The 72,089-nt window shown below is 45.2% G+C and overlaps 3 protein-coding genes and 2 pseudogenes across 3 annotated transcripts; all 5 read right to left on the bottom strand.

Annotated features, from left to right (window-relative positions):
• LOC110256479 overlaps positions 1–7,871 on the bottom strand; it is an 8,800-nt pseudogene extending 929 nt beyond the window's left edge.
• Positions 13,029–21,021, bottom strand: LOC110256481 (carbonyl reductase [NADPH] 1-like). The gene is given in 4 exon segments (XM_021070960.1): positions 13,029–13,426; positions 13,429–13,734; positions 16,881–16,997; positions 17,808–21,021. Coding segments are annotated over 4 exon segments (930 nt in total). The 5' UTR covers positions 18,151–21,021; the 3' UTR covers positions 13,029–13,262.
• Positions 27,101–32,540, bottom strand: LOC110256480 (carbonyl reductase [NADPH] 1-like). Its single transcript, XM_021070959.1, has 3 exons — positions 31,884–32,540; positions 30,956–31,072; positions 27,101–27,807 (listed from the first exon to the last, which is right to left on the bottom strand). Exons 1-3 carry the CDS (start codon positions 32,224–32,226, stop codon positions 27,335–27,337), a joined length of 933 nt encoding a protein of 310 aa, XP_020926618.1. The 5' UTR covers positions 32,227–32,540; the 3' UTR covers positions 27,101–27,334.
• On the bottom strand, positions 41,182–61,275 carry LOC110256482 (annotated as a pseudogene).
• On the bottom strand, positions 63,893–68,894 carry CBR1 (carbonyl reductase 1). The gene is given in 3 exon segments (NM_214073.1): positions 63,893–64,618; positions 67,821–67,928; positions 68,501–68,894. Coding segments are annotated over 3 exon segments (870 nt in total). The 5' UTR covers positions 68,790–68,894; the 3' UTR covers positions 63,893–64,145.

The following is a 72,089-nucleotide window of genomic DNA, read 5'->3' as shown; positions in this document are numbered from 1 at the left end:
GGCAGTTCCTAGGGATCAGACAGCATTCATCTTGGGAGGCTCAGTCAGAATAAGCTAAAGCATTCATTTCAGGGTCTGAATTTCATGCATTTTTTTCTGGGTTTGAGTTTTTCTCACTCACGAGTAATGCCTCCAGTCCTGGCTATTGGAGGACAGAGAGGGGCAGTGGAATCTGATAATTTCAGAGATGCCCAGTGAGCATGCCACTGAGAGATTCAAAGGGACCTTAAGAGGGAATGAGAGTAGGACATGATAGGGGCCATCAGAAGCAGGTCTTCCTGGGTGAGGAGGTGCAGATACTATGGAGGGACTGTCCTCAGGTGTGGTTCCTTGCAGTGTCTTTTTGGGTGCAGGAGGGGAGTGGAAATGGGTGCAGCCCCAAGGTAGGAGTTGGCTCATTGTTCCTAAGACTCTAGCATCTTCTGAGACTCCAAGGCCCCTGAATGTTTCCTCTGCCAGCCAGTCAGAAGGAGGGGAGATGTGTAGGAGACAGACTTGTTGAGGCCATGTCTGGACACAGAGCTGGGAATTCGGGCTGGAGGTGGCAGGCCTAGGAAGTTATATTGTGCCCTGCTGAGATGAGATGCTGTTTCTGGACCTGGCTTTTCCACCCTGGTGGGAGAACCCCTGTCTAAGGCGTCAAGGCAGGTACTGATGTTGCGGGTCAAGTGTCCTGGGAGACTGAGTGACAGTCTCCTCTGGTTGTCACACTGATGGAAAATGAGTAGATGACAAAAATCGAGGGGAGCTGAGTAGCAGCTACTTTCCATGTTGTAAATTGGTGAAACAAGGTGGCCATTCGATTGAGTGGCTTTAGTCCCCTGGTGGGTTATGGTAGCAGTCCAGAGTATGAACCTGTAAATGTCTAATTGTGACTCGATTGAAAGCTTAGGAGCACCATTGACAAAGAGCCACCAAGTTTCTGAAGCTGCACACAGTCCATAACCTCCTTACTTTCTTTCAGTCTTCTCTCCATAATCATGTGTCCCTCTCTACCCATGGTAGAAGCATCATCACCACATCTAGTTTTGTGATTTCTGAGGCAAATAGATATATTTTTCTAAGAAAATATCTTTAAAAATTTATATGCCTTGTGGAGTTCCCATCGTGGTGCATTGTTAACGAATCCGACTAGGAACCATGAGGTTGCGGATTCGATCCCTTGCCTTGCTCAGTGGGTTAAGGACCCAGCACTGCTGTGAGCTGTGGTGTGGGTCACAGATGTGGCTCAGATCCCACGGTGCTGTTGCTCTGGTGTAGGCCGGTGGCTACAGCTGTGATTGGACCTGTAGCGTGGGAACTTCCATACGCCACGGGAGCAGCCCCAAGGGAAAAAGAAAAAAAAAAAAAGAAAGAAAGAAAGAAAAATTTATATGCCTTGGCTTATTGCTTAATATCTGTCAAATAGTTGAAGAAACAGTTGTATGCTAAAAATGTCCAAATAGCAGTTGACTAAGGGGAGACCACAATTTGCCAAAACACATGAAGTGGAAGTAGGTTTATCTGTTCCTCTCAAAGTATCCCTCCCCCAAGTTGCCTCCTGCAGTTATTAGGCATATATCTCAGACTGTTGCTCTGTTAGATAACTTTTGTACTAGATGTAGTTGCTTGATGTCCTTTGGATGTAAGAGAGCCCTAGGAAAGCCCCTTGGGTGCTCTCTGTAAGGGAAGGCCTAAGCTTGTGCACAGGATGCTTCAGCCCTTGGCCAGGGGCCTTGGAGGAAATGTTAAACCCTTAGAATGTCCTGCCTGAGAAGCCTGGCCTGGACTTGTTACCTAGGGTCCCGCTCTATAATCTGTGTTAACAGGTGACTATGCTGGGGCCTTGGGGTACTTGGTATGAGGTGGATCTTGGGAGGGGCTGAAGAGTCAGGAGAGCAAAGTGCTCATTGGGCCACACCTAAGTGAGCAACAAGCACCAAGGCCACTGGACACCATGGTCAGTGTGAGCTCCCGGGTGGGCAATGCTCCACAGGTGCTGTCTCCTGTTGTTTCAGGGAGAAACTCGTGCTTCCCCCAGGATCTGCTGGGAGAGGGCATGTGGCAACTCCATCCTGGTCTTTCTTGACCCTGTGCCATGAGACCTTGACCACTGCTGACCTGAGCTAGTCTCTGTTTCCTAGTTTACTCTCATGTGTGTTTAACAGACTTTTGCTGAGTTCTGTGTACTTTTAGTAAATTATTGACCCTGAGGGTGGTATGGGATGTCCTGAATTGGCCAAGACTCCGAAGTGTGCGCTTCGCTTAGCATCTTTAACCAATATATGTATAATATATTCTATCAGGTGGAGTCAAAAGAAAACGTGAAATGAAGAGATGAAGGGAAAGCCTTTGGGGGCATAATGAATTGATGGTAGTCTGGGCTCCCGAAACCCGAATCAGAAAAAGCCAACAAGCAACGACGAAAGGTGAATCAGGTCACTGTGAGCGGGAAGGAGGGGTGAGAAGGTCTGGGTGGAGTCCTAAGGGAAGCCCAGCTGTGACGGGCATGGGGCAAGTTAAAGGGCTCTCAGAGGAGACCTTTGCGTTAAGGTGGGAAGAGAAGAAAGGGCCAGATGTGCAAAGAGCAGCTGGACCGAGGCAAGACTCAGTTGGACTGTGTAGAAGGACCTGTGGCCTCAGGCACCTGGAAAGGTGGGGACACAGCCTTGCTGCCAGTGAAGTGGAAGAGGAGAGGGAGCTGGGACCGCAGAGGAGGCCAGAGGCAGGCGGAGCCCAGATCTTGCCTGAAACCCCTTATCTTGGGCTCCATTCAGACTCACCTTTGGGTCTTATTAGCGGCAGAAGCTCGGTGCACACATCTCGGGTTCCCACGAAGTTGGTTTTCATCATCATTTCTGCCTGAGTATGAAATGGTGTGGGATTGGCAGCTCTTAGAGCTGAAGGAAATGGAGTTAATAAATATTAGCCTTATGTGAAAATTTTGACAATGGTAGCTCTTTGTAATATGTTTTCTTTCTTTTTTTGGGGGGGTGGGTGGGTGGGCTGCACCCTAGGCATATGGATATGGATTTCCCACGTTAAGGGTCCAGTCGGAGCTGTAACTGCCGTTCTACACCACAACCAGAGCTAGGCAGGATCCAAGTCGTGTCTGTGGCCTACACCACAGCTCATGGCAAAGCTGGATCCTTCCCCCACTGAGTGAGGCCAGGGATCAAATCTACCTCCTCAGGCATAGTAGTTGGGTTTGTTACCCTTGAGCATGACAGGAACTCCCGTGCTATGTATTCTGATGAATATTAATTAATGTCCGTGTTTCCTTCGCAGCGTTGTGCCAGTGCGCATTTCAGGGCTTGATCGTGCTCTAGAGTTCTGTAAGATGGCACCATCAGGGGAGGCTAAGTGAAGGGAGCAAATATGGGATCTGCGTGTCCCATGCTTTGCCAGATTTTGTTCATGTCAACATAAGTTAAAAATTCACTGAAGGGCTCCCAAATTCCATGAGAGTGATATTGTGAAAATCTGGACTCAGTCCTAAACCGTCTGACCAAAGGTATTTCGGGAGCCCTCTGGCTGGAAGGGACTTGTCAGTCTGGAAGGATTCTGCTCCCTCTGGCCACCAGTATGTCCACTCTCTGGGGAGTGGGCTCTAGACCCCACACCTGAGATTCAGCCAGTGCCCTGTCACAGCCATGTTGGCCACCCTCACAAGGCTGTATCCCATCCACTTATGGGAACTCCTATCTACTTACTTTTGGGGGCGATGGCCGCATTGTTGACCAGCACGTCCAGCCCCCCGTACTCCTTGCACAGGAAGTCACGCAGGACCCGGATGCTCTGCAGGTCATCGATGTCCAGCTGGTGGAAGCGTGGGCTCAGGCCCTCTGCCTCCAGCTGCTTCACTGCCGCCTGGCCCCGAACCACGTCCCTGGCTGTGAGTACCACATCCCCCGAGAACTGCCGACACAGCTCCCATACGATGGCAAGGCCAATACCCTTGTTTGAGCCAGTCACCAGGGCCACATGAGTGTGGGAGGACATGGCCGGTGTAGTGTGTCTGAGCCTCTGGTGTGGAGAGTGGAGGGTAGTGTGCATCTAGGACAGGAGGTGGGGCAATACAAGGGGCTGGACCTGACTACCAAGGAGCTAGTAACACCAGAGCTGGGATCCAGTGTGTCTGGCTGCCAGGAGTGAGACTCCTAGGGCACTAAGCCCTGCCTTCTTGCCTCTGTCCAAGGACTGGCCAAATGGTGCACGATGTTCCCAATGACCAACTCCTGACTCCACTCTGTCCCTGGCGCCACATCCAGAGCCAAACCTGGGCACAGCAGTCTTTTAAATTAACCTGAGATGCCCAGGGTTCTGTTGGGAGGCGATATATAGGTGAAGGGCCCCTGGGGGCAAGGGAGTTCTAGCAGTTGAGCAAAAAGTATTTGGGAGGAGATCTTCCAAAGGAGAAAAAGGAGTGCAGATTCATTCTCTTAGGCTGGGCCCATTACTCCCTACAGAATGGCAATGATTGCTTTTTCTTTAATGAAAAAAAAAAACTACTAAGGGAGATGGCTTATGAGGAACAGAGTTCCTGGCAGCTTTCTTAAGAGGCATTCCAGACAGTGAATGAGAGACATGGTCCTATGTTCAACTACCCTTTGGGCCGTGTACCTGGCTCTGTGGGATTCCCAGTGATGCCCCGGGCTTGGGGGGTTTGTGAAGCTCTTTCTGTGCCAAACCAGTGGTTGGGATATTTATTGCATGCAGGAATAATTCTTTGGGTTCCTGAAAGTGCCACATTTTGGTTTGGTTTATGTTACTATAATAAGTGGAATATTGAAGTGTATGTTATATTTTTGGAAGTTGACTTGCAGTGCTTCTGTTACTGGAGGGAACGTGGAGGACAATCCTCAGGACCCTGGGGAGGCCAGGATTGGTGTTGGGTGGGAAGAAGTTTGTCCTTGCTGCCCTGGCTGCTCTTGGGACCCTCTTACAGGGACTCGTGGCAGCGGATGCTTGGCAATCCCCCTGTGTTTCAGCAACAGCCCCTATATCCTGATATTCCTCTTCCGAGCAGTCCTATGATGTGATCCCCATTTTACAGTTGAAAGGATAAAGTAGATACCCCTTGTGGCTCAAGGTCATACAGGAAGGTGGCTCAGGCAGGATACCTTCTTCCTGATGTTTGTCCGGAAAGCTGTCAAATAGGAAACCTAAAGCAATTCCATACTCCTTGTTCGTCCTCCTAACGAGATCCAACAATTAGGAACAATTGGTTTGGTATTAAGCAGTCTGCACCAATGGACATGTGTCAGGAACTATGTCTTCCTTAATAACCTTTCAGCCCTCCTTTCCCACTTAAATTTCACTTTCTCCCTCCAACAACTGGGCCATCATCTCTCCTAGCCACTAAAACCCCTACTGGCTCCATTTTCCCATCCTCTCTGATTCTCATAAGGGTATATCCTTCATCCAAAGTCCCTCCCAGTTCACAATCACTGCTTCTGGGGGACCCTGATCAGGAATCATTTGCAGCCCCGGCCACCTCAGAGGGCACCACAGAGGAGGACATTGCAGTGGAATACCACCTGTTGCTGTTCTTGCTCCCCTGGGAACACACCCACCCTGCTGTTGCCACTGCCAAATGCTCTGGGCATCCTGTAAATCCGCCTAAGTCTCATCCACACTTCCCAGGGTCCTTCAATAAGGAGAAGGCTGTGCCACCTTCCTGCAGGTCCTTGCTGCTGTTAAGAGCCCAGCAGCCAGGCACTGACTACTACCCCTAAGCATTGCCTCCTGCTCCCTGGGAACACACTCAGCACCTTGGGGATAACAGCCTGCTCATACCAAAGAACAAGACACCTAATATTCAAATTCCCATGACGAAGAAAAATAGCAACCCCCACCCTGCCCAAAAAAACAGGGGTGTTCCTGATAGAAGTCACCCTCCAAGACTTCAGTTTGGCTTCCCTAAACTCACAGAAAGAGAAAACCATAAGCAAGATGAAGAAGCTCAGGAACCAATTCCAGTTAAAGGAACAGGAGAATTCACATGAAGCAGCAAAAAAATGAAACAGTCCTTGGTAGTCTGATAGACACTGTGTTCAAAAGGGAGGAGGTGAAACTACTGAAGGAATTGAGTCTGAATATCAAGGAATTAAGAGCAGAGGTGAAAAGTAATGCAGATTCCTTTGGAAAGGAACCAGAAATGTGTAAGTAGGAACAGAGAAAAATTAGGAAATTCATGTTCAGAGACACAAACTGAGCTAAAGGAACTGACGAGCAGAATGAATGATGCAGAGGGAGGAATTGGTGACCTGGAAGATGGACTCATGGAAATCACCCAGTCGGGACAGTGGACAGAAAACCAAATGAAAAAACATGAAAGCAGTATAAGAGATCCATGGGGTGATACAAAGAGGGCCAATGTATGCATAATAGGAATTCCAGAAGGAGAAGAAAAAGAAAAGGGGATTGAAAGTATATTCAATGAAATTATGTCTGAAACCTTTCCAACACTAAACAAAGTAATCTGGTATCAAGATACAGGAAGCCCAGAGGGCCCCAAACAAGTTGAACCCAAACTGGCCCACACAAAAACATATTATGATACGAATGGCAAAAGTTTAAGTGAGAGGGAGGATTCTAAAGGCAGTAAGAAGAAAACAAAGGGTTAATTCTAAGGGAACACCCACATGGCAGAAGGCTGATTTCTCCACAGAAACAGTAAAGGCCAGAAGGGAGGGGCAAGATATACTTAAATTCTGAAAGGAAACAATTTGCAGCCTAGAATACTCTATCCAGCAAGAATATCATTTAACATAGAAGGGGGAATAAAGAATTCCTCCAACAAACACAAGCTAAAAGAGTACAGCAAACCTAAACCATTCTTCAAGAAACACCGAAAGGGCATCTCTAAATAAAAGAAGAAGTACGAAGAAATAGGATGGAGAAAACCACAACTGGAAAGCAAACACTTACATAAGCCAGCATACAGATCTAAAAGAGGAAAAAAAAAAAAACCCAACAACCTACAGTAAAATCGATGATAAACACAAGGAACAGCAAAGGGACAAACATGAAGATGCTAACAAGGGACTTCAAAATCTTAGAATGTGGGGAATGAAAGGAAGACAGTAGAGACTCTTTTTTTTTTTTTTAAACAATAATATGCTTGAGCCTGTATGACTATCAGGCTAAAACAAGCAAATCCAGGAAGGGTTCACATTCACAAAAGCTCAAAAGAAAAGTACTCAAGCACAAAATAAATGGAAATCATGCAACCCCAAAAAAAGGAGGATAGGAGAAACAAAGAATCAACTGGAAACCAAGGTTGAAAATGGCCATAAATCCATATGTATCAATAATTACCTTAAAGGTCAATGGACTGAATGCTCTTATCACAAGACACTGAGTGGCAGACTGGATTAAAAAAAAGTAAACACCTACAATCTGCTGTCTACCAGAGACTCACCTTTGGGCAAAGGACTCCTATTGATTGAAAGTGAGGGGATGGGAAAAGATATTTCATGCCAATGGACAAGACCAGAAAGCAGGAGTTGCAATACTCAAATCAGACAAAATAGGCTTTAAGATAAAGGCCATAAAGAAAGACAAAGAAGAAGACTATTTAATGCTTAAAGGACCCACTCAAGAAGAGGATGTTACACTCACCAATACATATATGCCCCTAATGCTGGAACACCCAGGTACCTACAACAAACACCAACAGACATAAAGGAGAAATAGATGGGAGGACACTAATAGCAGGAGACTTTAACACCCCACTCACATCGATGGACAGATCCTCTAGACAGAAAATCAGGAAGGCAACAGAGATCCTGAATGACGCAATGGAAAAGTGAGACTTAATCGACATTTTCAGGACATTCCATCCAAAAAAATCAGCATACGCATTCTTCTCAAGTGCACCTGGAACACTCTCAGGGATTGATCACATACTGGGGCACAAAGCTAACCTCAACAAATTTAAGAGTATAGAAATTATTTCAAGGATCTCTCTGACCACAATGACATGGAACTAGAAATCAACCAGAGGAAAAGATATGAGAAAAACCCGACCACATGGAGACTACACAACGTGCTCCTAAAGATGCCATGGGTCAATGAGGAAATCAAGCAGGAAATTTAAAAATACCTGGAGACAAAGGATAAGGAAGACGCAACCCCTCCAAATCTATGGGATGCTGCAAAAGCAGTGCTCAGAGGGGAATTCATAGCAAGACAGGCCTTCCTCAAAACGGAAGAAAAAATCTCAAATCAACAACTTAACCCACCACCTGAAGGAACTCGAAAAGGAAGAACAAACAAAACCTAAAGTCAGCAGAAGGAAGGAAATCATGAAGATCCGAGAGGAGATCCATAAAACAGAGAATCAAAAAACAATGGAAAAAATCAACAAAAGCAAGAGCTGGTTCTTTGACCACGTCAACCAAATCAACAAACCTCTGGCCAGTCTCCCCAAGAAGAGGAGAGAAAGAAACCCAAATCAACAAAATAAGAAGTGAAAAAGGAGAAATCCTGATGGATCCTGCAGAAATACAAAAAGCCATAAGAGAGTCCCATGAACAATTGTATGCCAACAAATTCGACAATCTAGAAGAAGCAGACAACTTTCTAGAGACCTAGAGCCCGCCAAAACGGAATCCAGAAGAAATAGATCACCTGAGCAGACCTATCACTAGAAATGAAATTGAAGGTGTCGTAAAAACTCTCCTGACAAGTAAAAGCCCAGGGCCAGATGGCTTCACAGGCGACGTCTTTCAAACATACCAAGAGGAACTTATACGCCTCCTCCTTAAACTCTTGCAAAATGTTGCAGAAGAAGGAACACTCCCAAACACCACCATCACCCTCATACCAAAACCAGACAAAGGTACCACCAAAAAAGAAAAGTATAGGCCATATCTTTGATGAATGTAGATGCAAAACTTCTCAGCAAAACTTTAGCCAACTGAATCAACAACATAGAAAAAGATCATCATACACCATGACCAAGTGGGATTCATCCCAGGTGCACAAGGATGGTTTGCCGTATGCAAATCAATCAATGTCACACACCACATGAACAAAGGAAAAGTCAAAAACCACATGATCATCTCAGTAGATGTGGACAGGGCATTTGACAAAGTCAAACATCGATTCATGGTAAAAACTCTTGGCAAAGTGGTTCTAGAGGGAGCATACCTTAACATAAGAAAAGCCATGCACGAGAAACACACCGCTAATATGACACTCAATGGAGAAAAGCTGAAAGCCTTCCCATTCAAATCTGGAACAAGACAAGGATGCCCACTCTCACCACTTTTATTCAACTTAGTATTTCGGAAGCTGGAGACACAGCCATTAGACAAACAGAAGCAATAAAGAGTATGTAAATGGGAAGAGAAAAGGTGAAATTGTCACTGTGTGCAGATGACACGATACTATACAGAGAAAACCCTAAGGGCTTAACCCCAAAACTACTCAAACGGATCAAAAAAATCAGCAAAGTAGCAGGATACAAGATTAACATTCAGAAATCAGTCACATGTCTGTAGACTCCCAATGAAATTCTAGAAAAGGAATACAAAAATACAATACCTTTTCAAGTTGCACCCCCCAAAATCAAATACCCGGGAATTGACCTGACCAAGGAGGTGAGAGACTTATATGCTGAGAAGTATAAAACATTAGTGAGGGAAATTAGAGGATGCAAAGAAAGGGAAAGACTTTCCACGCTCCTGGGTCGGACACATTAACCTTGTAAAAATGGCCATGCTACCCAAAGCAGCCTACAGATTCCATGCAATCCCCATCACGCTCCCCAAGACATTTTTCACTGAAGTGGAACAAAGAATCCAAAAATTTATGCGGAACCATGAGAGACCCAGAATTGCCAAAGCAATCCCGAGGAACAAAAACCAAGCAGGAGGCATAACTCCCCCAGACTTCAGGCAGTACCGCAAAGCTACAGTAAGCAAGAGAGTGTGGTCCTGGTTCCAAAGCAGACATACAGACCAATGGAACAGAATAGAGAATCCAGAAATGAGCCCAGACAACTATGGTCAATTCATCGTCAACAAAAGAGGCAAGAATATGGACAGGAAAGAGACAGTGGTGCTGGGAAAACTGGACAGTTGCACATAAATCCATGCAACTGGAACACACTCTCACACCATGCACAAAAAATAAATTCAAAATGGGGGCTTAACGACTTAAACGTAAGACAAGACACCATAAAGCTCCATGAAGAGAACATAGGCAAGATACTCTCTGCTGTCAACCGTACAAAATTTTCTTAGGTCAGTCTCCCACGGCAACAGAAATAAAGGCAAAAATAAACCAATGGGACTAATCAAACGGACAATCTTTGGCACAGCAGAGGATACCATGAAAAACCCCAAAAGACACCTTGCAGAATGGCAGAAAATAGTTTCCAACGATGCAACTGACAGGGCTTCATCACTAAAAGATACAATCACCTTAAAAAACTCAACAGCAGAAAGCAAACCAACCAACCAACAAACAACCCAACGACCCAAATGAAAATTGGGGAAAAGACCTGAATATACCTTTTTCCAAATAAGACATGAGGATGGCCAAGAAGCACATGAAAAACATGCTCAGCATCTCTAATTATTAGGGAAATGCAAATCAAAACTACTATGAGGTACCACCGTGCGCCTATCAGAATGCCCATCATTATCAAGTCAAGCATTATAAATGCTGGAGAGGGTGTGGAGAAAAGGGTACCCCCTACACTGTTGGTGAGAATGTAAATTTGTACACCTATATGGAAACCAGTATGGGGGTACCTCAGAAAACTAAATGGAGAAGTACCATATGACCCAGCAATCCTACTCTTGGGCATACATCTGGAGAAAACTTTCCTTGAAAAATACACCGGCACCCGTGTGTTCACTGGAGCACTACTCACAATAGCCCCGACGTGGAGACAACCTAAATGTCCATCGACAGATGAATGGATTAAGAAGATGTGATCGATCTGTGTGTGTGTGTGTGTGTGTGTGTGTATGCCATGGAATACTCACCCGTGAAAAAGAACAGAAGAATGCCATTTGCAGTCACATGGATGGAACTAGAGACTCTCATACTAAGTGAGGTAAATCAGAGAGAGAAAGACAAATACCATACAGTATCACTTATATGTGGATCTAATATAACGCACAAGTGAAACTTTCCATAGGAAAGAAACTCATGGACTTGGAGAACACACTGTGCTTGCCAACGATGACGGGGAGGGGGAGGTGGAGGGAGTGGGATGGACTGGGAATCTATAGTTAATAGGTGCAAACGTATTGCGTTGGTAATGGATAAGCAATGAGATCCTGCTTCATAGCACTGAGAACTGTAGCTAGTCACTAATGATGGAGCATGATGGAGGATAATGTGAGAAAAAGAATGAATACATGTGTGTGTGTGTGTGTGTGTGTGTGTGTGTGTGTGTGTGTGTGTGTGTGCGTGTGTGACTGAGTCGGTTTGCTGTAGTGCAGAAAATTGGCAGAACCCTGAAACCCAGCTATAATGGAAAAAGTAAAAATAATTAAACTAAAAGATGTTGTACCGACACACAAAGGAATACCACTTAGCCAGAAAATGAACAAAAGAAGGCCATTTGCAACATTGAAGGAACAAGAGATGCTCACACCAAGTGAAGTAAGTCGGAAAGAGAAAGACAAATACATTGTGATATCACTTATACGTGGGATCTGAAATATGGTGTGAATGAACGTATCTGTAGAAACTAAACAAACTGATGGACATGGAGAACACAGATGTGGTTGCCAAGGTGGAGGGTGAAGGCGTGGGATGGATTGGGAGTTTGGGGTTTCTAGGTGCAATCCATAATGTCTGGAGTGGATTGGGAATGAGATCATGCTGCATAGCACAGGGAACTAGATCCAGTCATAATGGATGATGACAGAAGGTAATAGGAGAATAGTATGAACATGCGTATAACTGAGTCACGTTGCTGTAGAGTAGAAATTGACAGAAAGTTCTAAGTCAACTATACAACAATCGCCCAGCGGCTCCAAAGTTCAGTCAGAGCGATGCTGTGAAAATCTGGACTTAACAGCTGGATGACAGGTATTGCAGAGTCCTTATGGCTGGAAGGGCTTGTCTGTCTGGAAGGATTCTGCTCCTTGTGGACATCTGCCTGTCTGTCCATCCATCTCTCCACCTCCCGAGGGGACAGTTTCTAAATCCCATATAGCAGAGGTTCAGGCAGTAGCCGTGACCCACCCATGCTGGCCACCCTCCCAGCCTATATCCTTTGAGGTCCCATCCACATACACTGGAAGGTGATGGCCCCATCATTGACCAGAGGGTGCAGCTCCTGGGTACTCCATGCATAGGAAGTCGCACAGGGCAGAGATGCTCTGCAGGTCACCGATGTCCAGCTGGGGGAATTGTAGGCTCAGGGCCTCTGCCTGCAGTTGCTTCACTGCTGCCTGTCCTCTGGGAATGTCCCTTGCTGGCACAGCTCCCACACCATGGGCAATCCTTGTTTGCGTCAGGCACCATTACCACGTGGGTGTTGGACTCATTACTGACGTTGCAGGCCTCCTGCCCCTCCAGGCTCACATAAACAACACACCCTCCCTGCATAGACTGGACCACAATCTCTCCTATCCACCAACACACCTGCACACTCCCTCTTCCCTGCCGGCTCTGATTCTCTTAGGTCCGCATCTTTCATAAAAGTGCCCCCTCACACTTCAACTACACAGTTGCTCTTGTCCCATTGAATTTGGGGTTTAAAGACACCAGAGCAAATATCCTCCCTCTGTGATGCTGCCCGTGTTACACTGCTGGCTGCTGAGCTAAAGCCCACGGTCTCAATGTCACCATGCTCCTCGGTTTATGAACCCTCTCTGGCGACTTTCCTGCTGCAAAGGCAGATCTGAGTAGCTGCAGCAGAGACCACTTGGACCCGCAAAGCTCAGTGGATTTCCTGTCTGACCGGATGCATAACGGGGGTTGTCCCAAGTTATGCTCGCGCTTCTCTTGACCTGCCTTTGGGTCTCTTCCATGTCTGAGCCTTTTTAGCATAGGAACAGTCGGCACACGTGGACCTTTATGAAGAGCCATTTATTCATCTCTTGATTGGTTTACATTATTTGTCATCTACTCCATGTTTCCCTTCCTTGGGGTCAGAGAAGTAATCACATAAGCCTTCACAGAATGAGCAGCCCTCTGTGAGTGGGGACTTAATAGAGACAATTTGGTTCTCTGTTTTCTTTTTCATTTTTGCATCAGGATACATTGACAGTGTAAGTACCCTTTTGGGGAAATCAGGACACAAATTATGCATTGACCCAGGGGAAGCTCTCAGGGAGAACACCCCACTCTACAACTTTTTTGTCAGAAACAAACTGACCGTGAGGCCCCTCTGCATCTGAGGGCAAAAGGGCCAGGTACACGGGGGTCTCTGCTCCTTCCTCTGGGCTCTTGGGGGCTTTGGGTCCCCCATGTCAGTTCTCACCCACCCTGGGCAGCAGGCATTCAGGAGGATCTTGTCCCCTGCTCTCTGCTCACTCAGTTTCCTGGCGTAGATCCTGGACAACACAGAGACCCCAATTTTTGTCACTCCGTAGGTCGAATCACTCCATCCCTCCTTCCTGTGCACCCCGTTCTTTGTGTCTTCCACAAACTTGTTCATGAGCCCCACCAGCTCCTCCTCTGTGATGGTCTCACTCTTGAACTTCTGCTGCAATTCAGGGCTGCACTCGTTAAGGGCTCTGACACCCTCAGTGCTAGACACATTCACCACTCTGCCTGTAATACAACACAGATCCTTATATAGAGACATGAGCACCAGAAGGATATAGACCCAATTCCCCAGGAGTGAGCAGTTTGCTAGGTGAAGACGTAAGAGTGCCTCTGTGAGAGAGGGACATGAACTGGCCTTGGATCATCTGCTGAGCATCGTGTATGGATGATGTCAGGGAATGAAATGCTCTAGTGGGGAGGGCAGTGCCCAGATTCCCATAAGAAAAGGCAACTGGTGTATGGAGGAAAATGCTCAGAAAATAAGAGGAGTCCTCGCTGCACTCAGGAGAGTGGCCTCCTTTGGGGCCACCTGAGGGTCTATGGTCACTTGGCCAGTGCTCTAGGACAGGTGTGTCTTGACCTGCCAAGGGCCTGTGGGTTTATGAATGGCAGTTCCTAGGGGATCAGACAGCATTCATCTTGGGAGGCTCAGTCAGAATAAGCTAAAAGCATTCATTTCAGGGTCTGAATTTCATGCATTTTTTTCTGGGTTTGGGTTTTTCTCACTCACGAGTAATGCCTCCAGTCCTGGCTATTGGAGGACAGAGAGGGGCAGTGGAATCTGATTATTTCGGAGATGCCCAGTGAGCATGCCACTGAGAGATTCAAAGGGACCTTAAGAGGGAATGAGAGTAGGACATGATAGGGGCCGTCAGAAGCAGGTCTTCCTGGGTGAGGAGGTGCAGATACTATGGAGGGACTGTCCTCAGGTGTGGTTCCTTGCAGTGTCTTTTTGGGTGCAGGAGGGGAGTGGAAATGGGTGCAGCCCCAAGGTAGGAGTTGGCTCATTGTTCCTAAGACTCTAGCATCTTCTGAGACTCCAAGGCCCCTGAATGTTTCCTCTGCCAGCCAGTCAGAAGGAGGGGAGATGTGTAGGAGACAGACTTGTTGAGGCCATGTCTGGACACAGAGCTGGGAATTCGGGCTGGAGGTGGCAGGCCTAGGAAGTTATATTGTGCCCTGCTGAGATGAGATGCTGTTTCTGGACCTGGCTTTTCCACCCTGGTGGGAGAACCCCTGTCTAAGGCGTCAAGGCAGGTACTGATGTTGCGGGTCAAGTGTCCTGGGAGACTGAGTGACAGTCTCCTCTGGTTGTCACACTGATGGAAAATGAGTAGATGACAAAAATCGAGGGGAGCTGAGTAGCAGCTACTTTCCATGTTGTAAATTGGTGAAACAAGGTGGCCATTCGATTGAGTGGCTTTAGTCCCCTGGTGGGTTATGGTAGCAGTCCAGAGTATGAACCTGTAAATGTCTAATTGTGACTCGATTGAAAGCTTAGGAGCACCATTGACAAAGAGCCACCAAGTTTCTGAAGCTGCACACAGTCCATAACCTCCTTACTTTCTTTCAGTCTTCTCTCCATAATCATGTGTCCCTCTCTACCCATGGTAGAAGCATCATCACCACATCTAGTTTTGTGATTTCTGAGGCAAATAGATATATTTTTCTAAGAAAATATCTTTAAAAATTTATATGCCTTGTGGAGTTCCCATCGTGGTGCATTGTTAACGAATCTGACTAGGAACCATGAGGTTGCGGATTCGATCCCTTGCCTTGCTCAGTGGGTTAAGGACCCAGCACTGCTGTGAGCTGTGGTGTGGGTCACAGATGTGGCTCAGATCCCACGGTGCTGTTGCTCTGGTGTAGGCCGGTGGCTACAGCTGTGATTGGACCTGTAGCGTGGGAACTTCCATACGCCGCGGGAGCAGCCCCAGAAAAGGGAAAAAGAAAAAAAAAAAAAGAAAGAAAGAAAAATTTATATGCCTTGGCTTATTGCTTAATATCTGTCAAATAGTTGAAGAAACAGTTGTATGCTAAAAATGTCCAAATAGCAGTTGACTAAGGGGAGACCACAATTTGCCAAAACACATGAAGTGGAAGTAGGTTTATCTGTTCCTCTCAAAGTATCCCTCCCCCAAGTTGCCTCCTGCAGTTATTAGGCATATATCTCAGACTGTTGCTCTGTTAGATAACTTTTGTACTAGATGTAGTTGCTTGATGTCCTTTGGATGTAAGAGAGCCCTAGGAAAGCCCCTTGGGTGCTCTCTGTAAGGGAAGGCCTAAGCTTGTGCACAGGATGCTTCAGCCCTTGGCCAGGGGCCTTGGAGGAAATGTTAAACCCTTAGAATGTCCTGCCTGAGAAGCCTGGCCTGGACTTGTTACCTAGGGTCCCGCTCTATAATCTGTGTTAACAGGTGACTATGCTGGGGCCTTGGGGTACTTGGTATGAGGTGGATCTTGGGAGGGGCTGAAGAGTCAGGAGAGCAAAGTGCTCATTGGGCCACACCTAAGTGAGCAACAAGCACCAAGGCCACTGGACACCATGGTCAGTGTGAGCTCCCGGGTGGGCAATGCTCCACAGGTGCTGTCTCCTGTTGTTTCAGGGAGAAACTCGTGCTTCCCCCAGGATCTGCTGGGAGAGGGCATGTGGCAACTCCATCCTGGTCTTTCTTGACCCTGTGCCATGAGACCTTGACCACTGCTGACCTGAGCTAGTCTCTGTTTCCTAGTTTACTCTCATGTGTGTTTAACAGACTTTTGCTGAGTTCTGTGTACTTTTAGTAAATTATTGACCCTGAGGGTGGTATGGGATGTCCTGAATTGGCCAAGACTCCGAAGTGTGCGCTTCGCTTAGCATCTTTAACCAATATATGTATAATATATTCTATCAGGTGGAGTCAAAAGAAAACGTGAAATGAAGAGATGAAGGGAAAGCCTTTGGGGGCATAATGAATTGATGGTAGTCTGGGCTCCCGAAACCCGAATCAGAAAAAGCCAACAAGCAACGACGAAAGGTGAATCAGGTCACTGTGAGCGGGAAGGAGGGGTGAGAAGATCTGGGTGGAGTCCTAAGGGAAGCCCAGCTGTGACGGGCATGGGGCAAGTTAAAGGGCTCTCAGAGGAGACCTTTGCGTTAAGGTGGGAAGAGAAGAAAGGGCCAGATGTGCAAAGAGCAGCTGGACCGAGGCAAGACTCAGTTGGACTGTGTAGAAGGACCTGTGGCCTCAGGCACCTGGAAAGGTGGGGACACAGCCTTGCTGCCAGTGAAGTGGAAGAGGAGAGGGAGCTGGGACCGCAGAGGAGGCCAGAGGCAGGCGGAGCCCAGATCTTGCCTGAAACCCCTTATCTTGGGCTCCATTCAGACTCACCTTTGGGTCTTATTAGCGGCAGAAGCTCGGTGCACACATCTCGGGTTCCCACGAAGTTGGTTTTCATCATCATTTCTGCCTGAGTATGAAATGGTGTGGGATTGGCAGCTCTTAGAGCTGAAGGAAATGGAGTTAATAAATATTAGCCTTATGTGAAAATTTTGACAATGGTAGCTCTTTGTAATATGTTTTCTTTCTTTTTTTGGGGGGGGGTGGGTGGGCTGCACCCTAGGCATATGGATATGGATTTCCCACGTTAAGGGTCCAGTCGGAGCTGTAACTGCCGTTCTACACCACAGCCAGAGCTAGGCAGGATCCAAGTCGTGTCTGTGGCCTACACCACAGCTCATGGCAAAGCTGGATCCTTCCCCCACTGAGTGAGGCCAGGGATCAAATCTACCTCCTCAGGCATAGTAGTTGGGTTTGTTACCCTTGAGCATGACAGGAACTCCCGTGCTATGTATTCTGATGAATATTAATTAATGTCCGTGTTTCCTTCGCAGCGTTGTGCCAGTGCGCATTTCAGGGCTTGATCGTGCTCTAGAGTTCTGTAAGATGGCACCATCAGGGGAGGCTAAGTGAAGGGAGCAAATATGGGATCTGCGTGTCCCATGCTTTGCCAGATTTTGTTCATGTCAACATAAGTTAAAAATTCACTGAAGGGCTCCCAAATTCCATGAGAGTGATATTGTGAAAATCTGGACTCAGTCCTAAACCGTCTGACCAAAGGTATTTCGGGAGCCCTCTGGCTGGAAGGGACTTGTCAGTCTGGAAGGATTCTGCTCCCTCTGGCCACCAGTATGTCCACTCTCTGGGGAGTGGGCTCTAGACCCCACACCTGAGATTCAGCCAGTGCCCTGTCACAGCCATGTTGGCCACCCTCACAAGGCTGTATCCCATCCAATATGGGAACTCCCATCCACTTACTTCTGGGGGTGATGGCCGCATTGTTGACCAGCACGTCCAGCCCCCCGTACTCCTTGCACAGGAAGTCACGCAGGACCCGGATGCTCTGCAGGTCATTGATGTCCAGCTGGTGGAAGCGTGGGCTCAGGCCCTCTGCCTCCAGCTGCTTCACTGCCGCCTGTCCCCGAACCACATCCCTGGCTGTGAGTACCACATCCCCCGAGAACTGCCGACACAGCTCCCGTACAATGGCAAGGCCAATACCCTTGTTTGAGCCAGTCACCAGGGCCACACGAGTGTGGGAGGACATGGCCGGTGTAGTGTGTCCGAGCCTCTGGTGTGGAGAGTGGAGGGTAGTGTGCATCTAGGACAGGAGGCGGGGCAATACAAGGGGCTGGACCTGACTACCAAGGAGCTAGTAACACCAGAGCTGGGATCCAGTGTGTCTGGCTGCCAGGAGTGAGACTCCTAGGGCACTAAGCCCTGCCTTCTTGCCTCTGTCCAAGGACTGGCCAAATGGTGCACGATGTTCCCAATGACCAACTCCTGACTCCACTCTGTCCCTGGTGCCACATCCAGAGCCAAACCTGGGCACAGCAGTCTTTTAAATTAACCTGAGATGCCCGGGGTTCTGTTGGGAGGTGATATATAGGTGAAGGGCCCCTGGGGGCAAGGGAGTTCTTGCAGTTGAGCAAAAAGTATTTGGGAGGAGATCTTCCAAAGGAGAAAAAGGAGTGCTGATTCATTCTCTTAGGCTGGGCCCATTACTCCCTACAGAATGGCAATGATTGCTTTTTCTGTAATGAAAAAAAAACTGCTAAGGGAGATGGCTTATGAGGAACAGAGTTCCTGGCAGCTTTCTTAAGAGGCATTCCAGACAGTGAATGAGAGACATGGTCCTATGTTCAACTACCCTTTGGGCCGTGTACCTGGCTCTGTGGGATTCCCAGTGATGCCCCGGGCTTGGGGGGTTTGTGAAGTTCTTTCTGTGCCAAGCCAGTGGTTGGGATATTTATTGCATGCAGGAATAATTCTTTGGGTTCCTGAAAGGGCCACATTTTGGTTTGGTTTATGTTACTATAATAAGTGGAATATTGAAGTGTATGTTATATTTTTGGAAGTTGACTTGCAGTGCTTCTGTTACTGGAGGGAACGTGGAGGACAATCCTCAGGACCCTGGGGAGGCCAGGATTGGTGTTGGGCGGGAAGAAGTTTGTCCTTGCTGCCCTGGCTGCTGTTGGGACCCTCTTACAGGGACTCGTGGCAGCGGATGCTTGGCAATCCCCCTGTGTTTCAGCAACAGCCCCTATATCCTGATACTCCTCTTCCGAGCAGTCCTATGATGTGATCCCCATTTTACAGTTGAAAGGATAAAGTAGATACCCCTTGTGGCTCAAGGTCATACAGGAAGGTGGCTCAGGCAGGATACCTTCTTCCTGATGTTTGTCCGGAAAGCTGTCAAATAGGAAACCTAAAGCAATTCCATACTCCTTGTTCGTCCTCCTAACGAGATCCAACAATTAGGAACAATTGGTTTGGTATTAAGCAGTCTGCACCAATGGACATGTGTCAGGAACTATGTCTTCCTTAATAACCTTTCAGCCCTCCTTTCCCACTTAAATTTCACTTTCTCCCTCCAACAACTGGGCCATCATCTCTCCTAGCCACTAAAACCCCTACTGGCTCCATTTTCCCATCCTCTCTGATTCTCATAAGGGTATATCCTTCATCCAAAGTCCCTCCCAGTTCACAATCACTGCTTCTGGGGGACCCTGATCAGGAATCATTTGCAGCCCCGGCCACCTCAGAGGGCACCACAGAGGAGGACATTGCAGTGGAATACCACCTGTTGCTGTTCTTGCTCCCCTGGGAACACACCCACCCTGCTGTTGCCACTGCCAAATGCTCTGGGCATCCTGTAAATCCGCCTAAGTCTCATCCACACTTCCCAGGGTCCTTCAATAAGGAGAAGGCTGTGCCACCTTCCTGCAGGTCCTTGCTGCTGTTAAGAGCCCAGCAGCCAGGCACTGACTACTACCCCTAAGCATTGCCTCCTGCTCCCTGGGAACACACTCAGCACCTTGGGGATAACAGCCTGCTCATACCAAAGAACAAGACACCTAATATTCAAATTCCCATGACGAAGAAAAATAGCAACCCCCCAAAAATACAAGGGTGTTCCTGATAGAAGTCACCCTCCAAGACTTCAGTTTGGCTTCCCTAAACTCACAGAAAGAGAAAACCATAAGCAAGATGAAGAAGCTCAGGAACCAATTCCAGTTAAAGGAACAGGAGAATTCACATGAAGCAGCAAAAAAATGAAACAGTCCTTGGTAGTCTGATAGACACTGTGTTCAAAAGGGAGGAGGTGAAACTACTGAAGGAATTGAGTCTGAATATCAAGGAATTAAGAGCAGAGGTGAAAAGTAATGCAGATTCCTTTGGAAAGGAACCAGAAATGTGTAAGTAGGAACAGAGAAAAATTAGGAAATTCATGTTCAGAGACACAAACTGAGCTAAAGGAACTGACGAGCAGAATGAATGATGCAGAGGGAGGAATTGGTGACCTGGAAGATGGACTCATGGAAATCACCCAGTCGGGACAGTGGACAGAAAACCAAATGAAAAAACATGAAAGCAGTATAAGAGATCCATGGGGTGATACAAAGAGGGCCAATGTATGCATAATAGGAATTCCAGAAGGAGAAGAAAAAGAAAAGGGGATTGAAAGTATATTCAATGAAATTATGTCTGAAACCTTTCCAACACTAAACAAAGTAATCTGGTATCAAGATACAGGAAGCCCAGAGGGCCCCAAACAAGTTGAACCCAAACTGGCCCACACAAAAACATATTATGATACGAATGGCAAAAGTTTAAGTGAGAGGGAGGATTCTAAAGGCAGTAAGAAGAAAACAAAGGGTTAATTCTAAGGGAACACCCACATGGCAGAAGGCTGATTTCTCCACAGAAACAGTAAAGGCCAGAAGGGAGGGGCAAGATATACTTAAATTCTGAAAGGAAACAATTTGCAGCCTAGAATACTCTATCCAGCAAGAATATCATTTAACATAGAAGGGGGAATAAAGAATTCCTCCAACAAACACAAGCTAAAAGAGTACAGCAAACCTAAACCATTCTTCAAGAAACACCGAAAGGGCATCTCTAAATAAAAGAAGAAGTACGAAGAAATAGGATGGAGAAAACCACAACTGGAAAGCAAACACTTACATAAGCCAGCATACAGATCTAAAAGAGGAAAAAAAAAAAAACCCAACAACCTACAGTAAAATCGATGATAAACACAAGGAACAGCAAAGGGACAAACATGAAGATGCTAACAAGGGACTTCAAAATCTTAGAATGTGGGGAATGAAAGGAAGACAGTAGAGACTCTTTTTTTTTTTTTTTAAACAATAATATGCTTGAGCCTGTATGACTATCAGGCTAAAACAAGCAAATCCAGGAAGGGTTCACATTCACAAAAGCTCAAAAGAAAAGTACTCAAGCACAAAATAAATGGAAATCATCCAACCCCAAAAAAAGGAGGATAGGAGAAACATAGAATCAACTGGAAACCAAGGTTGAAAATGGCCATAAATCCATATGTATCAATAATTACCTTAAAGGTCAATGGACTGAATGCTCTTATCACAAGACACTGAGTGGCAGACTGGATTAAAAAAAAAGTAAACACCTACAATCTGCTGTCTACCAGAGACTCACCTTTGGGCAAAGGACTCCTATTGATTGAAAGTGAGGGGATGGGAAAAGATATTTCATGCCAATGGACAAGACCAGAAAGCAGGAGTTGCAATACTCAAATCAGACAAAATAGGCTTTAAGATAAAGGCCATAAAGAAAGACAAAGAAGAAGACTATTTAATGCTTAAAGGACCCACTCAAGAAGAGGATGTTACACTCACCAATACATATATGCCCCTAATGCTGGAACACCCAGGTACCTACAACAAACACCAACAGACATAAAAGGAGAAATAGATGGGAGGACACTAATAGCAGGAGACTTTAACACCCCACTCACATCGATGGACAGATCCTCTAGACAGAAAATCAGGAAGGCAACAGAGATCCTGAATGACGCAATGGAAAAGTGAGACTTAATCGACATTTTCAGGACATTCCATCCAAAAAAATCAGCATACGCATTCTTCTCAAGTGCACCTGGAACACTCTCAGGGATTGATCACATACTGGGGCACAAAGCTAACCTCAACAAATTTAAGAGTATAGAAATTATTTCAAGGATCTCTCTGACCACAATGACATGGAACTAGAAATCAACCAGAGGAAAAGATATGAGAAAAACCCGACCACATGGAGACTACACAACGTGCTCCTAAAGATGCCATGGGTCAATGAGGAAATCAAGCAGGAAATTTAAAAATACCTGGAGACAAAGGATAAGGAAGACGCAACCCCTCCAAATCTATGGGATGCTGCAAAAGCAGTGCTCAGAGGGGAATTCATAGCAAGACAGGCCTTCCTCAAAACGGAAGAAAAAATCTCAAATCAACAACTTAACCCACCACCTGAAGGAACTCGAAAAGGAAGAACAAACAAAACCTAAAGTCAGCAGAAGGAAGGAAATCATGAAGATCCGAGAGGAGATCCATAAAACAGAGAATCAAAAAACAATGGAAAAAATCAACAAAAGCAAGAGCTGGTTCTTTGACCACGTCAACCAAATCAACAAACCTCTGGCCAGTCTCCCCAAGAAGAGGAGAGAAAGAAACCCAAATCAACAAAATAAGAAGTGAAAAAGGAGAAATCCTGATGGATCCTGCAGAAATACAAAAAGCCATAAGAGAGTCCCATGAACAATTGTATGCCAACAAATTCGACAATCTAGAAGAAGCAGACAACTTTCTAGAGACCTAGAGCCCGCCAAAACGGAATCCAGAAGAAATAGATCACCTGAACAGACCTATCACTAGAAATGAAATTGACGATGTCGTAAAAACTCTCCTGACAAGTAAAAGCCCAGGGCCAGATGGCTTCACAGGCGACGTCTTTCAAACATACCAAGAGGAACTTATACGCCTCCTCCTTAAACTCTTGCAAAATGTTGCAGAAGAAGGAACACTCCCAAACACCACCATCACCCTCATACCAAAACCAGACAAAGATACCACCAAAAAAGAAAAGTATAGGCCATATCTTTGATGAATGTAGATGCAAAACTTCTCAGCAAAACTTTAGCCAACTGAATCAACAACATAGAAAAAAGATCATCATACACCACGACCAAGTGGATTCATCCCAGGTGCACAAGGATGGTTTGCCGTATGCAAATCAATCAACGTCACACACCACATGAACAAAGGAAAAGTCAAAAACCACATGATCATCTCAGTAGATGTGGACAGGGCATTTGACAAAGTCAAACATCGATTCATGGTAAAAACTCTTAGCAAAGTGGTTCCAGAGGGAGCATACCTTAACATAAGAAAAGCCATGCACGAGAAACACACCGCTAATATGACACTCAATGGAGAAAAGCTGAAAGCCTTCCCATTCAAATCTGGAACAAGACAAGGATGCCCACTCTCACCACTTTTATTCAACTTAGTATTTCGGAAGCTGGAGACACAGCCATTAGACAAACAGAAGCAATAAAGAGTATGTAAATGGGAAGAGAAGAGGTGAAATTGTCACTGTGTGCAGATGACACGATACTATACAGAGAAAACCCTAAGGGCTTAACCCCAAAACTACTCAAACGGATCAAAAAAATCAGCAAAGTAGCAGGATACAAGATTAACATTCAGAAATCAGTCACATGTCTGTAGACTCCCAATGAAATTCTAGAAAAGGAATACAAAAATACAATACCTTTTCAAGTTGCACCCCCCAAAATCAAATACCCGGGAATTGACCTGACCAAGGAGGTGAGAGACTTATATGCTGAGAAGTATAAAACATTAGTGAGGGAAATTAGAGGATGCAAAGAAAGGGAAAGACTTTCCACGCTCCTGGGTCGGACACATTAACCTTGTAAAAATGGCCATGCTACCCAAAGCAGCCTACAGATTCCATGCAATCCCCATCACGCTCCCCAAGACATTTTTCACTGAAGTGGAACAAAGAATCCAAAAATTTATGCGGAACCATGAGAGACCCAGAATTGCCAAAGCAATCCCGAGGAACAAAAACCAAGCAGGAGGCATAACTCCCCCAGACTTCAGGCAGTACCGCAAAGCTACAGTAAGCAAGAGAGTGTGGTCCTGGTTCCAAAGCAGACATACAGACCAATGGAACAGAATAGAGAATCCAGAAATGAGCCCAGACAACTATGGTCAATTCATCGTCAACAAAAGAGGCAAGAATATGGACAGGAAAGAGACAGTGGTGCTGGGAAAACTGGACAGTTGCACATAAATCCATGCAACTGGAACACACTCTCACACCATGCACAAAAAATAAATTCAAAATGGGGGCTTAACGACTTAAACGTAAGACAAGACACCATAAAGCTCCATGAAGAGAACATAGGCAAGATACTCTCTGCTGTCAACCGTACAAAATTTTCTTAGGTCAGTCTCCCACGGCAACAGAAATAAAGGCAAAAATAAACCAATGGGACTAATCAAACGGACAATCTTTGGCACAGCAGAGGATACCATGAAAAACCCCAAAAGACACCTTGCAGAATGGCAGAAAATAGTTTCCAACGATGCAACTGACAGGGCTTCATCACTAAAAGATACAATCACCTTAAAAAACTCAACAGCAGAAAGCAAACCAACCAACCAACAAACAACCCAACGACCCAAATGAAAATTGGGGAAAAGACCTGAATATACCTTTTTCCAAAGAAGACATGTGGATGGCCAAGAAGCACATGAAAAACATGCTCAGCATCTCTAATTATTAGGGAAATGCAAATCAAAACTACTATGAGGTACCACCGTGCGCCTATCAGAATGCCCATCATTATCAAGTCAAGCATTATAAATGCTGGAGAGGGTGTGGAGAAAAGGGTACCCCCTACACTGTTGGTGAGAATGTAAATTTGTACACCTATATGGAAAACAGTATGGGGGTACCTCAGAAAACTAAATGGAGAAGTACCATATGACCCAGCAATCCTACTCTTGGGCATACATCTGGAGAAAACTTTCCTTGAAAAATACACCGGCACCCGTGTGTTCACTGGAGCACTACTCACAATAGCCCCGACGTGGAGACAACCTAAATGTCCATCGACAGATGAATGGATTAAGAAGATGTGATCGATCTGTGTGTGTGTGTGTGTGTGTGTGTGTGTATGCCATGGAATACTCACCCGTGAAAAAGAACAGAAGAATGCCATTTGCAGTCACATGGATGGAACTAGAGACTCTCATACTAAGTGAGGTAAATCAGAGAGAGAAAGACAAATACCATACAGTATCACTTATATGTGGATCTAATATAACGCACAAGTGAAACTTTCCATAGGAAAGAAACTCATGGACTTGGAGAACACACTGTGCTTGCCAACGATGACGGGGAGGGGGAGGTGGAGGGAGTGGGATGGACTGGGAATCTATAGTTAATAGGTGCAAACGTATTGCGTTGGTAATGGATAAGCAATGAGATCCTGCTTCATAGCACTGAGAACTGTAGCTAGTCACTAATGATGGAGCATGATGGAGGATAATGTGAGAAAAAGAATGAATACATATGTGTGTGTGTGTGTGTGACTGGGTCGGTTTGCTGTAGTGCAGAAAATTGGCAGAACCCTGAAACCCAGCTATAATGGAAAAAGTAAAAATAATTAAACTAAAAGATGTTGTACCGACACACAAAGGAATACCACTTAGCCAGAAAATGAACAAAAGAAGGCCATTTGCAACATTGAAGGAACAAGAGATGCTCATACCAAGTGAAGTAAGTCGGAAAGAGAAAGACAAATACATTGTGATATCACTTATACGTGGGATCTGAAATATGGTGTGAATGAACGTATCTGTAGAAACTAAACAAACTGATGGACATGGAGAACACAGATGTGGTTGCCAAGGTGGAGGGTGAAGGCGTGGGATGGATTGGGAGTTTGGGGTTTCTAGGTGCAATCCATAATGTCTGGAGTGGATTGGGAATGAGATCATGCTGCATAGCACAGGGAACTAGATCCAGTCATAATGGATGATGACGGAAGGTAATAGGAGAATAGTATGAACATGCGTATAACTGAGTCACGTTGCTGTAGAGTAGAAATTGACAGAAAGTTCTAAGTCAACTATACAACAATCGCCCAGCGGCTCCAAAGTTCAGTCAGAGCGATGCTGTGAAAATCTGGACTTAACAGCTGGATGACAGGTATTGCAGAGTCCTTATGGCTGGAAGGGCTTGTCTGTCTGGAAGGATTCTGCTCCTTGTGGACATCTGCCTGTCTGTCCATCCATCTCTCCACCTCCCGAGGGGACAGTTTCTAAATCCCATATAGCAGAGGTTCAGGCAGTAGCCGTGACCCACCCATGCTGGCCACCCTCCCAGCCTATATCCTTTGAGGTCCCATCCACATACACTGGAAGGTGATGGCCCCATCATTGACCAGAGGGTGCAGCTCCTGGGTACTCCATGCATAGGAAGTCGCACAGGGCAGAGATGCTCTGCAGGTCACCGATGTCCAGCTGGGGGAATTGTAGGCTCAGGGCCTCTGCCTGCAGTTGCTTCACTGCTGCCTGTCCTCTGGGAATGTCCCTTGCTGGCACAGCTCCCACACCATGGGCAATCCTTGTTTGCGTCAGGCACCATTACCACGTGGGTGTTGGACTCATTACTGACGTTGCAGGCCTCCTGCCCCTCCAGGCTCACATAAACAACACACCCTCCCTGCATAGACTGGACCACAATCTCTCCTATCCACCAACACACCTGCACACTCCCTCTTCCCTGCCGGCTCTGATTCTCTTAGGTCCGCATCTTTCATAAAAGTGCCCCCTCACACTTCAACTACACAGTTGCTCTTGTCCCATTGAATTTGGGGTTTAAAGACACCAGAGCAAATATCCTCCCTCTGTGATGCTGCCCGTGTTACACTGCTGGCTGCTGAGCTAAAGCCCACGGTCTCAATGTCACCATGCTCCTCGGTTTATGAACCCTCTCTGGCGACTTTCCTGCTGCAAAGGCAGATCTGAGTAGCTGCAGCAGAGACCACTTGGACCCGCAAAGCTCAGTGGATTTCCTGTCTGACCGGATGCATAACGGGGGTTGTCCCAAGTTATGCTCGCGCTTCTCTTGACCTGCCTTTGGGTCTCTTCCATGTCTGAGCCTTTTTAGCATAGGAACAGTCGGCACACGTGGACCTTTATGAAGAGCCATTTATTCATCTCTTGATTGGTTTACATTATTTGTCATCTACTCCATGTTTCCCTTCCTTGGGGTCAGAGAAGTAATCACATAAGCCTTCACAGAATGAGCAGCCCTCTGTGAGTGGGGACTTAATAGAGACAATTTGGTTCTCTGTTTTCTTTTTCATTTTTGCATCAGGATACATTGACAGTGTAAGTACCCTTTTGGGGAAATCAGGACACAAATTATGCATTGACCCAGGGGAAGCTCTCAGGGAGAACACCCCACTCTACAACTTTTTTGTCAGAAACAAACTGACCGTGAGGCCCCTCTGCATCTGAGGGCAAAAGGGCCAGGTACACGGGGGTCTCTGCTCCTTCCTCTGGGCTCTTGGGGGCTTTGGGTCCCCCCATGTCAGTTCTCACCCACCCTGGGCAGCAGGCATTCAGGAGGATCTTGTCCCCTGCTCTCTGCTCACTCAGTTTCCTGGCGTAGATCCTGGACAACACAGAGACCCCAATTTTTGTCACTCCGTAGGTCGAATCACTCCATCCCTCCTTCCTGTGCACCCCGTTCTTTGTGTCTTCCACAAACTTGTTCATGAGCCCCACCAGCTCCTCCTCTGTGATGGTCTCACTCTTGAACTTCTGCTGCAATTCAGGGCTGCACTCGTTAAGGGCTCTGACACCCTCAGTGCTAGACACATTCACCACTCTGCCTGTAATACAACACAGATCCTTATATAGAGACATGAGCACCAGAAGGATATAGACCCAATTCCCCAGGAGTGAGCAGTTTGCTAGGTGAAGACGTAAGAGTGCCTCTGTGAGAGAGGGACATGAACTGGCCTTGGATCATCTGCTGAGCATCGTGTATGGATGATGTCAGGGAATGAAATGCTCTAGTGGGGAGGGCAGTGCCCAGATTCCCATAAGAAAAGGCAACTGGTGTATGGAGGAAAATGCTCAGAAAATAAGAGGAGTCCTCGCTGCACTCAGGAGAGTGGCCTCCTTTGGGGCCACCTGAGGGTCTATGGTCACTTGGCCAGTGCTCTAGGACAGGTGTGTCTTGACCTGCCAAGGGCCTGTGGGTTTATGAATGGCAGTTCCTAGGGGATCAGACAGCATTCATCTTGGGAGGCTCAGTCAGAATAAGCTAAAAGCATTCATTTCAGGGTCTGAATTTCATGCATTTTTTTCTGGGTTTGGGTTTTTCTCACTCACGAGTAATGCCTCCAGTCCTGGCTATTGGAGGACAGAGAGGGGCAGTGGAATCTGATTATTTCGGAGATGCCCAGTGAGCATGCCACTGAGAGATTCAAAGGGACCTTAAGAGGGAATGAGAGTAGGACATGATAGGGGCCGTCAGAAGCAGGTCTTCCTGGGTGAGGAGGTGCAGATACTATGGAGGGACTGTCCTCAGGTGTGGTTCCTTGCAGTGTCTTTTTGGGTGCAGGAGGGGAGTGGAAATGGGTGCAGCCCCAAGGTAGGAGTTGGCTCATTGTTCCTAAGACTCTAGCATCTTCTGAGACTCCAAGGCCCCTGAATGTTTCCTCTGCCAGCCAGTCAGAAGGAGGGGAGATGTGTAGGAGACAGACTTGTTGAGGCCATGTCTGGACACAGAGCTGGGAATTTGGGCTGGAGGTGGCAGGCCTAGGAAGTTATATTGTGCCCTGCTGAGATGAGATGCTGTTTCTGGACCTGGCTTTTCCACCCTGGTGGGAGAACCCCTGTCTAAGGCGTCAAGGCAGGTACTGATGTTGCGGGTCAAGTGTCCTGGGAGACTGAGTGACAGTCTCCTCTGGTTGTCACACTGATGGAAAATGAGTAGATGACAAAAATCGAGGGGAGCTGAGTAGCAGCTACTTTCCATGTTGTAAATTGGTGAAACAAGGTGGCCATTCGATTGAGTGGCTTTAGTCCCCTGGTGGGTTATGGTAGCAGTCCAGAGTATGAACCTGTAAATGTCTAATTGTGACTCGATTGAAAGCTTAGGAGCACCATTGACAAAGAGCCACCAAGTTTCTGAAGCTGCACACAGTCCATAACCTCCTTACTTTCTTTCAGTCTTCTCTCCATAATCATGTGTCCCTCTCTACCCATGGTAGAAGCATCATCACCACATCTAGTTTTGTGATTTCTGAGGCAAATAGATATATTTTTCTAAGAAAATATCTTTAAAAATTTATATGCCTTGTGGAGTTCCCATCGTGGTGCATTGTTAACGAATCTGACTAGGAACCATGAGGTTGCGGATTCGATCCCTTGCCTTGCTCAGTGGGTTAAGGACCCAGCACTGCTGTGAGCTGTGGTGTGGGTCACAGATGTGGCTCAGATCCCACGGTGCTGTTGCTCTGGTGTAGGCCGGTGGCTACAGCTGTGATTGGACCTGTAGCGTGGGAACTTCCATACGCCGCGGGAGCAGCCCCAGAAAAGGGAAAAAGAAAAAAAAAAAAAAGAAAGAAAGAAAAATTTATATGCCTTGGCTTATTGCTTAATATCTGTCAAATAGTTGAAGAAACAGTTGTATGCTAAAAATGTCCAAATAGCAGTTGACTAAGGGGAGACCACAATTTGCCAAAACACATGAAGTGGAAGTAGGTTTATCTGTTCCTCTCAAAGTATCCCTCCCCCAAGTTGCCTCCTGCAGTTATTAGGCATATATCTCAGACTGTTGCTCTGTTAGATAACTTTTGTACTAGATGTAGTTGCTTGATGTCCTTTGGATGTAAGAGAGCCCTAGGAAAGCCCCCTTGGGTGCTCTCTGTAAGGGAAGGCCTAAGCTTGTGCACAGGATGCTTCAGCCCTTGGCCAGGGGCCTTGGAGGAAATGTTAAACCCTTAGAATGTCCTGCCTGAGAAGCCTGGCCTGGACTTGTTACCTAGGGTCCCGCTCTATAATCTGTGTTAACAGGTGACTATGCTGGGGCCTTGGGGTACTTGGTATGAGGTGGATCTTGGGAGGGGCTGAAGAGTCAGGAGAGCAAAGTGCTCATTGGGCCACACCTAAGTGAGCAACAAGCACCAAGGCCACTGGACACCATGGTCAGTGTGAGCTCCCGGGTGGGCAATGCTCCACAGGTGCTGTCTCCTGTTGTTTCAGGGAGAAACTCGTGCTTCCCCCAGGATCTGCTGGGAGAGGGCATGTGGCAACTCCATCCTGGTCTTTCTTGACCCTGTGCCATGAGACCTTGACCACTGCTGACCTGAGCTAGTCTCTGTTTCCTAGTTTACTCTCATGTGTGTTTAACAGACTTTTGCTGAGTTCTGTGTACTTTTAGTAAATTATTGACCCTGAGGGTGGTATGGGATGTCCTGAATTGGCCAAGACTCCGAAGTGTGCGCTTCGCTTAGCATCTTTAACCAATATATGTATAATATATTCTATCAGGTGGAGTCAAAAGAAAACGTGAAATGAAGAGATGAAGGGAAAGCCTTTGGGGGCATAATGAATTGATGGTAGTCTGGGCTCCCGAAACCCGAATCAGAAAAAGCCAACAAGCAACGACGAAAGGTGAATCAGGTCACTGTGAGCGGGAAGGAGGGGTGAGAAGGTCTGGGTGGAGTCCTAAGGGAAGCCCAGCTGTGACGGGCATGGGGCAAGTTAAAGGGCTCTCAGAGGAGACCTTTGCGTTAAGGTGGGAAGAGAAGAAAGGGCCAGATGTGCAAAGAGCAGCTGGACCGAGGCAAGACTCAGTTGGACTGTGTAGAAGGACCTGTGGCCTCAGGCACCTGGAAAGGTGGGGACACAGCCTTGCTGCCAGTGAAGTGGAAGAGGAGAGGGAGCTGGGACCGCAGAGGAGGCCAGAGGCAGGCGGAGCCCAGATCTTGCCTGAAACCCCTTATCTTGGGCTCCATTCAGACTCACCTTTGGGTCTTATTAGCGGCAGAAGCTCGGTGCACACATCTCGGGTTCCCACGAAGTTGGTTTTCATCATCATTTCTGCCTGAGTATGAAATGGTGTGGGATTGGCAGCTCTTAGAGCTGAAGGAAATGGAGTTAATAAATATTAGCCTTATGTGAAAATTTTGACAATGGTAGCTCTTTGTAATATGTTTTCTTTCTTTTTTTGGGGGGGGGTGGGTGGGCTGCACCCTAGGCATATGGATATGGATTTCCCACGTTAAGGGTCCAGTCGGAGCTGTAACTGCCGTTCTACACCACAGCCAGAGCTAGGCAGGATCCAAGTCGTGTCTGTGGCCTACACCACAGCTCATGGCAAAGCTGGATCCTTCCCCCACTGAGTGAGGCCAGGGATCAAATCTACCTCCTCAGGCATAGTAGTTGGGTTTGTTACCCTTGAGCATGACAGGAACTCCCGTGCTATGTATTCTGATGAATATTAATTAATGTCCGTGTTTCCTTCGCAGCGTTGTGCCAGTGCGCATTTCAGGGCTTGATCGTGCTCTAGAGTTCTGTAAGATGGCACCATCAGGGGAGGCTAAGTGAAGGGAGCAAATATGGGATCTGCGTGTCCCATGCTTTGCCAGATTTTGTTCATGTCAACATAAGTTAAAAATTCACTGAAGGGCTCCCAAATTCCATGAGAGTGATATTGTGAAAATCTGGACTCAGTCCTAAACCGTCTGACCAAAGGTATTTCGGGAGCCCTCTGGCTGGAAGGGACTTGTCAGTCTGGAAGGATTCTGCTCCCTCTGGCCACCAGTATGTCCACTCTCTGGGGAGTGGGCTCTAGACCCCACACCTGAGATTCAGCCAGTGCCCTGTCACAGCCATGTTGGCCACCCTCACAAGGCTGTATCCCATCCAAATATGGGAACTCCCATCCACTTACTTCTGGGGGTGATGGCCGCATTGTTGACCAGCACGTCCAGCCCCCCGTACTCCTTGCACAGGAAGTCACGCAGGACCCGGATGCTCTGCAGGTCATTGATGTCCAGCTGGTGGAAGCGTGGGCTCAGGCCCTCTGCCTCCAGCTGCTTCACTGCCGCCTGTCCCCGAACCACATCCCTGGCTGTGAGTACCACATCCCCCGAGAACTGCCGACACAGCTCCCGTACAATGGCAAGGCCAATACCCTTGTTTGAGCCAGTCACCAGGGCCACACGAGTGTGGGAGGACATGGCCGGTGTAGTGTGTCCGAGCCTCTGGTGTGGAGAGTGGAGGGTAGTGTGCATCTAGGACAGGAGGCGGGGCAATACAAGGGGCTGGACCTGACTACCAAGGAGCTAGTAACACCAGAGCTGGGATCCAGTGTGTCTGGCTGCCAGGAGTGAGACTCCTAGGGCACTAAGCCCTGCCTTCTTGCCTCTGTCCAAGGACTGGCCAAATGGTGCACGATGTTCCCAATGACCAACTCCTGACTCCACTCTGTCCCTGGTGCCACATCCAGAGCCAAACCTGGGCACAGCAGTCTTTTAAATTAACCTGAGATGCCCGGGGTTCTGTTGGGAGGTGATATATAGGTGAAGGGCCCCTGGGGGCAAGGGAGTTCTAGCAGTTGAGCAAAAAGTATTTGGGAGGAGATCTTCCAAAGGAGAAAAAGGAGTGCTGATTCATTCTCTTAGGCTGGGCCCATTACTCCCTACAGAATGGCAATGATTGCTTTTTCTGTAATGAAAAAAAAACTGCTAAGGGAGATGGCTTATGAGGAACAGAGTTCCTGGCAGCTTTCTTAAGAGGCATTCCAGACAGTGAATGAGAGACATGGTCCTATGTTCAACTACCCTTTGGGCCGTGTACCTGGCTCTGTGGGATTCCCAGTGATGCCCCGGGCTTGGGGGGTTTGTGAAGTTCTTTCTGTGCCAAGCCAGTGGTTGGGATATTTATTGCATGCAGGAATAATTCTTTGGGTTCCTGAAAGGGCCACATTTTGGTTTGGTTTATGTTACTATAATAAGTGGAATATTGAAGTGTATGTTATATTTTTGGAAGTTGACTTGCAGTGCTTCTGTTACTGGAGGGAACGTGGAGGACAATCCTCAGGACCCTGGGGAGGCCAGGATTGGTGTTGGGCGGGAAGAAGTTTGTCCTTGCTGCCCTGGCTGCTGTTGGGACCCTCTTACAGGGACTCGTGGCAGCGGATGCTTGGCAATCCCCCTGTGTTTCAGCAACAGCCCCTATATCCTGATACTCCTCTTCCGAGCAGTCCTATGATGTGATCCCCATTTTACAGTTGAAAGGATAAAGTAGATACCCCTTGTGGCTCAAGGTCATACAGGAAGGTGGCTCAGGCAGGATACCTTCTTCCTGATGTTTGTCCGGAAAGCTGTCAAATAGGAAACCTAAAGCAATTCCATACTCCTTGTTCGTCCTCCTAACGAGATCCAACAATTAGGAACAATTGGTTTGGTATTAAGCAGTCTGCACCAATGGACATGTGTCAGGAACTATGTCTTCCTTAATAACCTTTCAGCCCTCCTTTCCCACTTAAATTTCACTTTCTCCCTCCAACAACTGGGCCATCATCTCTCCTAGCCACTAAAACCCCTACTGGCTCCATTTTCCCATCCTCTCTGATTCTCATAAGGGTATATCCTTCATCCAAAGTCCCTCCCAGTTCACAATCACTGCTTCTGGGGGACCCTGATCAGGAATCATTTGCAGCCCCGGCCACCTCAGAGGGCACCACAGAGGAGGACATTGCAGTGGAATACCACCTGTTGCTGTTCTTGCTCCCCTGGGAACACACCCACCCTGCTGTTGCCACTGCCAAATGCTCTGGGCATCCTGTAAATCCGCCTAAGTCTCATCCACACTTCCCAGGGTCCTTCAATAAGGAGAAGGCTGTGCCACCTTCCTGCAGGTCCTTGCTGCTGTTAAGAGCCCAGCAGCCAGGCACTGACTACTACCCCTAAGCATTGCCTCCTGCTCCCTGGGAACACACTCAGCACCTTGGGGATAACAGCCTGCTCATACCAAAGAACAAGACACCTAATATTCAAATTCCCATGACGAAGAAAAATAGCAACCCCCCAAAAATACAAGGGTGTTCCTGATAGAAGTCACCCTCCAAGACTTCAGTTTGGCTTCCCTAAACTCACAGAAAGAGAAAACCATAAGCAAGATGAAGAAGCTCAGGAACCAATTCCAGTTAAAGGAACAGGAGAATTCACATGAAGCAGCAAAAAAATGAAACAGTCCTTGGTAGTCTGATAGACACTGTGTTCAAAAGGGAGGAGGTGAAACTACTGAAGGAATTGAGTCTGAATATCAAGGAATTAAGAGCAGAGGTGAAAAGTAATGCAGATTCCTTTGGAAAGGAACCAGAAATGTGTAAGTAGGAACAGAGAAAAATTAGGAAATTCATGTTCAGAGACACAAACTGAGCTAAAGGAACTGACGAGCAGAATGAATGATGCAGAGGGAGGAATTGGTGACCTGGAAGATGGACTCATGGAAATCACCCAGTCGGGACAGTGGACAGAAAACCAAATGAAAAAACATGAAAGCAGTATAAGAGATCCATGGGGTGATACAAAGAGGGCCAATGTATGCATAATAGGAATTCCAGAAGGAGAAGAAAAAGAAAAGGGGATTGAAAGTATATTCAATGAAATTATGTCTGAAACCTTTCCAACACTAAACAAAGTAATCTGGTATCAAGATACAGGAAGCCCAGAGGGCCCCAAACAAGTTGAACCCAAACTGGCCCACACAAAAACATATTATGATACGAATGGCAAAAGTTTAAGTGAGAGGGAGGATTCTAAAGGCAGTAAGAAGAAAACAAAGGGTTAATTCTAAGGGAACACCCACATGGCAGAAGGCTGATTTCTCCACAGAAACAGTAAAGGCCAGAAGGGAGGGGCAAGATATACTTAAATTCTGAAAGGAAACAATTTGCAGCCTAGAATACTCTATCCAGCAAGAATATCATTTAACATAGAAGGGGGAATAAAGAATTCCTCCAACAAACACAAGCTAAAAGAGTACAGCAAACCTAAACCATTCTTCAAGAAACACCGAAAGGGCATCTCTAAATAAAAGAAGAAGTACGAAGAAATAGGATGGAGAAAACCACAACTGGAAAGCAAACACTTACATAAGCCAGCATACAGATCTAAAAGAGGAAAAAAAAAAAACCCAACAACCTACAGTAAAATCGATGATAAACACAAGGAACAGCAAAGGGACAAACATGAAGATGCTAACAAGGGACTTCAAAATCTTAGAATGTGGGGAATGAAAGGAAGACAGTAGAGACTCTTTTTTTTTTTTTTTTAAACAATAATATGCTTGAGCCTGTATGACTATCAGGCTAAAACAAGCAAATCCAGGAAGGGTTCACATTCACAAAAGCTCAAAAGAAAAGTACTCAAGCACAAAATAAATGGAAATCATCCAACCCCAAAAAAAGGAGGATAGGAGAAACATAGAATCAACTGGAAACCAAGGTTGAAAATGGCCATAAATCCATATGTATCAATAATTACCTTAAAGGTCAATGGACTGAATGCTCTTATCACAAGACACTGAGTGGCAGACTGGATTAAAAAAAAGTAAACACCTACAATCTGCTGTCTACCAGAGACTCACCTTTGGGCAAAGGACTCCTATTGATTGAAAGTGAGGGGATGGGAAAAGATATTTCATGCCAATGGACAAGACCAGAAAGCAGGAGTTGCAATACTCAAATCAGACAAAATAGGCTTTAAGATAAAGGCCATAAAGAAAGACAAAGAAGAAGACTATTTAATGCTTAAAGGACCCACTCAAGAAGAGGATGTTACACTCACCAATACATATATGCCCCTAATGCTGGAACACCCAGGTACCTACAACAAACACCAACAGACATAAAAGGAGAAATAGATGGGAGGACACTAATAGCAGGAGACTTTAACACCCCACTCACATCGATGGACAGATCCTCTAGACAGAAAATCAGGAAGGCAACAGAGATCCTGAATGACGCAATGGAAAAGTGAGACTTAATCGACATTTTCAGGACATTCCATCCAAAAAAATCAGCATACGCATTCTTCTCAAGTGCACCTGGAACACTCTCAGGGATTGATCACATACTGGGGCACAAAGCTAACCTCAACAAATTTAAGAGTATAGAAATTATTTCAAGGATCTCTCTGACCACAATGACATGGAACTAGAAATCAACCAGAGGAAAAGATATGAGAAAAACCCGACCACATGGAGACTACACAACGTGCTCCTAAAGATGCCATGGGTCAATGAGGAAATCAAGCAGGAAATTTAAAAATACCTGGAGACAAAGGATAAGGAAGACGCAACCCCTCCAAATCTATGGGATGCTGCAAAAGCAGTGCTCAGAGGGGAATTCATAGCAAGACAGGCCTTCCTCAAAACGGAAGAAAAAATCTCAAATCAACAACTTAACCCACCACCTGAAGGAACTCGAAAAGGAAGAACAAACAAAACCTAAAGTCAGCAGAAGGAAGGAAATCATGAAGATCCGAGAGGAGATCCATAAAACAGAGAATCAAAAAACAATGGAAAAAATCAACAAAAGCAAGAGCTGGTTCTTTGACCACGTCAACCAAATCAACAAACCTCTGGCCAGTCTCCCCAAGAAGAGGAGAGAAAGAAACCCAAATCAACAAAATAAGAAATGAAAAAGGAGAAATCCTGATGGATCCTGCAGAAATACAAAAAGCCATAAGAGAGTCCCATGAACAGTTGTATGCCAACAAATTCGACAATCTAGAAGAAGCAGACAACTTTCTAGAGACCTAGAGCCCGCCAAAACGGAATCCAGAAGAAATAGATCACCTGAACAGACCTATCACTAGAAATGAAATTGACGATGTCGTAAAAACTCTCCTGACAAGTAAAAGCCCAGGGCCAGATGGCTTCACAGGCGACGTCTTTCAAACATACCAAGAGGAACTTATACGCCTCCTCCTTAAACTCTTGCAAAATGTTGCAGAAGAAGGAACACTCCCAAACACCACCATCACCCTCATACCAAAACCAGACAAAGATACCACCAAAAAAGAAAAGTATAGGCCATATCTTTGATGAATGTAGATGCAAAACTTCTCAGCAAAACTTTAGCCAACTGAATCAACAACATAGAAAAAAGATCATCATACACCACGACCAAGTGGATTCATCCCAGGTGCACAAGGATGGTTTGCCGTATGCAAATCAATCAACGTCACACACCACATGAACAAAGGAAAAGTCAAAAACCACATGATCATCTCAGTAGATGTGGACAGGGCATTTGACAAAGTCAAACATCGATTCATGGTAAAAACTCTTAGCAAAGTGGTTCCAGAGGGAGCATACCTTAACATAAGAAAAGCCATGCACGAGAAACACACCGCTAATATGACACTCAATGGAGAAAAGCTGAAAGCCTTCCCATTCAAATCTGGAACAAGACAAGGATGCCCACTCTCACCACTTTTATTCAACTTAGTATTTCGGAAGCTGGAGACACAGCCATTAGACAAACAGAAGCAATAAAGAGTATGTAAATGGGAAGAGAAGAGGTGAAATTGTCACTGTGTGCAGATGACACGATACTATACAGAGAAAACCCTAAGGGCTTAACCCCAAAACTACTCAAACTGATCAAAAAAAATCAGCAAAGTAATAGGATACAAGATTAACATTCAGAAATCAGTCGCATGTCTGTAGACTCCCAATGAAATTCTAGAAAAGGAATACAAAAATACAATACCTTTTCAAGTTGCACCCCCCAAAATCAAATACCCGGGAATTGACCTGACCAAGGAGGTGAGAGACTTATATGCTGAGAAGTATAAAACATTAATGAGGGAAATTAGAGGATGCAAAGAAAGGGAAAGACTTTCCATGCTCCTGGGTCAGACACATTAACCTTGTAAAAATGGCCATGCTACCCAAAGCAGCCTACAGATTCCATGCAATCCCCATCACGCTCCCCATGACATTTTTCACTGAAGTGGAACAGAGAATCCAAAAATTTATGTGGAACCATGAGAGACCCAGAATTGCCAAAGCAATCCCGAGGAACAAAAACCAAGCAGGAGGCATAACTCCCCCAGACTTCAGGCAGTACCGCAAAGCTACAGTAAGCAAGAGAGTGTGGTCCTGGTTCCAAAGCAGACATACAGACCAATGGAACAGAATAGAGAATCCAGAAATGAGCCCAGACAACTATGGTCAATTCATCGTCAACAAAAGAGACAAGAATATGGACAGGAAAGAGACAGTGGTGCTGGGAAAACTGGACAGTTGCACATAAATCCATGCAACTGGAACACACTCTCACACCATGCACAAAAAATAAATTCAAAATGGGGGCTTAACGACTTAAACGTAAGACAAGACACCATAAAACTCCATGAAGAGAACATAGGCAAGATACTCTCTGCTGTCAACCGTACAAAATTTTCTTAGGTCAGTCTCCCACGGCAACAGAAATAAAGGCAAAAATAAACCAATGGGACTAATCAAACGGACAATCTTTGGCACAGCAGAGGATACCATGAAAAACCCCAAAAGACACCTTGCAGAATGGCAGAAAATAGTTTCCAACGATGCAACTGACAGGGCTTCATCACTAAAAGATACAATCACCTTAAAAAACTCAACAGCAGAAAGCAAACCAACCAACCAACAAACAACCCAACGACCCAAATGAAAATTGGGGAAAAGACCTGAATATACCTTTTTCCAAATAAGACATGAGGATGGCCAAGAAGCACATGAAAAACATGCTCAGCATCTCTAATTATTAGGGAAATGCAAATCAAAACTACTATGAGGTACCACCGTGCGCCTATCAGAATGCCCATCATTATCAAGTCAAGCATTATAAATGCTGGAGAGGGTGTGGAGAAAAGGGTACCCCCTACACTGTTGGTGAGAATGTAAATTTGTACACCTATATGGAAACCAGTATGGGGGTACCTCAGAAAACTAAATGGAGAAGTACCATATGACCCAGCAATCCTACTCTTGGGCATACATCTGGAGAAAACTTTCCTTGAAAAATACACCGGCACCCGTGTGTTCACTGGAGCACTACTCACAATAGCCCCGACGTGGAGACAACCTAAATGTCCATCGACAGATGAATGGATTAAGAAGATGTGATCGATCTGTGTGTGTGTGTGTGTGTATGCCATGGAATACTCACCCGTGAAAAAGAAGAGAAGAATGCCATTTGCAGTCACATGGATGGAACTAGAGACTCTCATACTAAGTGAGGTAAATCAGAGAGAGAAAGACAAATACCATACGGTATCACTTATATGTGGATCTAATATAACGCACAAGTGAAACTTTCCATAGGAAAGAAACTCATGGACTTGGAGAACACACTGTGCTTGCCAACGATGACGGGGAGGGAGAGGTGGAGGGAGTGGGATGGACTGGGAATCTATAGTTAATAGGTGCAAACGTATTGCGTTGGTAATGGATAAGCAATGAGATCCTGCTTCATAGCACTGAGAACTGTAGCTAGTCACTAATGATGGAGCATGATGGAGGATAATGTGAGAAAAAGAATGAATACATATGTGTGTGTGTGTGTGTGTGTGTGTGTGTGTGTGTGTGTGGCTCAGTTTGCTGTACCGCAGAAAATTGGCAGAACCCTGAAACCCAGCTATAATGGAAAAAGTAAAAATAATTAAACTAAAAGATGTTGTACCGACACACAAAGGAATACCACTTAGCCAGAAAATGAACAAAAGAAGGCCATTTGCAACATTGAAGGAACAAGAGATGCTCATACCAAGTGAAGTAAGTCGGAAAGAGAAAGACAAATACATTGTGATATCACTTATACGTGGGATCTGAAATATGGTGTGAATGAACGTATCTGTAGAAACTAAACAAACTGATGGACATGGAGAACACAGATGTGGTTGCCAAGGTGGAGGGTGAAGGCGTGGGATGGATTGGGAGTTTGGGGTTTCTAGGTGCAATCCATAATGTCTGGAGTGGATTGGGAATGAGATCATGCTGCATAGCACAGGGAACTAGATCCAGTCATAATGGATGATGACGGAAGGTAATAGGAGAATAGTATGAACATGCGTATAACTGAGTCACGTTGCTGTAGAGTAGAAATTGACAGAAAGTTCTAAGTCAACTATACAACAATCGCCCAGCGGCTCCAAAGTTCAGTCAGAGCGATGCTGTGAAAATCTGGACTTAACAGCTGGATGACAGGTATTGCAGAGTCCTTATGGCTGGAAGGGCTTGTCTGTCTGGAAGGATTCTGCTCCTTGTGGACATCTGCCTGTCTGTCCATCCATCTCTCCACCTCCCGAGGGGACAGTTTCTAAATCCCATATAGCAGAGGTTCAGGCAGTAGCCGTGACCCACCCATGCTGGCCACCCTCACAGCCTATATCCTTTGAGGTCCCATCCACATACACTGGAAGGTGATGGCCCCATCATTGACCAGAGGGTGCAGCTCCTGGGTACTCCATGCATAGGAAGTCGCACAGGGCAGAGATGCTCTGCAGGTCACCGATGTCCAGTTGGGGGAATTGTAGGCTCAGGGCCTCTGCCTGCAGTTGCTTCACTGCTGCCTGTCCTCTGGGAATGTCCCTTGCTGGCACAGCTCCCACACCATGGGCAATCCTTGTTTGCGTCAGGCACCATTACCACGTGGGTGTTGGACTCATTACTGACGTTGCAGGCCTCCTGCCCCTCCAGGCTCACATAAACAACACACCCTCCCTGCATAGACTGGACCACAATCTCTCCTATCCACCAACACACCTGCACACTCCCTCTTCCCTGCCGGCTCTGATTCTCTTAGGTCCGCATCTTTCATAAAAGTGCCCCCTCCTTCAACTACACAGTTGCTCTTGTCCCATTGAATTTGGGGTTTAAAGACACCAGAGCAAATATCCTCCCTCTGTGATGCTGCCCGTGTTACACTGCTGGCTGCTGAGCTAGAGCCCACGGTCTCAATGTCACCATGCTCCTCAGTTTATGAACCCTCTCTGGCGACTTTCCTGCTGCAAAGGCAGATCTGAGTAGCTGCAGCAGAGCCCACTTGGACCCGCAAAGCTCAGTGGATTTCCTGTCTGACCGGATCCATAACGGGGGTTGTCCCAAGTTATGCTCGCGCTTCTCTTGACCTGCCTTTGGGTCTCTTCCATGTCTGAGCCTTTTTAGCATAGGAACAGTCGGCACACGTGGACCTTTATGAAGAGCCATTTATTCATCTCTTGATTGGTTTACATTATTTGTCATCTACTCCATGTTTCCCTTCCTTGGGGTCAGAGAAGTAATGACATAAGCCTTCACAGAATGAGCAGCCCTCTCCGAGTGGGGACTCAATGGAGACATTTTGGTTCTCTATTTTCTTTTTCATTTTTGCATAGGGCTGTTTTTGATAGTGTAAGTATCCTTTTGGGGAAATCAGGACACAAATTATGCATTGGCCCAGGGGTAGCTCTCAGGGGGAACACCCCATTCTACAAATTTTTTCTCAGAAACAAACTGACCGTGAGGCCCCTCAGCATCTGAGAGCAAAAGGTCCAGGTACACGGGGGTCTCTGCTCCTTCCTCTGGTCTCTTGGGTGCCTCAGGTCCAGTCATGTCAGTTCTCACCCACCCTGGGCAGCAGGCATTCAGGAGGATCTTGTCCCCTGCTCTCTGCTCACTCAGTTTAGATCCTAGCATAGATCCTGGACAACACAGTGACCCCGATTTTCGTCACTCCATAGATCAGATCACACCATCCCTCCTTCCTGTGCACCCCGTTCTTTGTGTCTTCCACAAACTTGTTCATGAGCCCCACCAGCTCCTGCTCTGTGATGGTCTCACTCTTGAACTTCTGCTGCAATTCAGGGCTGCACTCGTTAAGGGCTCTGACACCCTCAGTGCTAGACACATTCACCACTCTGCCTGTAATACAACACATATCCTTATATAGAGACATGAGCACCAGAAGGATATATATATATACCCAGTTCTCCAGGACTTTGGACCCTAAATTTCCAACTGAGATTCAGTGAGCAGTTTGCTAGGAGAAGACGTAAGAGTGCCTCTGTGAGAGAGGGACATGAACTGGCCTTGGATCATCTGCTGAGCATCGTGTATGGATGATGTCAGGGAATGAAATGCTCTAGTGGGGAGGGCAGTGCCCAGATTCCCATAAGAAAAGGCAACTGGTGTATGGAGGAAAATGCTCAGAAAATAAGAGGAGTCCTCGCTGCACTCAGGAGAGTGGCCTCCTTTGGGGCCACCTGAGGGTCTATGGTCACTTGGCCAGTGCTCTAGGACAGGTGTGTCTTGACCTGCCAAGGGCCTGTGGGTTTATGAATGGCAGTTCCTAGGGGATCAGACAGCATTCATCTTGGGAGGCTCAGTCAGAATAAGCTAAAAGCATTCATTTCAGGGTCTGAATTTCATGCATTTTTTTCTGGGTTTGAGTTTTTCTCACTCACGAGTAATGCCTCCAGTCCTGGCTATTGGAGGACAGAGAGGGGCAGTGGAATCTGATAATTTCAGAGATGCCCAGTGAGCATGCCACTGAGAGATTCAAAGGGACCTTAAGAGGGAATGAGAGTAGGACATGATAGGGGCCATCAGAAGCAGGTCTTCCTGGGTGAGGAGGTGCAGATACTATGGAGGGACTGTCCTCAGGTGTGGTTCCTTGCAGTGTCTTTTTGGGTGCAGGAGGGGAGTGGAAATGGGTGCAGCCCCAAGGTAGGAGTTGGCTCATTGTTCCTAAGACTCTAGCATCTTCTGAGACTCCATGGCCACTAAATGTTTCCTCTGCCAGCCAGTCAGAAGGAGGGGAGATGTGTAGGAGACAGACTTGTTGAGGCCATGTCTGGACACAGAGCTGGTAAGTGGGGCTGCAGGTGGAAGCCCTTGGAAGTTACAGTGTGTCCTGCTGAGATGAGATGCTCTCTCTGGACCTGGCTTTTCTGCCCTGGCAGGAGAACCCCTGTCTAAGGTGTCAAGGCAGGTACTGATGTTGAGGGTCAAGTGTCCTGGGAGACTGAGTGACAGTCTCCTCTGGTTGTCACACTGATGGAAAATGAGTAGTTAATGAAAATTGGGGGCAGGAGTTCCCGTCGTGGCTCAGTGGTTAACGAATCCGAGTAAGAATCATGAGTTTGTGTGTTCGATCCCTGGCTTTGCTCAGTGGGTTAAATGTCCGGCATTGCCATGAGATGTGGTGTAGGTCACAGATGTGGCTCAGATCCCACTTTGCGGTGGCTGTGGTATAGGCTGGCAGCTACAACTCTGATAAGACCCCTAGCCTGGGAACATCCATATGCCGCGGGTGCAGCCTTATAAAAGACAAAAAAAAAAAAAAAAAAAGAAAAAGAAAAAATCGTGGGGCAGAGATGAGTAGCAGCTAATTTCCATGTTGTAATTTGATGAAACAAGGAGGCCATTAGATTGAGTGGCTTAAGTTCCCTGGTGGGTTATGGTAGCAATCCAGATTTTGAGCCTGTAAATGCCTCAAGGTGACATAATCAAAACCTTAGGACCACCAGTGACAAAGAGCCACCTGAAGCTCCTGATGCTGCACACAATCCATAACCTCCTTCCTTTCTTTCAGTATTCGCTCCATTATCATGTCTCCCTCTGTACTGTGACAGAACAATCCTCACCACTTCTGGTTTGGTGATTTCTGATTCAAATAGTAGATATTTTTTCCAAAAACATCTTTAAAATTTTATATGCCTTGGAGTTCCCATCTTGGGGCAGTGGAAACTAATCCAACTAGGAAACATGAGGTTGTACCTTTCATCCCTGGACTTGCTCAGTGAGATATGGATCTAGCATTGCCTTAAGCTGTGGTATTTTACAGACATGGCTCTCATCCTACATTGCTGTAGCTGTGGCTTAGGTCAGTAGCTGTAGCTCTGGTAGGACTCCTAGCCTGGGAACCTTCATATACTGCTGGTACAGCCCTAAAAAGCAATAAACAAACAGACAAAGAAACAAATAAATAAAAGTTTCTGTATCTTGATTTATTGCTTAATCTATATTAAATATTGGAACAAACATAAAAATAAAGGCATAAATAGCAGTTGATTTTGGGCAGAATGCAATTAGCAGAAACACAGGAAACCTTAGTAGGTTTATCTGCTCTTCTAAAACTACATGTCCCCCAAGAGGACTCCTGCAAATATTAGTCATATTTCTGATACTGTTGCTCTAGTTGTTAAACAAATTTTGTCCTAAATTTAGGTGCTCGATGATCCTTTGGATGTAAGAGAGCCTTAGGAAAGCACCAGGGGCTGCTCTCTGTAAGGAAGGGTCTAAGCTTGGCCAACAATTGTTCAGTCTTTGATCAGACAAACGGAGAGGAAATGTTAAACCCTTAGAACGTCCTGCCTGAGAAGACTGGCCTTGCTCACTTGGTGTCTAGACTGGCCTTGCTCACCTATGCTAACAGGTGATTATGAAGGGGTCTTGGGCTACCTGGTATGAGCTGGATCTTGGGAATGGCTGAACAGTCAGCTCATGTGACCAACAAGCACCAAGGACACTGGACACTGAGGCCAGAGTGAGCTCCCAGCTGGGCAATGCTCCACATGTGCTCTCTCCTGTTGTTTCAGGGAGAAAGACCTGCTTCCCCCAAGATGTGCTGGGAGAGGACCTGTGGCAGCTCCATCCTGGTCTTTGCTAGACCTGTGCCATGAGATCTTGATCCCTGCTGACCTGAGCCAGTCTCCACTTCCTAGTTCACTCTCATTTGAATGTAACAGATTTTTGGTGAGCTCTGAGTACTTGAATGAAGTATTGACCCTGAGAGTGGTCTGGGATTTCCTGAACTTGTCAAGATTCAGAAGAGTACATTTGGCTCAGCATCTACCACCCAATATGTGTAATATATTCTGTTAGTTGGAGACAAAAGAAAAAGTCAAATGAAGAGACTTAGTGAAAGCTTTAGGGGCAATAATGAATTGATGCTAGTGTGGGCTCCTGAAACCTGAATCAGAAAAAGCCAACAAGCGATGAAAAAGGTGAATCAGGTCACTGTGAGGCGGGAGGAGGGGTGAGAAGATCTGGGTTGAGGCCTAAGGGAAGCCCAGCTGTGACGGGCATGGAGCAAGTTAAAGGCCTCTCAGAGGAGACCTTTGAGTTAAGGTGGGAAGAGAAGAAAGGGCCAGATGTGCAAAGAGCAGCTGGACCAAGCAAGCTTCAGCTGGACAGTTTAGAAGGACCTGTGGCCACAGAACCTGGCTAGGTAAAGACACAGCTATGAGGCCAGTGACGCTGAGCTGGAAAAGGAACAGGGCCTATAGCAGAGGTCAGAGGCAGTCAGAGCTCAGATCTTGCCAGAAACACTACAGCTTGGGCTTCAATCAGACTCACCTTGTAGTTTTATAGAGGCAGAAGCTCTGTGCACACACCTTGGGTTCCCAAGACTTTGGTTTTCAAAATCAGTTCTGTTCTAATATGAAATGGTGTGGGAATACCAGCTTTTAGGGCTGAAAGAGAACTCTGTTAAAAAAACACTAGTCTTATGTGAAAATGCAGAAAATGGCAGCTCTTTGTAATACGTATTCATTTATTTTTCTCTTTCTCTCTTTCTCTCTTTCTTTCTTTCTTTCTTTCTTTCTTTCTTTCTTTCTTTCGCGCTGCTCATAGGCATATCGATTTCCCAGGTTAAGGGTCAAATTGGCACCATAGCTGCCATTCTACACCACAGCCGAGCAACATAGGAACTAAGTTGTATTTGCTACCTACACCGTAACTCATGACAAAGCTGGATCCTTCACTGAGTGAGGCCAGGGATTGAAACTGCATCCTCCATGCATAGTAGTTGGGTTTGTTACCCTTGAGCCAGGGTGGGAACTCCTGTGCTGTGTGTTGTGGTGAATATTAATGAATGTCTGAGTTTACTTCACAGCATTTGCCAGTGAGCATTTCAGGGATTGATCATGCTGTAGAGTCTTTTACGATGGCACAATCAGGGGAGGCTAAGTAAAGGGAGCTACATATTTGATCTCTGTGTCCCATGCTTTGCAATATTTTATTTATGTCAAAATAAGTAAAAAATTCACTGATCTGCTCCAAAGTTCATTGAGAGATTCTGTGAAAATCTGGACTCAGTCCTTAACTGTCTGACCAAAGGTATTGCAGGGACCCTCCAACTGGAAAGACTTGTCAGTCTGCCAGCATTATGCTACCTTTGGCCACCAGTCAGTCCCCCTCTCTTAGATCCCAAAGCTGAGTTTCAGCCAGCAGCCCTGACAGAGCCATGTTGGCCAACAATGAAGCAAGGGACTGTGGGAGCAGTGTACATTGCACATATAGCTAAAGGAGCTTGGAGGGGCATGTTGCTCACATTTTACTTTGCAGTGGCAGCAGGGAGCACTCTTCCTTCAGTCTGGTAGGGGGATAGACCCCCCAAAAGTTGCCAGGCCTCCAGCAACAGAGAGAGCCATCTCACAACAGATAGTGAGCAGCCCATGCCCTTGGGACTATAGAGAATGCTATCTAGACTGGCCATACAGAGGAGTGGCTTCAGAAATGCACTCACCCATGCAGCTACATAGAGCAGCATTTATAGCCTTCCCAACAAATGGACGGATGGCAGAAGTGTCTGCTCCTTTTGCCAAGTGCAGGAAATCACCCTGAGAGCTACCTGGAAGCAGGAGGGTTTGCAGAAGCCAGTGCTGCCCCCACCCTACCACTACCAAAGCAAGCCTATGAACCATGTACCCCTGCCATGTCAGGCACCCATGTCCTAGCAGCCACCTGGCTCCAGGGGAGGTAGCATAACACCACAGCTCCCATCATGAGTTCTGGGCATGTGTGAGCTACGACCAACCCCAAGAACTCCAAGACTTGGCACCAGATGTGACACCTACATCCCCTCTGTCAAGGGGACAATAAACATAGAAATTTAGACATTATGGGATGACAAAGAAATAGCTATCAGACAAAAGAACAAGACAAAAGCACACAAAAACAGCTTTGTGAAGAGGAGATAGGTCATGTACCAAATAAAGATTTCAGAGTGATGACAGTAAAGATGATCCAAGATCTTGGAAAAATGGAGGCACAGACAGAGAAGTGGCAAGAAATGCCTAACAAAGTATACGAAGATGTAAAGCACAAGCTAACTCAGGTGGATAGCACAGTATCTGAAATGAAAAACACACTAGAAGGAATCAACAGCAGGATAATGGAGGAAGAGGAACAAAGATGTGATGCGGAAGACAGAGTGGTGGAAATCCCTGCCACAGGAAAAAATAAAGAAAAAAGAATGATTGGACTGAGGAGAGGCTAAGGGTCCTCTGGGACAATATTTCACATTCCAACACTGGCATTATAGGGGCCCCAGAAGGAGAGGAGAGAGAAAGGGCCAGAGGAGATATTGAAAGAGATTGTAAGCAGAAATTTCCCTAATATGGGAAAGGAGACACTCACTCAAGTTGAGGAAGCACAGAGAAGCCTCCATAGGATAAGCCCAGGGTGCACACAGCAGTACACAAACAACACAAACTGACAAAAATTAAATACAAAGAAACAATATCAAAAGAAGCTATAAGGTAAAAGCAACACATAACATACAAGGGAACCCCCATAAGGACAACAGCTGACTTTTCAGCACAATCTCTGCAAGGTGGAACTGAATGGCAAGACATATTTAAGGTGATGAAGGGGCAGAATCTAGAAGCAAGAATACTATAACCAGTAAGGCTCTCATTCATAGTTGATCAAAAGCTTTTCAGGGAAACAAGGCTAAGAGATTTCAGCCCCTCTAAACCAGATGTACAACAAGTATTAAGGGAATTTTTCTGGGAAGAAAAGAAAAAAACCAAAAGTAGGAAGAAGAACATTTCAAAAAAAGGAAACACACTAGTAGAGACAAAGATAATATAAAGATAGACTATCACCCATTAAAAAATATGCTACCCAAACCAGGAAACATAGGAAGATAACACTAATGCAGAACACTGAAAATATATCCAAAAATAAGAGAAGCGCAACCCAAACAATTCTGTACACATAGAGTTGGTTATCTCCAAACCTAATGGAAACCTCAAACCAAAGACTATATGGACACCCACATTACAAAAAGAAAAAGCGATCTAAACACAATACTCTATGTAGTCAGCAAATCACAGGTGAGTGCAACAAAAGAGGAAGGGAAGAAAACAAGACCCAAAGTGGAATTCCCAAAGCATGAGCAAGATGACAATAAACCCATACTTATCCATAACTACACTGAACGTAAATGGCTTAAAGGCTCCAACTAAAAGACACAGACTGGCTGGATGGATACAAAAGCAAGACATGCATATATGCTGTTAACAAGAGACCCCCTTTATACCTAAAGACACAAACAGACTGAAAATGAGGAGATGGAAGCAGCTATTCCATGCAAATGGAACTCAAAGGAAAGCAGGAAAAGCAAAGCGCATATCAGACAAAATCGACATTCAAGGAAAGAATGCCCCAAGAGCCAAAAGACACTACATAATGATCCAAGGATCTATGCAAGAAGAGGATATAACATTTGTAAAGACACACGCACCTAACATCGGAGTACCTCAATATACAAGGCAACTGCTGACAGCCATAAAGGGAGAAATAAACAGCAACCCAATAATATTGGAGGACTCTAACACCCCACTTGCATCAAGGACAGGTCCTCCACACAGAAAACCAACAGGGAAACAGAGGCTTTAAATGACACCCTAGACCAGATAGATTTATCTGGTATTTATCTGATCCCCAATCAGAAGAATACATATTGTTCTCAAGTGCACATGGAGTATTCTCTAGGATAGATGACATCTCGGGCTACAAAGCAAGCCTTGGTAAAGGGTAAAAGTTGAAATTTCATTCAAGCATTTTCTGCAACCACAATGCTCAGAGACTAGAAGTCAACCACAAGGAAAAAATGGCAAAAAAACCACACTCTTGGCAGCTAAATAGTATGCTCCTGAACAACCAGTGGATCATTGAAGAAATCAAAGAAGAAACCTAAAGATATTTAGAGGCACTTGACAGTGAAGATTCAACAATCCAAACCTCTGCAAAAGCAGATCTGAGAGGAAGTTTACAGCAATACAATTCTATCTCAGGTAAAAAGAAAAAACTCAAATAAAAAACCTAACTTTACACCTAAAATGACTAAAACTTGAGGAAAAAACAAAGCCCAAAGTTAGTAGAAGGAATGACATCATAAATATCAGACCAATAATAAATGAAATGGAGACAAAACAATAGAGAAGATCAATGAAACCAAAAGTTTGTTCTTTGATAAGGTCAACAAGATTGATAAACATTTAGCCAGACTCATTAAGAAAAAAATAGGAGGGGACTCAAATCAATGAAATTAGAAATAAAAAGGTGAAATTTTAACTGACTCCTCAGAAATACAAAAAATCCTCAGAGACTCCTATAAGCAGCTATATGCCAAGAAAATGGATAACCTAGAAGAAATGAACAGACTCTTACAAAGGTACAGACTAGCATGTCTGAGCCAAGAAGCAATTGAATATACGAATAGACCAATCACAAGTACTGAAATTGAAAATGTGATTGAAAAACTTCCCCAAAACAACAGTCCAGGACCAGAGGGCTATACAGGCGACTTCTACTGAACATCCAGAGAAGAGTTAACACTTATTCTTTTGAAACTCTTCCAAAAAGTTTGCTCATTCTATGAGGCCACCATCACCCTGAAACTAAGAACTGAGAAAGATACCACACACACGCAAAATATTACAGGCCAATATCTTTGATGAATATAGACCCCCTAAATCCTCACAAAATTTTAGCCAACTGAATCCAAGAACACATAAAAATGATCATACCACCATGACCTGGTTTCACCCCAGGTTCACACAGATGTTTCAGCCTCCACAAATCAATGAACATCATGCACCACATGAACAAAAGAAAAGTCAAGAACCACATGATCATCTCAATGGATGCACAAAAAGCATTTGACAATGTCCAACATCCATTCATGGTAAAACCTCTTACCAAGGTGTGTACAGAAAGAACCTACCTTAACATAATAAAAGCCATTCATAACAAACCCACAGCCAGTATACTGCTCAATGGAAAAAAGCTGAAAGTCTTCCTGATAAAATCTGGAACAAGACAAGGATGTACACTGTCAGCACTTTTATTCAAGTCAGTATTGGAAGTCGTAGACACAGCCATTAGACAAACAGAAGAAATAAAGTTATCTAAATGGGAAGAGCAGAGGTAAAATTGTCACTGTATGCAGATGACATGATACTATATATATAGAAAAGCCTAAAGACTCCACACAAAAACTGCTTGAGCTGATCAAAAAAGTCAGCAAAGTAGCAGCATATAAGGTTAACATTCAGAAATCAGTAACATTTTTGCATACTAATGATGAAATATTAGAAATGGAATATAAAAATACAATACCCTTTAAAATTGCAGCCCCAAAAATTAAATCCCTAGGAATACGCCTGACCAAAAAGGTGAAAGACACATATGCTGAGAACTATAAAACATTAATCAAGAAACTTAAAGAGGATTCATGGAGTTCCCATCAAGGCTCAGTGGTTAACAAATCCGACAAGGAACCATAAGTTTATGCTCAGTGGGTTAAGAATCCGGCCTTGAGCTATGGTGTAGGTCGCAGACGCAGCTTGGATCCTGAATTGCTGTAGCTCTGGCATAGGCCGGTGGCTACAGCTCCAATTGGACCCCTAGCCTAGAAACCTCCATATGCTGTGGGTGTGGCCCTAGAAAAGACAAAATGACAAAAAAAGAAAAAGAAAATTAAAGAGGATTCAAAGAGAGAGAGAGGACAAGATGGCGGAGGAGTAGGGAGACATGCTCACCCTCTCCCACAAACACAACAAAAAAAGCACATCTACAGAATAAATGGCTCGCACAGAACAGCAACCAATCACTGGCAGAGGAACCTAAACTCCAATAACGGCAAGAAGTTCGTGACATTACTGGGCAGAACGGGAGAAAAGAGGAGAGTGAGAAAAGGTGAATCCGAGCGGGACGGGCGCTCCCGAAAGGGAACTGCAGAGGAGAAAGGGATCCCACACCCTGGAAAGTCACCTACCGGGGGAAAGATCAAACGAACCCGAGGAATCTCCAGATGCAGAGAAGAGTGTAGCAGTAAGTTGGAGTACGGAAAAGCCGATCAAGAACCCAACGGACCATCTGAACTACCGGCACAGTCACCAAAAATTGAGACGCCTGGGTGGGGGCTGGGCACCGAATCCTCGGCTCCAGAGGTTAGTCCCCGGGAAAGGGCCGGGGGACGCCTGGGTGGGGGCTGGGCACCGAGACCTTGCCTCCGAAGGTTAGTCCCTGAGAAAGGGCTGGGGGATGCCTGGGTGGGGGCTGGGCACCGAGACCTCGGCCCAGGAGGTTAGTCCCCGAGAAAGGGCCGGGGGACGCCTGGGTGGGGGCTGGGCACCGAGACCTTGGCCCAGGAGGTTAGTCCCCGGGCTGGGGGGGGGTGCGGGGCAGAGCAGAAACTGCTTGGGAGGTCTAGAAACCATTTGACGGGGCAGAGACTGCCTGGGAGATTAGAAAACAAAGCTGTCGCAGAGGAAGGGAACAATACTCTAGGGGCGGGGAAGTGGAAAGCTGCATCAGAGGGAACCTGGGAGAAGGGCCTGGTCTGCGCCCGTGCTGGGGAGGGGAGAGAAGAAGGGGTGGGTCCCCATAGAATACCCCCCACGCCACAGCAAGCTTACAGGCCCCACTAGCTAGCAGAAAGCTGTGCTTCCCAGTGCATTCCCTCCCCCACCCCCGCCACCCCCCACGTTCTCGCTGAACCTGGGGCTGCCTGCCATCCAGGAGGGCTGGCCTCAACAATTGCCTGAAGCCTACCACCGCAGGGGCTGTCCCTGCACAGGCCTGCTTGCCCTTTGGAGGGGCTACACTTCCGCAGAGCAGCACCAAACACCACCAGCCCCCGAGAAAAGGCCTGCAGCCCAGAAAAGCTAGAACAAGCCTAGCCAGGCCGTGAATAGATCGGCCTAATTCTCGGATGGTTTTTCTGAGTCGGGCTGCCCCGGGGAGGAGCCTCTTGGGTCTCCAACAGCCCTGCTACCCGCCCAGGCCCCCAGGGGGTGCTGAGACCTAGTGGACCAGCTGCATAGGACTGCCAGCTCCAGGCAGGACCCCCTGCAGCCCAGAAAAGCTGCAGCAAGCCTGGCCGAGTCGGGAAAAGATCTCAGATGGTTTTTCTGAGTCGGACTGCCCCGGGGAGGAGCCTCTTGGGTTTCCAGTGGCCCTGCTACCCGCCAAAGCCCCCAGGGGGTGCCCCACTCCCGCGGAATAGCTGCTCAGCACCACCAGCCCCCTGGAAGAGCCCCTGCAGCCCAGAAAAGCTGCAACAAGCTCGGCCAGACTGTGAAAAGATCTGCCTACATTCTCAGGCTGTCCTTCTGAGTTGGGCTGCCCTAAGGAAGAGCCTCTTAGGTTCTCAGTGACCCAGACAGCTGCTCCAGCCCCCAGGGGGTGCTGCACTCCTGAGGAACAGCTGCCCAACACCGCCAACCCCCTGCAAGAACCCCACAGCCTAAAAACACCAGAGCAAGCTCTGCATGACCAAGTGAAATCTGCTACCATCGTGGTGTGGACCTCCCAGTCCTGTCTGCCCTCAGGAAGCCCTCCTTTGCTTCAAAGAAACACTGTTAGCCCCATCAACACTCCAGAAAAGCCACACTGCCTCAAAAAAAGATTGACCAACAATGCCAGCCCTCAGGAAATAATCCACGGCAGTGACAAGGCAAACACTGCCCGATAATGGAGAGTACAACTCCCTCAGGAGACAGAAAACAACAAGCAAGATGAAGAAGCTGAGAAACCACCCCCAGTCAAACCAACAGGAGAACTCACCTAAAACAGTCAGCAATGAAACAGATCTCTGCAGTCAGACAGACCTGGAGTTCAAAAGAGAAATAGTGAAAATACTGAAGGAATTAAGAGAAGATATGAACAGTAATGCAGATAACCTCAGAAAGGAACTAGAAAATATAAGGAGGAGCCAAGAAAAACTAGAACATTCATTTGCAGAGACGCAAACTGAACTAGGGGCAGTAAAAACCAGAATGAATAATGCAGAAGAACGAATCAGTGATATGGAAGATAGAATAATGGAAATCACTCAATCCAGTCAACAGACAGAAAACCGAATCAAAAAACTGGAAAGCAATATAAGAGACCTATGGGATAATATAAAGCGGGCCAATCTACGCATAATAGGAATTCCAGAAGGAGTAGAAAAAGATAAGGGGATGGAAAATATATTTGAAGAAATTATCGATGGAAACTTCCCAAATCTAAAGGATACTGGGTTCAAGATACAAGAAGCACAGAGGGCCCCAAACAAACTGAACCCAAACAGACCCACACCAAGACACAGCATAATAAAAATGGCAAAAGTTAGTGATAAAGAGAGGATCCTAAAGGCAGCAAGAGAAAAACAGAATGTTACCTACAAGGGAACCCCCATAAGAATATCAGCTGATTTCTCTACAGAAACACTACAGGCCAGGAGGGAATGGCAAGAGATATTTAAAGTGCTCAAAGGAAAAAATATGCAACCTAGAATACTCTATCCAGCAAGAATATCATTTAAAATAGAAGGGGAAATAAAAATTTTTCCCAACAAACAAAAACTTAAAGAATACAGCAACACAAAACCCAGGTTAAAGGAAATATTGAAAGGGCTTCTCTAAACCAAAAAGAAAGGAAGGAAAGGGAAGAAAAAAGAAAAGAAAAAAAAAGAAGAAGAAGAAGAAAAGGAAGAACTAGGACTGAGGAAACCGCAATCAGAGAGCAGTCACTCAAATAAGCCAGCATACAGATTTAATCATGAACATGCTTCAAACAAAATAAAATTAAAAAGAAAGAAATAAAAAAGAGTCATCAAAACCATAAAATGTGGGCAAGGGATGTTAGGAAGTAAATAACCCTTTTTGTTTGTTTGTATGTTTCTCTTCTTAATTTTAATATAGTAATGAAGTGTTTGAACTTACAGGACCATCAGGCTAAAACACACAATTATGGGAAGGGGTTAGCATATTTAAAAAACAGGGCAACCACAAGCCAAAACCAAATATTACATTTGCAAAAATGAAAAAAAAATACACTCAAGCAGATAACAACAGGAGACCATCCAACCAAAAAAAAAAAAAAAAAAAAAAAAAAGGAAGAATGGAGAACCATAGAATCACCTGGAACACGAGGTTCAAATGGCAATAAATAATCATCTATCAATTATCACCTTAAATGTCAATGGACTGAATGCCCCAATCAAAAGACACAGAGTGGCTGAGTGGATAAAAAGGCAAAAACCTTCAATATGCTGCCTACAAGAAACTCACCTTAGGAAAAAGATACATATAGATTGAAAGTGAAAGGGTGGGGAAAAATATTTCACGCCAATAGACATGACAGAAAAGCAGGAGTCGCAACGCTCATATCAGACAAAATAGACTTTAAAACAAAAGACATAAAGAAAGACAAAGAAGGACACTACTTAATGATTAAGGGATCCATCCAAGGAGAGGATGTTACTATCATCAACATATATGCCCCAAATATAGGAGCACCCAGATACATACAACAAATATTAACAGACATAAAGGGAGATATTGATGAGAATACAATCATAGTAGGAGACCTAAATACCCCCCTCACATCAATGGACAGATCCTCTAGACAGAAAACCAATAAAGCAACAGAGATCCTAAAGGAAACAATAGAAAAGTTAGACTTAATTGATATCTTCAGGACACTACATCCAAAAAAATCAGAATACACATTCTTCTCAAATGCTCATGGAACATTCTCAAGAATCGACCACATATTGGGACACAAAGCGAATCTCAATAAATTTAGGAGCGTAGAAATTATCTCAAGTATCTTCTCTGACCACAATGCCATGAAATTAGAAATCAACCATGGGAAAAGGAAAGAGAAAAAACCTGCTACATGGAGGCTAAACAACATGCTACTAAAAAACCAATGGGTCAATGAGGAAATCAAGAAGGAAATTAAAAACTACCTTGAAACAAATGATAATGAAGACACAACCTCTCAAAATCTATGGGATGCTGTGAAAGCAGTGCTCAGAGGGAAATTTATAGCAATCCAGGCCTTTCTCAAAAAAGAAGAAAGATCCCAAATTGACAACTTAACCCTCCACCTAAACGAATTAGAAAAAGAAGAACAAAAAAGTCCTAAAGTCAGCAGAAGGAAGGAAATTATAAAGATCAAAGAAGAAATCAATAAAATAGAGACTCAAAAAACAATAGAGAAAATTAATAAAACCAAGAGCTGGTTCTTTGAAAAGGTGAACAAAATTGACAAACCCCTGGCCAGACTCACTAAAAAGAGGAGAGAAAGAACCCAAATAACCAAAATTATAAATGAAAAAGGAGAAATCACAACGGATACAGCAGAAATACAAAAAACCATAAGAGAATACTATGAACAACTATATGGCAACAAGTTTGACAATCTGGAAGAAATGGACAATTTTCTAGAATCTTACAGCCTGCCAAAACTGAATCAAGCAGAAACAGACCAACTGAACAGACTGATCACTAGAAATGAAATTGAAGAGGTCATAAAATCACTCCCTACAAATAAAAGTCCAGGACCAGATGGCTTCACAGGTGAATTCTATCAAACATATAAAGAGGAATTGGTGCCCATCCTCCTTAAACTCTTTCAAAAGGTTGAAGAAGAAGGAATACTCCCAAAGACATTCTATGATGCCACCATCACCCTCATTCCAAAACCAGGCAGAGATACCACCAAAAAAGAAAACTATTGGCCAAAATCATTGATGAATATAGATGCAAAAATTCTCAACAAAATCTTAGCCAACCGAATCCAACAACATATCAAAAAAATTATACACCATGACCAGGTTGGGTTCATCCCAGGTTCACAAGGATGGTTCAACATACGCAAATCAATCAGCATCATACACCACATTAACAAAAGAAAAGTCAAAAATCATATGATCATCTCAATAGACGCAGAAAAAGCATTTGACAAAGTTCAACATCCATTCATGATCAAGACCCTCGCCAAAGTGGGTATAGAGGGAACATTCCTGAATAAAATCAAAGCCATTTGTGATAAACCCACAGCAAATATAATACTCAATGGGGAAAAACTGAAAGCCTTCTCACTCAAATCTGGAACAAGACAGGGATGCCCACTCTCACCACTGCTCTTCAACGTAGTTTTGGAAGTCCTGGCCACAGCAATTAGACAAACAAAAGAAATAAAAGGCATCCATATAGGAAGAGAAGAGATCAAACTGTCACTGTATGCAGATGACATGATACTATACCTATAAAACCCTAAGGACTCAACCCCAAAACTCCTTGAGCTGATTAATAAATTCAGCCAAGTATCAGGATATAAGATTAACATTCAGAAGTCAGTTGCATTTCTGTATACCAGCAATGAAACATTAGAAAAAGAATACAGGAGTTCCCGTCATGGCGCAGTGGTTAACGAATCCGACAAGGAACCTTGAGGTTGCAGGTTCGGTCCCTGCCCTTGCTCAGTGGGTTAATGATCCGGTGTTGCCATGAGCTGTGGTGTAGGTTGCAGACGCGGCTTGGATCCTGCGTTGCTGTGGCTCTGGCGTAGGCCGGTGGCTACAGCTCCGATTAGACCCCTAGCCTGGGAACCTCCATATTCCGCGGGAGCGGCCCAAGAAATAGCAACAATAACAACGAAAAGACAAAAGACAAAAAAAAAAAAAAAAAAAAAAAAAAAAAGATCTCATTGCTTACAGCCTCGGACAATGAACTACAATTAAAAAAAAAAAGAAAGAAAGAAAAGGAATACAAAAGTACGATACCTTTTAAAATTGTAGCTCACAAAATCAAATACCTCAGAATACACCTGACCAAAGAGGTAAAGGACCTATATGCCGAGAACTATAAAACTTTAATCAAAGAAATCAAAGAAGAAGTAAAGAAATGGAAAGATATTCCATGTTCCTGGATTGGGAAAATCAATATTGTAAAAATGGCCATACTACCCAAAGCAATCTATAGATTCAATGCAATCCCTATCAAATTACCCAGGACATTTTTCACAGAACTAGAACAAACAATCCAAACATTTATATGGAACCACAAAAGACCCAGAATCGCCAAAGCAATCCTGAGAAACAAAAAACAAGCAGGAGGCATAACTCTCCCAGACTTCAAGAAATACTACAAAGCCACAGTCATCAAAACAGTGTGGTACTGGTATCAAAACAGACAGACAGACCAGTGGAACAGAATAGAGAATCCGGAAATAAACCCTGACACCTATGGTCAATTAATCTTTGACAAGGGAGGCAAGAACATAAAATGGGAAAAAGAAAGTCTATTCAGCAAGCATTGCTGGGAAACCTGGATAGCAACATGCAAAGCAATGAAACTAGAACACACCCTCACACCATGCACAAAAATAAACTCCAAATGGCTGAAAGACTTAAATATACGACAGGACACCATCAAACTCCTAGAAGAAAACATAGGCAAAACACTCTCTGACATCAACATTATGAATATTTTCTCAGGTCAGTCTCCCAAAGCAATAGAAACTAGAGCAAAAATAAACCCATGGGACCTCATCAAACTGAAAAGCTTTTGCACTGCAAAGGAAGCCAAAAAGAAAACAAAAAGACAACTTACAGAATGGGAGAAAATAGTTTCAAATGATGCAACTGACAAGGGCTTAATCTCTAGAATATACAAGCAACTTATACAACTCAACAGCAAAAAAACCAATCAATCAATGGAAAAATGGGCAAAAGACCTGAATAGACATTTCTCCAAAGAAGATATACAGATGGCCAACAAACACATGAAAAAATGCTCAACATCGCTGATTGTAAGAGAAATGCAAATCAAAACTACCATGAGATACCACCTCACACCAGTCAGAATGGCCATCATTAATAAATCCACAAATAACAAGTGCTGGAGGGGCTGTGGAGAAAAGGGAACCCTCCTGCACTGTTGGTGGGAATGTCAACTGGTACAGCCACTATGGAGAACAGTTTGGAGATACCTTAGAAATCTATACATAGAACTTCCATATGACCCCGCAATCCCACTCTTGGGCATATATCCGGACAAAACTCTACTTAAAAGAGACACATGCACCCGCATGTTCATTGCAGCACTATTCACAATAGCCAGGACATGGAAACAACCCAAATGTCCATCCACAGATGATTGGATTCGGAAGATGTGGTATATATACACAATGGAATACTACTCAGCCATAAAAAAGGATGACATAATGCCATTTGCAGCAACATGGATGGAACTAGAGAATCTCATCCTGAGTGAAATGAGCCAGAAAGACAAAGACAAATACCATATGATATCACTTATAACTGGAATCTAATATCCAGCACAAATGAACATCTCCTCAGAAAAGAAAATCATGGACTTGGAGAAGAGACTTGTGGCTGCCTGATGGGAGGGGGAGGGAGTGGGAGGGATCGGGAGCTTGGGCTTATCAGACACAACCTAGAATAGATTTACAAGGAGATCCTGCTGAATAGCATTGAGAACTTTGTCTAGATACTCATGTTGCAACAGAACAAAGGGTGGGGGAAAAAATGTAACTGTAATGTATACATGTAAGGATAACCTGACCCCCTTGCTGTACAGTGGGAAAAAAAAATATCAGTAACTGAAGAATAAAATAAATAAATAAATAAAATAAAGAAAAAAAAAAGAGGATTCAAAGAAATTGAAAGAATTTCCATGCTCCAGGTTTGGAAGAATTCATATCATAAAACTGGCCATACTACCCAAAGCAATCTACAGATTCAATGCAATCCCCATCACATTACCCATGACATTTTTCACAAAGCTGCAACAAAATAAAATTATATGGAACCGTAAAAGACCAAGAATTGCCAAAGCGATCCTGAGGAATAAAATCCAAGCAGGAAGCATAACTCTCCCCAACTTCAGGCAATATTGCAAAGCTACAGTAATCAAGAGAGTGTGGCACTTTTACCAAAACACACATATAGAGCAATGGAACCAAATAGAGAACCCAGAAATAAACCCAGACACCTACAGCTATTTAATCCTTAACAAAGGAGGCAAGAATATAAACTAGGAAAAAGACAGGCCTTTAGGAAGTGGTGCTGGGAAAACTGGACAGCCACATGTAAATCCATGCAACTGGAACACATCCTTACCCCATGCATAAAAATAAACTCAAAATGCCTTAATGACTTAAATGTAAGACAAGACACCATAAAACTCCAAGAAGAGAACAAAGGCAAAATATTCTCTGACATTAACCTTGCAAATTTTCTCAGGTCAATCTCTCAAGGCAACATAAAGAAAAGTAAAAGTAAACCAATGGGACCTAATCAAACTGACAAGCTTTTGCACAGCAAAGGAAACCATAGCAAAACCAAAAAGACAACATGTGGATTGGGAGAAAATAATTTCCAATGATGTAACTAACAAGGGCTTAATTGCTAAAATACATCAACAACTTAAAAAATTCAAGAGCAAAAAACCCAACCACCCAAATGAAAAATGGGGGAGAGACCTGAACAGACATTTCTCCAAACAAGATGTACAGATGGCCAAGAAGCACAGGAAAAAAATGCTCAATATCACTAAGTATCAGAGAAATGCAAATCAAAACTTCTATGAGGTATCCTCTCACACCTGTCAGAATGGCCATTATTAACAAGTCAGCAAATAACAAATGGTGGAGAGGGTGTGGAGAAAAGAGTACCCTCCTACACTGTTGGTGGGAACGTAAATTGGAGGATAATGAGAGAAAAAAGAATATATGACTGGGTCACTTTACTGTACATTTAGAAATTGACAGAACAGTGAAAGTCAATCATAATAAAATTTTCTTAAATAAAAATAAAATAAAACATGGAAACAGAAACAACAAAAACACTACAGTGAGATACCACTGCACACTGGTCAGAATGGCTATCATTAATAAGTCTAGTGAGGATAAAAGAGAATCCGCCTACACTGTTGGTGGGAATGTAAATTGGTAAAACCACTGTGGAAAACAGTATGGAGGTACACCAGAAAACTAAATATCAAACTACCATATGATCCATCATCTCACTCCTGGGCATATAGCCAGACAAAACTTCCATTAAAAGATACACGCACCCCTATGTTCATTGCGGCACTATCTGCAATAGCCAAGCCATGAAAACAACATAAATGTCCATTGAGAGATCAACGGATTAAGAAGATGTGGTGCCTATACACAGGGAATACTACTCAGCCAAAAAAAGAACAAAATAATGCCATTTGTAACAACATGGATGGAAAAAAAGATCCTCATACTAGGTGAAGTAAGTCAAAAAGAGAAAGACAACTATCATATGATTTCACTATATAAGAGGAATCTGAAATATGGCACAAATGAACCTATCTACAGAAATGAAACAAACTCATGGACATGGGGAAGAGACTTGTGGTTGCTAAGGGGGAGGGTGATGGAGTGGGATGGACTGGGAGTTTGGGGATAGCATGTGCAAAGTACTGCATTTGGAGTGGATAAGCAATGAGGTCCTTCTGTGTGGCACAGGGAATTATATCCAATCATCAGTGATGGCACAGGATGGAAGATAATAAGAGAATAAGTGACCCAGTTAGTTATATATATATAACTGGGTCACTTTGCTGTACAGCAGAAGTGGACAGAATGTTACAAATAAACTGTAAATAAAAATTGGCTGACAGCTCCAAATCTCAATCAGAGTGATACTGTGAAAATCTGGACTCAGTCCTTCAGAGTTTGATGAAAGGTATTGCAGGGGCCTTTATGGCTGGCAAGGCTTGTAAAAATCTGGAAGGATTCTGCTCCTTGTGACCCTCAGTCTCTCTGCCTCCCTAGGCAAGAGGTCCTAGATTCCACAGCAGAGGTTCAGGCAGTAGACCCTACGCACCCATGCTGGTCACCCTTACAGGCTGTATCCTTTGAGGTCACATCCACTTACCCTGGAGGATAATGGCCCTGTTGCTGACCAGCATGTATAGCCCTCAGGTACTCCTTGCATGGAAAGTCCTTCAAGATGCAGATGCTCTGCTGGTCATCAGTGTCCAGCTGGTAGAAGCATGGGCTCAGGTCCTCCACCTGCATTTTTGCTTCATTGCTGCCTGGCCTTACACCATGTCCTGCCCCATGAGCACGATGTCACCAGAGAATTGCCTGCACAGGTCTTGCACTATGGCGAAGCCAATACCCTTGTTGGAGCCAGTCAGCAACACCACAAAGCTGTTGAATAACATGGCCGCATGTGGTGTGTGTGGGGCCCTGGTGTGGAGAGTGGAGGGTGGCAGCTGTGCAAAGGGCAGGAGGTGGTAACAGAGAAGCCAGTTAGGCTAGAGCTGGGATCTACTATGTCTGGGATCCAGGACTGTGACTCTTAGGGGTCTAAGTCCTGGTTCTGCCCTCCCTCCAAGGACCAACCAATGTTGCAGTAGGTTCCTAATAACTGAGTCCTGACTCTATTCTACCCCCACCCCCCCGCCCCGTGCAACATTCAGAGTCAAACCTGGAAACAGCTGTTTTTTGATCCCACCTCTGAGTTGCACATGGGTTGGATGGGTGGGGATTGGTTGGTGAAGGGTCGGTAGGGGCCTGGGGAGTCCTGGCAGTTGGCCAGAAAATATTTTGGAGGGAGATCTCCAAAAAGAGAATAAGGAGTGCCAATTCATCATTCCCTCCAGAATGGCAATGATGGCTTTATTTTTAATGCCATAATTTTAAAACATTACCAAGAGTGATTGCTTCTGAGGACAGAGTTTCTGGAACTTGCTTAAGAGGAATTCGGCAGTGAATGAGAGAAAACAGTCCTGTGATTCAATTTTCCTGTGGGCAGGGTACCTGGCTCTGTGGGAGTCCCAGCGTTGCTCCAGGTGTGAGGTATGTTTTTGAAACTCATACTCTGCCTAACCACTGATTGGACTATTTACTCAATGCTTACATAATTCATAGGATTGCTAAAGGTGCCTACGTATTGGTTTTGTTTATACCAAAACAAATTAGTGGGATATTGAATTCTTTGTTATTTGCTCTGCAGGTCTTCAATGTCCAGCTGGTGGAAGCATAGATCTAAGCTCTCAGCCTCCAGCTGCCTGTACCATAGCCCAGCCCTGTGCCACATCCCTTACAGAGAGCACTGTGTCCCTTGAGAACTGCTGCACTGATCACTAATGAGGGTGAAGCCGATGCCCCTGTTGGCATCTGTCACCAGTGCCATATGAGTGTTTGATGACATGGCCAGGTTTAGGTCTTGCTGGGCTCCATCCTGGATAGTGGACCAGACTGTGGGTCCTGGGCACTGAGCTGGCTGAGATGTGGTCTCTGTTAGAGTTGAGAACCCCAGAAGCACTATGTCTTAGGATCCAGTGCTCTGACTCCTACAGACCTCAGCCCTGCTTCTGCCCTCCATCCAGGGAGGGGCCAAATATTCCAGAGTATTCCCAAAAGCCACTTCCTGGCACCACATTCTCCTTATTGCTACAACCTGAGCCATCCTGGACACAACCCTCCTTGGATCTGTCCTCTGAGATGCACAGTGGTTTCCTAGTGGACAAATTTGCCTCCTCCAAGAAAAACTGGTTGGGCAAGAGCCACCAGGGGCTACAGATTCCTGGCAGACAAACAACAGTAACAATGAGAATAACAACTCACTGGGAGACCTCCCAAAGGAGAAAAGGGAGTGCAGATCAATTGGCTTGGGCTGGGCCCATCATCCCCTTCAGAATAGGCTTTGCTGCTTTTTCCTATGATGCAGTGAAATTACTCAGGGTACCTTCTTCTGGAGACAGTCTTCTGAGGATATAGCTTCCCCTGCTCTCCTAATGGAAACTCAAGAAAGAGACTAGAGACAGTAGGGCTGTGATGAGGCTTTCAGAGTGGGCAGGTACCTGGCTCTGTGGGATTCAGTGTCCCCACAAAGGAGGGGTGTTTGTTATGCAGCGGGGAGGAGACAGGGCCCTCCAAGATCAAAGGGAAGGCAACATGCAATGCCAGCATCTGTGTGCATGTGCAGTTCTGCAGTAAAGTAGCATAAGCTATATCCATGAGTGCAAACGTATCTATAGCTGTCTGCCTAAAATTTGTAGTATACCTAATAAGTGGGACAAAGAAACTTAGATGTAGTGGGAAAACAAGAGGGGTATATAAGGTGGCACGCAGCTGTGTTCGGGGCTCAGACTCTGGATACTAATCTGCTGAGTCAGTGCAGGCATGAATGAACACTGCTTCCTGGTAAAAAGCCTTGGGGTCTCATTTCTCTGTACATAAGTCCAGCAACAGTTAAGCTCTTACTGGGTGCCAAGCCAATGATTGGAATGTTTCCTTTAAAGGGGACAAACCCCTAGTTTTGCTGGAAGGGTTTACTTTTTGATTTTTTTCCTAGTAACAGTTAATAAGTGGGTTATCTTGATACGTAGTCTTCTTCAGAACTGGGGGTGCAATGATGTTGTGATACAGTGTCCATTTCCACCCTAGTTGTTGAGATGCTAAGGGTTTGATTTAGACATTGATGATGTTCTGTGGTGAGTTTGGATACATTTTTTAAAGATTGGGAGGAAACAAACAACATGGTTTTAGGGCAAGATTGGTAAAGTGACGTGACTCTTCAAATAAGGGCTGTCCCTTGCCTTCGGGGGCTGTCACTTTTCACATCCACGAGTCTGAAGATCAGACATGGAAATTAACAAAGAAATAACCATGACAGTAGAGATTCTGGGACCTGTAAAGCTGAAAGATTTCCTGTCAGACCCAATCCGTAATGGCCCTTGTTCCAAGTTATGCTGTCACTTCTCTTGACTAACCTGTTGGTCTCTTTGATTTCTGAGCGGTTTTAGCAAATGAATAATCTGCTCACACAGAATTTTAAAAAGAAACATTTATTCCTCTCTTCATTTTTATTCATCATTTGGAATCCATTCCATTTTCCCTCCCTGGGATAATAGAGGAAATCACAAAAGCCTTCACAGAATAAGCAGCCGTCTCCCAGTGGGGACTTAATAGAGAGATATTTGGATTCTTCTACAAAGCTGTTTTTTTTTTGTTTTTGTTTTTTGTTTTTTTGCACAGGAATATTTTTGATAGTGTAAGTATCCTTTTGGTGAAATCAGGACACAAATTATGCATTGACCCAGGGGTAGCTCTCAGGGGGAACACCCCATTCTACAACTTTTTTGTCAGTAACAAACTGACCATGAGGCCCCTCTGCATCTGAGGGCAAAAGGGCCAAGTACACGGGGGTCTCTGCTCCTACCTCTGGGCTCTTGGGGGCTTTGGGTCCCCCCATGTCAGTTCTCACCCACCCTGGGCAGCAGGCATTCAGGAGGATCTTGTCCCCTGCTCTCTGCTCTCTCAGTTTCCTGGCATAGATCCTGGACAACACAGAGACCCCAATTTTTGTCACTCCGTAGGTCGAATCACTCCATCCCTCCTTCCTGTGCACCCCGTTCTTTGTGTCTTCCACAAACTTGTTCATGAGCCCCACCAGCTCCTCCTCTGTGATGGTCTCACTCTTGAACTTCTGCTGCAATTCAGGGCTGCACTCGTTAAGGGCTCTGACACCTTCAGTGCTAGACACATTCACCACTCTGCCTACAATAGAACACGAATTGTTACATAGAGATGTGAGTGCAGAAGGATGAATATCCAATTTGCTGTGATGTTGGACACCAAATTTCCAACTGAGAATCAAGGACCAGTTTGCTAGGAGATGAATTAAGACTGCCTCCATGAGAGAAGGCCATGAAACTGTTTGGAACCTGTGTTAGCCATCATGTCCAGGATGATGTCAGAGAAAGAAAGGCTCAAGTGGGGAGGGCAGTGCCCAGATTCCCATATGAACAGGAAACTGGTGTATGGAGGAAAATGCTCAGAAAATAAGAGGGGTCCTCACCACACTTGGGAGAGTGGCCTCTTTGGGGACCACCTGAGGGTCTATGATCCTTTGGTCAGTGGTCTAGGACAGGTCTCTGTTGACCCACAATGAACCTGTGGGTTTGTTTCTTGCTGGAAGTTCCCAAGTGACCAGATAGCATTAGATTTGGAAGGCTTGGATGGAGGAACGAAAAAGCATTCATTTCAGGGTCTGAATTTCATGCATTTTTTTCTGGGTTTGGGTTTTTCTCAGCTCACGAGTAATGCCTCCAGTCCTGGCTATTGGAGGACAGAGAGGGGCAGTGGAAACTGACTATTTCAGAGATGCCCACTGAGTATGAACTCAGAGATTCAAAGGGACCTTAAGAGGGAATGAGAGTAGGACATTTTAGGGGCCATCAGAAGAAGCACTTCCTGGGTTGGAAATGGGTTTGATATTGTGGATGGATTATATTTAGGTTTGGTTATTTGCAGTGGTTCTTTAGGTCCATGAGGGGAGTGGAAATGGGTGCTGTACCAAGGCAGGGATAGGATAATTGCTGTATGGGACTCTAGCATCTTCTGAGGCACAAAAGGACTGGGAGTGTTTCCTCTGCCGGCAAGTCAGAAAGAGGACAGATGGGTAGGAGACAAAACTGTTGAGGCCAAGACCGGACACAGAGCTGAGAAGTGGGCTGCAGGTGGCAGCCCTAGGAAGTTACAGTGTGTCCTGATGAGGTGAGATGCTGTCTCTGGACCTGGCTTTTCAATCCTGGCAGGAGATCCCCTGTCTAAGGGGTCAAAGAAGATACTGTCAAGTTTCCTGGGAGACTGAGTGACAGTCTCCTCTGGTTGTCATACTGATGGAAAATGAGTAGTTGATAAAAAACAAAGGGTGCTAAGTAGCAGCTAATTTCCATGTTGTAAATATTTAAACAAGGAGGCCATTAGACTGTGTGTCTCTAATTTTCTGTTCACTTCTGGTAGCAAACCAAAGTGTGAGCCTGAAAATGCCAAAAGTGTAACATGGAAACCTAAGGACCACCAGTCACAAACAGCAACCTGGGCCAAAAGTTTCAAACATTCCATAATCTTATTCCTTACTTCATTTAAACCTTTTTTCCATAATCATCTGTCCCCAAGTACCTGTGGGTGGAACCATCCTCACTGTTCTAGTTTGGTACTTTCTGATTCAAACAGTAGATTTTTTTTTTGTAAAAAACAAATCTTTTAATTTCATATGCCTAGATTTTTAATTAACCTATACTAAATACTTATGGACAAATAGTTTCATGTTAATAAAGGCACGAATAGCAGATGATTAAGGGAAGAATCAAATTAGTACAAACACATGAAAATGTATGTAGCGGCTTTATAGGATGGATTACCTGCTCCCCTAAAACTACCCCTCCCCCAAGCTGGCTCCTTAAAATATTAGGAATATTTCTGATACTATTGCTCTATCTCTTAAATAATTTTTGTACTAAATTTAGGTGCTCAATGATCCTTTGTATATAAGGGATCCTTAGGAAAGCTCCAGGGGCTGCTCTCTGTAAGGAAAGGGCTAAGCTTGGCCAATGATTGTTCAGTCCTTGCCCAGGGCATCTGGGAGGAAATGATAAACCCTTAGAATGTCCTGCCTGAGAAGACTGGCCTTGCTCACTTGGTGTCTAGGGTCAGGCTCCATAATCTATGTTAACACATGACTATGCTGGGGCCTTGGGCTTCCTGGTATGAACTGGACCTTGGGAGGGTCTGGAGAGTCAGGTCAGCCAAGAGGGAAGTGAGCCATGACTATGTGACCCACCAGCACCAAGGCCACTGAACACCAAGGCCAGGGTGAGCTCCCAGGTGGGCAGTGCTCCATGTGTGCGGTCTCCTATTGTTTCAGGGAGAAACACGTGCTTTGTCTAAGATGTGCTGGGAGAGGACCTGTGGCAGCTCCATCCTGGTCTTTGCTGGACCTGTGCCATGAGGCCTTGATCCCTGCTGACCTGAGCCAGTCTCCACTTCCTAATTCACTGGCATTTGTACTTAACAGCTTTTTGGTGAGTTCTAAGTCCTTCTAGTGAATTATTGAACCTGAGAGTATTGTGGGGACCTCCTGAAATTTTCAGGACTCAGAAGTGTACATTTGACTTAGTATCTAGCATTACATGTAATATATCCTATCACAGGAGAAAAAAAGCAAAATCCAGATGAAGAGATGTAGAAAAAGCTTCAGGGGGAATGATGAATTGATGGTAGTGTAGGCTACCCAAACCTGGATCAGAAAAGGCAAATGAGGAGTTCCCGTCGTGGCGCAGTGGTTAACGAATCCGACTAGGAACCATGAGGTTGCGGGTTCGATCCCTGCCCTTGCTCATTGGGTTAACGATCTGGCGTTGCCATGAGCTGTGGTGTAGGTCGCAGACGCGGCTCGGATCCCGCGTTGCTGTGGCTCTGGCATAGGCCGGTGGCTACAGCTCCGATTAGACCCCTAGCCTGGGAACTTCCATATGCCGCGGAAGCGGCCCAAAGAAATAGCAAAAAGACAAAAAAAAAAAAAAAAAAGAAAAGGCAAATGAGCAAAGAAAAAAGGTGAAATAGGTTACTGTGAGAGAGAGAGAGGTGGGGATAAAAGGTCTGGGGTGGACTCTCAAGAGAACTCTACCTGTGATGGGGCTGGAGAGAGTTAAAGACCTTGTGTAAAAGACCTTTGAACTAAAAATAGGAAAGAGATAAAAGAGCCAGAGGTATGAAGAGCAGCTGAACAGAGACCACCATGACCGTGATAGCATTAAGAAACCTATGGTCACAGGGCACCTGGCCGGGTGAAGACACATCCTGGAGGCCAGGGAAGGTAAGCAAGAGAGGTAGCCTAGCATGCAGAGGAGGGCAGAGGCAGGCAGGGCTCTGATCTTGCTAGAAATACTACAGCTTGGGCTCCAATCAGACTCACCTTGAGGTTTTATTAGAGGCAGAAGCTCTGTGCACACATTTCGGGTTCCCATGAAGTTTGTTTTCATAGTCAGTTCTGCCTGAATATGAAACGGTGTGGGATTGTCCACTTTTAGGGCAAAAAGAAAAAAGAACTAATTATTAGTAGCCTTATGTAAAAATGCATGAAATAATAGGTGCTTTTGCCCTGTATTCTGATGAATACTAAGTAATGTCTGGGATTAGTTAAAAGCATTGTGCCAATGAGCATTTCAGAAATTTATCCTGCTGTACAGTTTTGAAAGACAGCACCAGTGGGGGAGGCTAAGGGGGTATATAAAGGGTCTCTGTGTCCCATTTTTGCAATATTTTATTTCAAAATAAATTAAAAATTCATCCAACTTAATTTAAAAAAATTTTTTTAAATCACCCATCTGCTCCAAAGTTCAATCAGAGTGAAATGTGAAAACTTGGAGTCAGTTCCTAACAGTTTGATCAAAGTTATTGCAGGAGACTTATGGCTGGAAAGATGTCAATTTGGAAGGTTCAGCACCCTCTGAACATCAGTCTCAGAGTCTCTGAACATCGACTTCTCTAGGGAACAGGTTCGAGGTCCCACAGTGGACATTCAGGCAGCAGCCCCCACCCACCCAGGCTGGCCCCCCTCAGAAGGCTGTATCCTTTGAGCTCACATCCACTTACACTGGAAGGCGATGGCCGCGTTGTTGACCAGCACATCCAGCCCACCATACTCCTTCCGCAGGAAGTCACACAGGGCACGGATGCTCTGCAGGTCTATGATGTCCAGCTGGTGGAAGCGCGGGCTCAGGCCCTCGGCTTGCAGTTGCTTCACGGCTGCCTGGCCTCGTGCCACGTCCCTCGCTGTGAGCACCACGTCCCCAGCGAACTGCCGGCACAGGTCCCGCACGATGGCGAAGCCAATACCCTTGTTTGCCCCAGTCACCAGAGCCACTCGAGTGTTGGAAGACATGGCTGGTGTGGTGTATGTGCTCTGGCGTGGAGAGTGGAGGGTGGTGTGAGTCTAGGGCAGAAGGTGCAGCCAGGCAAGGAGCAATTTGGTAACAGAGAAGCCAGGTAGACCAGAGCTAGGATTCAGTGTGTCTGGTAGCAGGGCTGTGATTCCCAGGGGACTAAGCCCTGCCTTCTGCCCTCCCTACAAGGAGGGCCCAGTGTTGCAGTAGGTTCCTAATAACTGAGTCCTGACTCCTCCCTCTCCCTGGTGCTGCCTCCAGAGCCAAACCTGGAAATAGCTGTCTTTGGATTCCACCTCTGAGTTGCACATGGGTTGGAAAGGTGGAGATGGGTTGGCGAAGCTCCAGCGCTGGAATAGGGATTCCTGGAAGCTGACAAAAAAGAATTTGGGAGGGAGATCTCCAAAAGGAGAAAAAGGAGTGCAGATTCATTGTCTTGGACTGGGCCCATCACTCCCCCCAGTATGGCAATAATTGCTTTTTCTTCAATGCAAAAAAAAAAAAAAAATACCAATGCGCTTGCTTCTGAGGAACATAGATTCTGGAGCTACCTTAAGAGGAGTTCAAGTCAGTGCATGAGAGAAAATGGTTCTGTGCTTCGACATTCCTGTGGGCAGGGTACCTGACTCTGTGAGATTCCCAGTGTTGCCCCAGGTGTGGTATGTGTTTATGAAAGTCTTACTGCATACCTAGCCACTGATTGGAATGTTTATTTAATGGCTATATAAGTCCAGGATTGCTGGAAATGCCTATATTTGGGGTTAATTTTTTGCCAAGTTAATAAGTGGTATATTGAACTAGGTGTTTTTTTATGGAATTTGACAAGGAGTGCTTCCATGAATGGAAGGAATATGGCCAACAATCCCTGGCACCCTGGGGAGGTCATACATGCTGTTGGGAAGGAGGAAGCTTCTTGTTGCCTTAGGTGGTGTTGGGAGCCTCACACAGGGACTCAAGACAGAGGATCTTGGCACTTCCCATGTGTTTTCAACAATGTCACCTATGTCCAGACACTAATCTTCATAGCCGACCTATGACTGTGATTCCCAGTTTACTGTTGAGGGTAAACAGTAGCTTCAGCATTTGGCTCATGGTCATGCAGGTTGGTGGTGTAGCCAGGACATCTTGCTTGTAGATGTTCATCTTGAAAGCTTACAAAGAGAAAACTTAAAGGAATTCTAGGTGTGCATCAGTCCTCCAAACTAGATTCAAAAATTATGAACAATTGAGCTGGTTTGGTATTTAATAGTCTGCACAAATGGACATGTATGAAGAACTATGTATTCATCAATAAAATTGCAGTCCTCCTGCCCCTTCTTTCCCACACAAATAATGCATTCACAATGCGGAGACTGAACAACAAACTCTCTCATCCACTAACAACGCTGCACACTCAACTTTCCCTGCTGTACTGCGGGGAGCCAAGAAAATGCAGGGATTCAAAACCAGGACCTTGTCTGATGGCAAAAAAAAAAAAAAAAAAACCCTCAAGGCAGGTTCCTAACCAAGGAAGGGAGCTCACCTGAACGGTACAAGCCGAAGGTGGGCCTCTGGTCAGGATGAAAGCCTGCCTGCACGGTACAAGCCAAGGGTAGGCCTCAGGTTACACAGCTTTCATTTTGATGTTTATGGGGAAAAATTGGGGCTTTCCCTGGAAAGCAATTTCCATGTTTGCGCTGGAGAACATGGATTGTTTCTCAGGTGACCTAGTCTTTCCTGTTTTATCTGTTATTTAGTTTTCCTCAGTCTTTCCGGATTATTTACTTATTATTCCTATTTTCCATTCTTATTTTCCTGTGGTAATTTGTGATTTAACAAAGTTACAACAATAATATAATAAAAATTTCACCCTGAAGGACTTTTTCCTATTCAAATCCAACTTAATTAAAACATAGTGTTTTTCTACTAACTAGTTACACAGTAAACTTTAGAGTTAGGATTTTAATGAGGTTCATAAAAGTTAGATACATGTTATTCTTGACCAAAAGACACCTAGCTATGAGTTATAAAAGCTTTTAAGTGATAGCTAGTTAAGTTGGTTTATATTTTCTTACACTGTCTCCTTGCCATAACACTTTAAAGATAAGCACCAGTCTAAAAATAAGATTTGTGAATGCCAAATTCTTGTGTCTGTGACCTCTTCACCTTGTGGAGACTTGCTGGCCATGGGATGGTTTGTACCGAGTCTCCTCCTTTCCACATGACGTATTGTACCTAACTTCCCTTCAACTGTACTCACTAAATTTAGTTAAGATAAAGATCTTAGAACATGATGTATAGCTGCTGTAGCATGTAAAAGATAACCAATGTACTTTTAACACTGTGATGCAATCTGTAGTGAAAAACTGTCTATATAATCAACCACTTATGCCAATAAAATGTGAGCAGTCCAGTGCCCTGAAGAAGGGACAAAGAGGCTGTCTCTGTGTTGTATATTTGCCAACGCCGTGTCCCTCTCCTATCGGGAAAAAGTGTACACTCCCTGGCCGCCAGAGCTGGCCTCCCGCACTGTACGTGATTCTTTTATGGGTGTTTCTTTCATACGAATGTCCACTCACAGTTCAAAATAACAATTGTTTTTTTTCCTAGTGATTTTGGGGTTAAAAAAACCAGAGGAAATGTCTTCCTTTCCTGGTCTTGCCCTTGTTATACTGCAAGCTGTTGAGCTAAAGAACACAGGCTAAATGCCACCACGCTCCTCGTCTTATGTACCCTCTCTGGCTACTTTCCTGCTGCAAAGGCAGATCAGAGTAGCTCCAACAGAGACCATTTGGACCTGCAAACCTGAAAAGATTTCCATTCTGACCCTATCCATAAAGGCTGTTTTCCCAAATTATACTGTCCTGTTTCTTGACCTAATTTTGACCTCTTAGATTTCTGAGTGTGTTTGGTAAGTGACCAGTCTGCACAAATGGAGCTTTATGAAGAGCCATGTATTCATATATTGATTTTTATTCATCATTTGACATCCATTCCACTTTCCCTCCCTGGGATTACAGAGGAAATCACAAAAGTATTCATAGAGAGCCATGGTTGTCTACATGGGGAAAAAATAGGATTGTTATCAAAGAGACAGCCTGAAGGACCAGAGTCTGGAGTGACTACAGTTGATCTATAAGCTGAGAAAACCCGGTCAGGTTTGGAGGCTAGGCACCATTGCTGGGGTGCTAAAGGGAAGGGGCAGGTTCCACCGTTATAGCCTCATCCTCTGCACTTGTTCTTAGGCTGCAAGGCACCAACTGCTCCAGCTACAGGATCTACCCTTGGGCAGCGGCTGCTTAGCATCAGTTTGGGGAGCA

Source organism: Sus scrofa, chromosome 13 (genome assembly GCF_000003025.6).
Source record: "Sus scrofa isolate TJ Tabasco breed Duroc chromosome 13, Sscrofa11.1, whole genome shotgun sequence".
In the NCBI taxonomy this organism is placed as follows: Eukaryota; Metazoa; Chordata; class Mammalia; order Artiodactyla; family Suidae; genus Sus; species Sus scrofa.
The sequence above is the reverse complement of the archived record's forward strand: the minus strand, read 5'-3'. Positions and strand labels throughout refer to the sequence as shown.

Excerpts from the sequence above, each read along its gene's own strand:
- LOC110256480 (XM_021070959.1), bottom strand. The coding sequence starts at position 32,226 with ATGCACACTACCCTCCACTCTCCACACCAGAGGCTCGGACACACTACA. Across the intron at positions 31,073-31,883 it reads TGCGGCCATCACCCCCAGAA|CTCTAAGAGCTGCCAATCCC; the intron begins GTAAGTGGATGG and ends CATTTCCTTCAG. Across the intron at positions 27,808-30,955 it reads GCCGCTAATAAGACCCAAAG|GCAGAGTGGTGAATGTGTCT; the intron begins GTGAGTCTGAAT and ends GTTGTATTACAG.